Source organism: Dipteris shenzhenensis, chromosome 16, assembly GCF_047967505.1.
Source record: "Dipteris shenzhenensis isolate YYH24624 ecotype China chromosome 16, Dip_SZ_1.0, whole genome shotgun sequence".
Taxonomy (NCBI): domain Eukaryota; kingdom Viridiplantae; phylum Streptophyta; class Polypodiopsida; order Gleicheniales; family Dipteridaceae; genus Dipteris; species Dipteris shenzhenensis.
This window is the reverse complement of record NC_141611.1, coordinates 1,294,114-1,366,202: the sequence shown is the minus strand read 5'-3', so window position 1 is coordinate 1,366,202 and position 72,089 is coordinate 1,294,114. Positions and strand designations below refer to the sequence as shown.

General features: G+C 42.6%; 3 protein-coding genes across 11 annotated transcripts; 1 reads left to right on the top strand and 2 right to left on the bottom strand.

Moving 5' to 3' along the window:
- Positions 1-30,906: 30,906 nt before the first annotated feature.
- LOC147892376 (RTF2 RING-finger protein) lies at positions 30,907-32,487 on the top strand. Its single transcript, XM_087387191.1, has one exon. It carries the CDS (start codon positions 30,973-30,975, stop codon positions 32,128-32,130), a length of 1,158 nt encoding a protein of 385 aa, XP_087243317.1. The 5' UTR covers positions 30,907-30,972; the 3' UTR covers positions 32,131-32,487.
- A 15,306-nt stretch (positions 32,488-47,793) lies between these two features.
- On the bottom strand, positions 47,794-49,919 carry LOC147892375 (uncharacterized). The gene is made up of 2 exons (XM_087387356.1): positions 47,919-49,919; positions 47,794-47,799 (listed from the first exon to the last, which is right to left on the bottom strand). The coding sequence occupies exons 1-2, from the start codon at positions 49,917-49,919 to the stop codon at positions 47,794-47,796; spliced, it is 2,007 nt and encodes a 668-aa protein (XP_087243482.1).
- Positions 49,920-54,364: 4,445 nt separating this feature from the next.
- On the bottom strand, positions 54,365-61,389 carry LOC147892374 (ultraviolet-B receptor UVR8-like). 9 transcript variants are annotated; one of them, XM_087386945.1, is made up of 8 exons: positions 61,280-61,389; positions 59,829-59,913; positions 59,264-59,302; positions 58,743-58,978; positions 58,227-58,576; positions 57,506-57,907; positions 57,030-57,396; positions 54,365-55,153 (listed from the first exon to the last, which is right to left on the bottom strand). In XM_087386945.1, exons 1-8 carry the CDS (start codon positions 61,328-61,330, stop codon positions 54,911-54,913), a joined length of 1,773 nt encoding a protein of 590 aa, XP_087243071.1. In that variant the 5' UTR covers positions 61,331-61,389; the 3' UTR covers positions 54,365-54,910. The 9 variants fall into 9 exon arrangements, with proteins under 9 accessions (XP_087243071.1, XP_087243073.1, XP_087243074.1 ...); XM_087386947.1 differs by lacking the exon at positions 61,280-61,389 and adding an exon at positions 60,072-61,084; XM_087386948.1 differs by lacking the exon at positions 61,280-61,389 and adding an exon at positions 60,569-61,084.
- Positions 61,390-72,089: the final 10,700 nt, after the last annotated feature.

The following is a 72,089-nucleotide window of genomic DNA, read 5'->3' as shown; positions in this document are numbered from 1 at the left end:
CAAGTGTATAGAGCTTGTCAAGGTTCATACAGATGATAACCCTGTAGATATGCTGACAAAGAGTCTACCTAGTCAGTGGTTTGAGTATTGTCATGTATTGATGGGCATTGGATAGTATGCTCACTGGTTATTCTCGCTTAAAGGCACATTTTCCTTTAAGTGGGAGGTTGTGGGGGTTAAAGGTCACTGTGCCTTTACCCCGGTTATGTACAATACTCAAACACATATATAAATGAATGAAAAAGAAGATTAGGGTGGTTCTCCACCAAAACCTGTGTGGCTCTCTGTTTCTCTCTCTCCCTCTTCCGTTCTTGCTTCCGTTGAGAGCACTCTCAGTGCTAATTTCTTTATGAACTTGAATTCGAAGGAAGTGAGATAAAGGTGGCACCAAAAAGGTGAGCAAGAGAAGCCATGGGGATGCCTTTAGATTGGGTCCAGCAAAGAGAGTTAGCTTAGAGAACACATGAGTCAAGAAGAAGGTGGTTGTATCTTAGGAATGTATCAAAGCTAAAAAGAGTTTTTACGTTAACCCTCTTTGTGGGGTGGAAACTACCAAAATTGAGATAGAAGCCTTTGTAGCCTACTTTAGAAGCAAGTTCGCAAAAATAGGTGAGGGATTCCATAAGGCTAAAAGGGCCAAAGTGGGGAATAGCTTCGTAGCAGTTTGCTATGTTAGCAGAATATAAGGAGTGAATCTCAAGGGGTACATTGATGAGGAACTATAAGTTAGAATCAATGCCCCAAAGCATGTTTGTGGATACATTGAGAAAATTTTTATAAGTGGAATGTCATTTTTCTCCCTCTAGGGAGATGACATTTTTTAGCTCCTTGAGCCCTGAGGCTAAGAGATCAGTAAGTGAGGAGAAGATATGGTTATGGGCATTGGTAAGCCAACGAAAGCTATGTTTGTGTGCCTTATAGGTACACATGAGATAGGGTAAAGAATTGAAAGTAAAAGGAAGATTGAGGGAATCAAGGGTAATAGAAAGAGTAGCGAAAGGGGGGTTGGATGAGGGTAGGAATTCAGGGGAGTTTAATCTTTCAAGGGTTAGGGAGTGTTCTAAAAATTTGCAAAGAATGATGGGAGTTTGGGAGGCCTTATCTAGAACAGTGATGAATATATGGCCAAGAAGTCGGTTAACTTTGTCAAGAAGAGTTTTATCTTCAAGAGGAGACTTTTGGATTTTAAGGAAGGGAAAGAAGGCACAAAAATATTTCCAAAAAAGATGAGAGAGGCTTTTTTAAAAAGGAATAGGGTCCAAGTTTAGGGAGAGTTAGACGTCGTGGAAGGTTTGGGAGAGTGCTTGAAGAGCGAGATGTGGATCTAAGGGTGTGATAGGAATGTGATTGAAACCATAATGAATGTGGAAGCAGAGAAAGGGATGATGAAAGAAGCTAGGGTTAGAGGTACAAATATGAAGTTTGTTATCAAAGGATTTGAGAAAGGGTTTAAATCTCTTGAGAGACATGCAAAGACAAGACGAGGTGAAGTTGTCTGCTAAGAAGGTAAGTTTAGGCTTGTAGAGAAGGGATCTAAGGGGAGGCATATATTTCCAACTAAAAGCAAAAGTGTCAAAGGTTTGAACAGTGTCTGAAAGGGAATTGAAATGTAAAAGTAGAGTATTTCTGTAAAGGGATTTGCGAGGGATTTTAGCTAGAATTTGTTAGCGTACAAAACATGAAAATATTTCAGTTTCTTTTGAACAAGAGACAACTTTAAATGCAGTAAACCATTGTTGAGAATAGTAGTAGCGCATATCTCGGGTGAACCAGAAGGGGCAATCTACAAAATCAAAGAGCTGAAGTAGATCAGTGCTTATCCCAATCGATGGAGCAGTGTAGATCATCATCATCAAGTGCTTTAACTTTGGGAACTGAAGCAGTGGAGGATGTTGACAGGGAGTTTTTAACCAGGGAGGCTTGTGAAAGATTAATCTTAGGAGCAAGAGGGGATGTCTTCTGAAGTTTGGGTGTATACTTGGGAGGGGAACTGTGTTTGCGTTTGAGAGAGAGGTTGGTTTTAGAAGAGGACAGAAGGGAGAGAATGCTGAGAGCAAGAGAAGGTCCGGGAAGGTTTTGGAAGGAGGAGGGGAAGGTAAAGTCGATGGAGGGTGCAAGGGACTTGGAAATTTCAATAAGTATGACTCTAAAATGATAAAAGGTGATAAGGAAGAAAATGACTTCTTTTGGTAATAACTGAGAAGTCCAATTGAGAAAGGCAAAGAACTTAGCTTGAAGGGAGCTGAGAGGAAAGAAGTCGAACTGATTTAGCATATACCATAAGCCATGGTCAAGCCACAAAATGGAGGATTTATAGGAGAGATTGGTCTTCTTGATAAGGTAGGTACATCAATGTAAGGACGAAACACATTCCAGCAATTTTTGACATAGTAATTGTCATCCTTGTTTGAGAAACTAGAGTCTTGTCGGTTGGAGCCTTTGGAGCGAAAAAAGATCTCCTTAGTGAGACCACACTTGGAGTGATCAATGGTTTCAAGAAAGAAGGGAATGTTGAGGAAGTAATTGGAATTCAAATGCTAATGACCATGGTAGGTATCATTTTTGCATTGTTTGACCTCTTTGGAAGAGAGGTTACAAAGGAAGGTGAGAGACTCGATGGTGAAAGGGCAAGGAAGCTGAGATTGTCAAGGCACTAGATTTTGTGGTCAAGCAAAGGGGCCTTCATTTCAATGTGTCTGGAGGGGAATAGTGGTACACATGAGGTGAAGTTCTTCAGTCCCTTTCCTTTAAGGGGTTGAGGAGGCTGGGAGTGAGACTAGGAGAGGGTCTCAAAAGAAGCTATGTCCTTAGGGGAGAGGAGGTCAAGGTTGATGAAGGAATGAAAGGTGTTGTTGGGAGGAGCAAGGCCAACAAGGATGTGGAGCGGGAAGGCACCATTGAGGATGAGTATGTCATTGGCGAGGCTGGGGTGATACTCATTAAGAGCAGTAGTATCACCGAGATCAATTACAGAAAGATTATCAGCGACTCTTTGAAGTCTTGCTAGAGCGCCATCAGATTCACAGTGGGAGAATTTCAAAAGCTTAACCCAATCATTGAAGGAGAGGGTTTTGATGAGTAAAGGGGAGTTTTTTGCCAAAGCGTTGAGATCGTGAGTCCTAATAAAAGAAAAGAACTCAAAAACCTAGACGCAGGAGAGTATTGCCTAAGAAGCGGGAGAGGGAGTAGGAACTGGGTTGTTGAGGGTCTTTGACTGGAGCGAGACATCCCAAGAATTTTTCTGAAAAGGAGGGGAGAAAAGAGGAAAACCAAGTTAGATCAGGGAGTCAAAAATCCAAATAACGGCCTTGATGACTTAAAGGTCCTATGTGCAACCATCCAAAGTTGCAGGGGAAAGCGTGTGTGTGTAGTAGACATTTACAACACCCCTTTCCATAGTGAAGAGTAGACAAATTTGGAGTAGAAAAGAGAAATGTTTAATGGATAAACTTTGCAATAAGCATCCACAAAAAATGAAGTAGCATCATTAAGGGATGAATAATTTTTTCAAAAGAGAAAAAGTGAGTAGTAGAGCTTTGATAAGTCATTGGCAGCATCACTTTTATTGAAGAGGGGAGTCTACCTACCTGCCACCATCCAACAATCAAAATAGTGAGAAACAATTTTAACTTTGGTTGGGAAGACAGGTGTCATCAACACCCCTCCCTTGTTATTGGAGTCACAATAAAAATTGATGCTTAAGCCACACACTTATCAAGCTCAAGTAGCAAAGATAATGAACCTTTATAGGAGAAGTTTTGGTTTCATATGGAGCAATGTTCAGCACTATCAGTCTAAAGTTTAAGAAGTAAGAATAATGCACCTTTGTCTTAAAAAAAAGGGGGGGTTAATACAAATTGAAATAAGTGAGAGAGAGAAGGGGTTTAATTAAAAGGAGTTTAATGAAATAGGGGGTGGTTTGAAGGGGGTAAAGAAAGGAGGGAAATTCAAGGGGGAACTTTAGATATTAATTATTGAAAAGAGGGGAATTAGCTGTAGCTGTATATACATAAGGGGGAAATGTTGAGACAAAGGAAGTAAAAATATATAGAAAAAAAGGGGGGGAAAACCTTTTAAGTAAGATACTATTGATGTAAAGGTAGGAGAGGGGGAATATAGGAAAAGGTAAAGAAAAGAGGGAAGAGGGGGGGGGGGGCGGTGTTAATAGATTTAAGGGAAGAATGAAAAAGTAATAGGTGGAGGGGAAAAAGCCAATGGCTGATAGGAAGGGAAGGGGTAGATAATTTGAGGAAATAACCCCCCCAAAAAAAAGGAAGGGGGAAAGGATATTTTAGAGAATAGAAGAATAGGAAGCGGTTAGGTTTTAAAAAAGGGGGGCGTTAGTTTAAAGGGTTTGTTAAATACAAGAGTATGTAATAAAGGAGTTAGAAACGAAAAGGAATTAAAAATCACAAATTAAAAAGGAAGAATTTCGAGAGGAAGAATAAAAAAAGCACTAAAAATCACAACAATAAAAAAAGGGGGGGTGTTTGGTTTAATAATTAAGGCAAAAAGGAGGAGAGATAAAAGGGAGTTGAGAGTCCATGGCAGCACTTGAGGATGTTGATGGGGGAAATGTGCAAAAGTATAGCGAACCGTGGATGAAAGATCGTGCACGGAGATCCGTGCGCGTGCGCAAAGATCGAGCAAGTACACAACATGAGCTATAGGTACAATTGGAGATCTGGCTGCGAGCAGTGTGGCGAAGTAATAGCCACATTAGCGAACAATGGGGGGGACTTTGGGGAGCGAGCAAGTGAGTAAGGTGGTGCAAAGGCTGCATGCAGGCTTGGGAAATTATGGATGTGAAGCAGGGTGCAGAGAGCATGGGTAGTGAGATCTGAGAGCAATGGGTAGGTAGTGAGTGGAAGGAGGGGTTTAATTTATAGGTAGAGCTAGGTTAGTTGGGGCAGGGTAAGTCGGGGAGGTGAGGAGCCCAAGGAAGCTGAAGAGAGAAGGATGGCAGGAAGCACACGTGAGTGCATGGGTGGTGAGTAGTATTAAGGGCTACTTGTGTGGGTAGAAAGGTCGTAGGTAGGCCTAGCATAGGGGACATTAAGGGCTTTAGAGAGCCTTGGGACTAATAGGGGAGAATTAGTTTAATAGCGAAATTAGGGGAGAATTTGGTGAAAAAATTTAATAAGGGGAAAAAAGAGAAATAGAGAAACATAGTACAAAATAGAGTATGGTAAATTAGTGAAAAGTAGAGTAGGGTAATTAGTGAAAAATCGAGAAGCAAAGTAAAATAATAGAAAAAATAGAAAATTTTCTAAAATATAGTTTAAAAAAGGAAAAATTAGAGGGAGAGAGGGGAGAGTAGGGAGAAAATTAGGGGAAATTAGGGGGAATAGGGGAAACTTAGGGAAGGTGCTTTAGGAGAAAATTGGGGGGAATTAGGGAGAGTAGAGTAAAATAGGAAAAATTAGGGGGAGAAAAATTAGGGAAAAGAGGGGGGAAATTTTAAGGTAAAGTTAGGTGAAAAAAAAAGGGGGTTTGTTCCAAAAAAATAAATAAATTATTGGGAGAATAGATACTAGAGAATTAAGAGAAAAAGAAGGCGGGGGGGGGGGGGTGGGGGAGGAAAAAATAAAGTAAATGTAGAGGGGACACACAAAGGTGGAGGCTAAAAACAGTTTTCCTCTTCTTAGTGGTGAAAGCCAAAAAGAACTCTCTCTTAGTACAAAAGGAATAGATGAACCCTCTATGTGGGTCTCAAACCAAACTCAGCTAACCTAGGTGGCATACTAACTGAGCCACTAACTAGAGTACATAAAGATAGCTATCATCCAGCTATTATTCATGGGCGATGTACCAACCGCATTTGCAGCTAACAAGTCGGTGATAAATGCACAACGGTCACCCTGGCATATTATGAGTGGAGCTTAATATCTCAACACTCCCCCTCGAGCTCAATCCCAATTCCTGCACACCAAGTAGGTCTCTGCACTTGTACAGCTTTTCTACACCCAATGCCTTCATGAATATGTCAGCTACCTGATCCTCTGTGCTGACATAAACTAGATCAATAAGACCTGCTAGAACCTTCTCCTACACATAGTGATAATGCACCTCAATGTGCTTTGTTCTAGCATGATAGACTGGGTTATTTGCCAAGTGTATACTGCTCATGTTGTCACAATAAATGACAACTGGCCCATTGATGCATATCATAAAGTAGCTTATGCAACCAAGCTACCTCACATGCAGCCATTGCTGCACCCCTGTACTCAGCCTCTATGCTCGACAAGGCAACTGTAGGCTATTTCTTGCTACTCCAAGTGACTGCAGCACTCCCAAAAGAGTACACATATTCACTGGTAGATCGCCTATTAGAAATACTACTAGCCCAATCAGCATCAGTGTATCCATGCAATTGTATCTAAACCCTAGTCTCATAAAATAGTCCATACTGCAATTTGGACTTCACATACCTCAGTATGCGTCTAGCCGCATCCAAATGCGGTTTCCTTGGAGCATGCATAAACTAACTTACTAACCCAACAGCATAGCTCAAATCTGGCCTGGTAATAGGCATATAAATCAAACTTCCTACTATGCGTCTGTACATAGGAGGGTCTTCTAGAAGCTCACTTGCATCTGCGCTCAGCTTCTCATCTGCTCCAAAGGAACTGAAATAGGCTTTTGGACAGCATGTCCAATCCATACTGCCTTTACAAGAGCCATATCCCACTTATGGATCTAATCACCTCAATGCCCAAGAAGTAATGCAACTCTCCCAAATCCTTCATCTCAAACTTTTGCTTCAATAGCATTTTCACATGAAGGATATCTTCATCACTATCACCTGTGATGATCAAATCATCAACATAAATGACAACAGCATAATACCTTTCTCTGTTTTTCTCACATAAAGTGAGAAATCTGCCATGGAAATCTAAAAGCCAATAGTGACAAGATACTGTCCTATCTTGTCAGACCATGCTCTAGGTGCTTACTTCAAGACATACAAGGCTTTCTTCAACCTGCAAACAAACTCAGGATGAACAACATGCACATAACCTAGTGGCTGCTCCATATGGACCTCTTCTTGCAAATCACCATGCAAGAATTGACAGGTAGGGGTTTTTCACCTCCGGAACGCAATGGGACAAACGGTTTTGGAAACCATGGTCTCAATTACTGGGTCCAACACACGAACTGAAAAATGTTTTTGGAAATAGATCTGTTTATAAACTCCAATAGAGTGCAAATGATGAGCAACATAGAAGTTTTAGGACCTCCTGAGTCCACTAGAACTGACAGATCTGCAAGTGGTTGCTCCAAACTTGAGTTCTAACACCCGGGTAGAAAAACGCAGAAACTGACACAGTGAGCTAGAAATCTAATGAAATGATCCCAGATTCAAGAATGAAGGTGTTTCCAAGCTCCTGAAGTGAAGTGGACACCAAAAGCAAGCAATAGTTACCTCTACAAGTCAATACGGAGTCTCTGTCATCGAATGGAATAGGGAAAAGCTCAAAAAATGACTTTTTCTTTGAAAATACTTAACAGGCTCTCAAAACCACTTCACAAAACCAAAGTGACTTTTCCAAAGATTCCTCCAAGGTCTCTACACACTTGGATGCAAGTAAAGTCACCCACAAAGCTTCCCACAGAGCTTCTCCTTCCTCCCACAGAGCTGCTGAGCTTCAAGCATTCACGCACGCTTAGCTAGATCACCCAGGCTCTGATACCAGTTGAGAGTGCTCTCAACGGAAGCAAGAATAGAAGAGGGAGAGAGAGAAATAGAGAGCCACACAAGTTTTGGTGGGTGCAGAACCACCCTAATCTTCTTTTTCATTCATTTATATATGTGTTTGAGTATTGTACATAACCGGGGTAAAGGCACAGTGACCTTTAACCTCCACAATCCATTTCTTCATCCATGGCTTTCTCCCATTTTTCTTTTCCCATGGCTTGCTGAAAAGAAGTGGGTTCTAGTTCCTATATCACTTTGACCATATAGGCATAGTGAATGGCTATAAGTCCATCATTTTTCAGCCTATTCACAGGATACTTAACTCTGGTAGACCTGTGCGAAATAGGCTCACTACCAGGTGCTCTCAAAACATCCCTTGTCTTCCTTACTCCAGGTGAAACAATATAAGGAATACCCAACTCATCATCAAGGCTCTACTCTGGAGCCACTGGATTCACCATGCACATAAGAGTGACCTGCATTCACATCAAACATGGACTGATCTACTTTCTCTTTTCCTTTTTCTGATACTTGCATACCACTATCTGCATTGCTTTGAGGAGATTCTCCTGATCTTAATCTGCCTGTCCATGGTGAGGAATATGAACCACTACTAGAGGACACTATAGGTCCACTAATATTTTGTGATTGGTGCTGTGAATTCTATGCAACATTACCATTTTGTGCATCTACATCATCAATCACATTTATTGGTTTATACCAGCTGCTCATCTCATAAAAAACATCTCTACTCACTGTAAACTTACAAGTAGAAGGGTTATAGCATCTATACCACCCTTTCTGCTGCAGAGAATAACCAATAAAGATGCACTTCTCAGCTTTTGGATCCAACTTGGATCTCAACTCATCTGGCACATGAACATAGGCAATGCAACCAAAAACTTTCAAATGAGAAATATCTGGTTTCCTACTAGTATACCTCTCCTCTGGCATCATGCCATGTATTGTTGCAGTAAGAGTCCTGTTCATTATGTAGACTACTGTAACAACTGCTTCAGCCCAATAATAATCTGGCAGGTCTTTTTCGTTGAGCATGGCACGAGATACCTCTCCAATATGCCTGTTTTTCCTTTCTGCAAGTCCATTTTGCTGTGGGGTATGACTGCATGAATATTGTTGCTTTATGCCATGCTCCTGCAAGAACCTTGTAAACTCATTTGAGAGGTACTCTCCCCCTCCATTTGACCTTAGGCATTTTATTTGCAAGCTTGTTTCTTTTTCAACCATAGCTTTAAAAGCTTTGAAATGCCCAAACACTTCACTTTTCTTTTTCATAAAATACACCCAAAATTTTCTATTATAGTCATCAATAAAAGTGACAAAATAATGATAGCCTCTAATAGATGCAGCTTTAGTAGTCCACACATCAGAGTGGATTAATTCCAATGGCCTCCTACTCTCTTGAACATGTCTAGGAAATGGTTTCCTTGCCTGTTTTCCAAATTGACAGGCTTCACATACCTTATGCATTTCTGCAACCTTGAACTTAGGCAATCCTGCAACAATATTTTGGGCCTGCATTAATTTAAGGTGTTGTACATTAACATGACCACAGATATCAATATCTACAACTACATCGGTCTGATGTGCAAACATTGCTGCACTCAATTCAGGCATGTCCGCATCCAAGGTAAATATCCTGCCCTTCTTCTTCCCTTTTGCTATCAAGCGACCTTTATTTTTCATATCCTCAACAAAGCATCCATGAGGATTAAATCTAACCTGCAAGCCCTGCTCAACCATTTGACTAACAGAAACTAGGTTCTTGGTGATATTTGGGACATGAAATACATCAGACGGGTATTTCTTTTTCCCATCCTGCATAGACAAAGGAATTTTACCAATCTGCACAATAGGATGTGTAGTATCATCACCAGTCTCCACAAATCTTGGTCTTTCCATTTTCCTTGCATCCTACATCCATTATGCATGACCTGTCATGTGCTTTGACACACTTGAGTCAACATACTACACATCATTTATGTCTTTTGCACTTGTCACAAAATTGGTCATGTGCTGCACCATAAACAAATGCTCATTTCTATCATCACCCTGTCTACTAGAGGATGCATAATTGCCTTGTTGCAATTTTCCATTCATGATGTCATTCTGCTTTTTGTAGCAGTCTTTAGCCATATGACCCATTTTACCACAGTAGTAGCATTCAACATTGCTGTTTGCATTTTGGCCTCTCTGCCATCCACCATGACCTCTTTGGCTCCCCCTGCCTCTAAGGTTACCACGTCCTCCTCCATAGGATTGGTTTTCTTGAATTTATTGCATATTTTGTTTTCTGCCACGGCGGCCTCCCAGCCTACTCTACCTCTCTCCAGCATTTGAGTAGAAGACAACTTCTTTTGAAGTTCCTCTTGAAGAAGATGCACCACCATTTCTCTGCTCTTCAGAAATTAGAAGAGCAATCAACTCCCAAAATCAAGAAAATTCTCACGGATGGCAATGGATGTTTGGAACTATGCATAATCCTTTCTTAGACCATTCAAGGTCACAGAAACTAAATCATCATCTTCCACTAGCGACCCAATGGAAGCAAGTGCATCTGCAATCTTCTTTACCTTCATGTGGTAGTCCTTGATGCTCATATTTTCTCTTTGCACATTATGCAACTCCTGCTTGAGCTGCATTTTCCTGGCTTGCGTATTTGTGCTATACATTTTTGTCAAAGTATCCCATGCCTCCTTCGGCATGCTTGCATCATGAATATGCACAATCATAGAATCTGAAATACTGATAGATAGCCAGTACATAACTTTCCTGGCTCTCTCATGCCAGCCTTTAAATGCCTACAATTGCTATTGATTAGGAACATTAGGAATAACTGGTTCTTATTCAGCTCTAGTAATGAACTCCCAATAGCCTTTTCCCTTAAGGAAATTTGTCATTCTAAACTTCCATGCTAGGAAGTTGTTCTTGTCAAGCTTTTCAGTGACTATCTATGAAAGAGCATCAAACGCCATTACAGAACACTGCAAAAATATTCTATCACTTCAAAAAACACAACTTCTACCTCACAAGGGCAAATCTACAAAACTGACGAAAGTGGTATTTGACCACACAGTCACTTTGTAGTGACAATTTTGCATCAATAGGCAATAAGAATGATTCTGTCACTCCTAACATCTCTACACATAGGCATACGATGCAATTTCTATGGCAACTTTTCACCGACCTGCAGAACAGTGGTCGCACAGCAAAAACAGGGCATCTTTCTGAGTACCTGCGAAAAACTTCCACCACCAAAATGGGCCCCGAAATGGCCTCGAATTAAAAAAATAATGTCACTGCAATGCGAAGGGTGTCTTAATCTGAGACAGTGCACTCTTGTAGAAAGTGCAGTCTTGCACTTTCTAGCTGTGCTACCTGCAGAGATTTGCTCCCAAACTTCAAAAAGGAAAGCAACACTGATCCTCTTACCAAGACACCACGAACTTGGTTTGCTTTCTTGAGCTCGTTACTATGAACTGAGCTCTGATACCATGTGAAGAGAGTGGGAGAGAAGTAAGGAGTCTCACTTGTAGCTTTCTCATATACACAAAGGGGGAATACACACAAAGGTGGAGGCTAAAAACATATTTCCTCTTCTTAGTTGTGAAAGCCAAAAAGAACTCTCTCTTAGTACAAAAGGAATAGATGAAACCTATATGTGGGTCTCAAACCAAACTCAGCTAACCTAGGTGGCATACTAACTAAGCCACTAACTAGAGTACATAAAGATAGCTGTCATCCAGCTATTATTCATGGGCAGTGTACCAACCGCATCTGCAGTTAACAAGTCAGTGACATAAATGCACAACGGTCACCCTGGCATATTATGAGTGGAGCTCGATATCATTTATGTCACCAACTTGTTAGCTATAGATGCGGTTGGTACACCGCCCATGAATAATAGCTGGATGACAGCTATCTTTATGTACTCTAGTTACTGGCTAGCTGATGGTTTTAGACCCACATATAGGGTTCATCTATTCCTTTTGTACTAAGAGAGAGTTCTTTTTGGCTTTCACAACTAAGAAGAGGAAAACTATTTTCAGCCTCCACCTTTGTGTGTATTTCCCCTTTGTGTATGTGAGAAAGCTACAAGTGGGACTCCTTACTTCTCTCCCACTCTCTTCACATGGTATCAAAGGTCGGTAGTAAGGAGCTTAAGAAAGCAAACCAAGTTCGCAGTGTCTTGGTAAGAGGATCAGTGTTGCTTTCCTTTTTGGAGTTTAGGAGCAAATCTTTGCAGGTACCGTAGCCGAAAAGTGCAAGAGTGCACTGCCTACAAGAGTGCATTGTCTCAGATTGGGATGCCTTCACAGTGCAGTGACATTATTTTTTTGATTCGAGGCCATTTCAGGGCCCGTTTTGGTGGCGGAAGTTTTTCGCATGCACTCAAAAAGGTGCCCTGTTTTTGCTGTGCGACCACTGTTCTGCAGGTCGGTGAAAAGTTGCTGCAAAAATTGCATCGTATGCCTATGCGCAGAGACATTGGGAGTGACTGAATCATTCTTATTGCCTGTTGATGCAAAATCATCACTACGAAGTGACTGTGTGGTCAAATACCACTTTCATCAGTTTTGCAGATTTGCCCTTGTGAGGCAGAAGTTGTGTTTTTTGCAGTGACAGAATATTTTTACAGTGTTCTATAATGGCGTTTGATGCTCTTTCACAGATAGTCACTGAAAAGCATGACAAGAACAACTTCCCAGCATGGAAGTTTAGAATGACAAATTCTTAAGGGAAAAGGCTATTGGGAGTTCATTACTAGATTTGAATAAGAACCAGCTATTCCTAATGTTCCCAATCAATAGCAGTTGCAGGCATTTAAAGGCTGGCATGAGAGAGCTAGGAAAGTTATGTACTGGCTGTCTATCAGTATTTCAGATTCTATGATTGTGCATATTCAGGATGCAAGCATGCCAAAGGAGGCATGGGATACTTTGACAAAAATGTATAGCACAAATACACAAGCCAAGAAAATGTAGCTCAAGCAGGAGTTGCATAATGTGCAAAGAGAAAATATGAGCATCAATGACTACCACATGAAGGTGAAGAAGATTGCAGATGCACTTGCTTCCATTGGGTCACCAGTGGAAGATAATGATTTAGTTTTTGTGACCTTAAATGGCTAGGAAAGGATTATGCATAGTTCTAAACATCCATTGCCATCCGTGAGAATTTTCTTAACTTTGGGGAGTTGATTGCTCTTCTAATTTCTGAAGAGCAGAGAAATGGTGGTGCATCTTCGGAGGAACTTCAAAAGAAGCTATCTTCTACTCAAATGCTGGAAGAGGTAGAGGCAGAGGTAGAGCAGGCCAATCTGGAGGCCATGGCAGAAATTAGAATATGCAGCAAATTCAAGAAAACAAGTCCTATGGAGGAGGACATGGTAACCTTGGAGGCAGGGGGAGCCAAAGAGGTCGTGGTGGATGGCAAAGAGGCCAAAATGCAAACAGCTATGTTGAATGCTGCTACTATGGTAAAATGGGTCATATGGCTAAAGACTACTACAAAAAGCAGAATGACATCATGAATGGAAAATTGCAGCAGGGCAATTATGCATCCTCTAATAGACATGGTGATGATAGAAATGAGCATTTGTTTATGGTGCAGCACATGACCAATTCTGTGACAAGTGCAGAAGAAAGCAATGATGTGTGGTATGTTGACTCAAGTGCATCAAAGCACATGACAGGTCATGCAGAATGGATGCAGGATGCAAGGAAAATGGAAAGACTAGGATTTGTGGAGACTGGTGATGATACTGCACATCCTATTGTGCAGATTGGTAAAATTCCTTTGTCTATGCACGATGGGAAAAAGAAATACCTGTTTGATGTATTTCATGTCTCGAATATCACCAAGAACCTAGTTTCTATTGGTTTAATGGTTGAGCAGGGCTTGCAGGTCACCTAGAGAAAGCAATTGTAGAGAGTTGTGTTCAGTGATGGCATGTGATATGTGTTCGAGCACATTTCTGTAAGCATGGCATATCAAATTCCTAAGGCGCATTAGTAAGTAGTCTAGCCATTTCAACTGCCACAATTGGATCTACATGAAAATGCCTATTGTTCAATGGCTTAAAAGTAAAGGTTTTCTTTAACATGTACTCTTGAAAGTGTTGTGTATGTGATGCCCTAACTAGTAGGCCCAAAACATGGTGCTTCTAACATTAAGCCTTAAGTGCGGTGTATTGTTCTTGCTAATGCTAGCTGAACCGGGTGCTATGTCTAAGAGATTGTGTAGTTAGCATTACTCTCTATTTGTATTTCCTTAGTAATTGGAAGTATTGCAGTCAATATGAATTTTGTATAGATGCCTTTTTCTACTAAAGTGTGCAAGTCCCTATGCTGTGGTTGGAAAATTGCTAAAAGTGCACATCTGCTCCATTCATAAGACCATCCATTCTATCATAATTTCCTACACACAACTCAATGACCATGTAATGTTTTAACTTTCTATCTCTATGGAGTACAACAGTCTTACTAGGGTCATTTAACAATGTTAGCTATGATAGGGCAATTGTGATGTCTCTTGTCTACAGCATGGAAAATGTAAGTCTCACCAAAAAGCATTTGCTCACATGAGAAATTCAAAAAATAACTAAAAATGTACTTATTGTTTGGAAAAAATTCCACAAACAAATTATCCAAATCAAAATGAGCATTACTATTACATCGGTCTATCTTTTGCAATATGATTTCTCACTCATTCATGTATGGAAATCGAAAATGCAAGGAGACAGCAGGAACTAATTTCAGAATGTAAGTGACAAAATGGTTCAATTACATGACTGAAATATGGGCAAATACATTCCACAAGTGAAGTACTTTGTACTTTACTTTCCATGATTTTCCTACACAAAATATATACCTAAAGCAAGAATCATTGCATATTCATCCTGATCGACTATTTCAGGAACCCATTACATAACATAACAATTGTTTGCTAATTATATATTCACCACTCTCCATAGTTGACACTGAAGCCACATCAAGTAGCTAGGCACCCTATGTCTTAATCATAGAGTTAGGCACTAACAAAGGCTAGCCAGCCAGCAAAAAGTCTAGTCTTTCTAATATGTAGTTTGAATAACACTTTTAGTAGATATTCGAATAGATAAGACTAAGCATCCATGCTTTCTTGTCTCTTGAGTATGGTGAAGTAAAATTTCATCATTGCCGTCTCATGTGCAAGGCCAGTAACTGTTATACCAAGATCATGCAAGATTAGCTATGTCCAGCACTTAGTGAGGGGATGACATGGTCACAAGGATGACACAAGTCAAGGGATGACATAGTCACAAGGATGACACAAGTCAAGGGATGACATGGTCACAAGGATGACACAAGTCAGGGGATGACATGGTCACAAGGATGACACAAGTCATGGCGATGGCATGGTTGCAAGATGACACAAGTACATGGTCACTAGGATGGCATGTCACACCATGTGACATAGTCATCAGGAGGACATATCACCCAAGCACATGGTCATGTGTCAAGGGTCTTCATGTCGCGCCGTCACGCTCTGCCAACTTTTGCAGACTTGACTCATTGGTGGCATAGATGTTCATTTGGTGGTGCCTTGTTAGATACAGGGTGGCTGCAGTGGTGCACATGGAGTAGTTATAATGCAACGACTCAGTGCAAGGTGGCCGTTATAGGAGACATGAAGAGGCTCAATGGCAGAATGGCTAAGGATGAGGGGAGAGCCAATAGGAGAGAGGGAGGGGATTTCCCATCCCAAAGGCCGAGGGTGAAGAGGGGAAATGAGGGGTATCGGGGATTGAGAGTGAGAAGGAGAGAGGCTAGAGCTACGAGCTCGCCTGTTGCATTGTTATGGTGTATTGCTACTATTACATTGTTGTGGATGAGTGATCTCTGATCTCTGTTTAGAGAGGCTAGTGGATGAGGATCTCTTCCTTCTATGATACGCACTTATTCGCATTGTGTTCTTGTCTATCGCTCTCTCCGTTATCTGTTATTAGCATTGTTCCTCCTTATCTCCTTTCTGGGCTTGTTCTTTCTGTTCTAGTACTCAGCAATACTCAACACTCCGTAGCATCTTTGACTAGTGTTGTGTCATAGGTTCATGCATCATGCAGTGTAGTGCAACTGAGGTAGAGTTGTGTCATAGGTCACCCACTTCACCCTCCTCACATCAGTGGCCTTAGGACTCTGGTAACACCTTTGGAAGTGAGCAGACCTCCCCCTCAGACAATTTATGGCGATCACGGTGGGACACTACTGGTGTTGAGTAGCAAGTGTGAAGTGGCATTTGAGGATCCTAGAGGGGAGAGTTCTTATGCCGAGTAGTTCTGATACCCTTGAAGGATCTAGTGAGAGAACTAGGAGGTACTTGAGGAGAGTGGAGAGAAGACTTCCTGCTGACCAAACTCGACACAAAAAGCATTATGTGAGATGGAAGTTGGTGAAGTCCTCAGGGCGAGCACAAAGTGAACCCATAGGAACAGTGGCAAGAGCAAGCAACTTCATCGAAACTCTCATCGATCTAGACCAACAAGATCCCTGGGGGTCAGATTGGGACTCTAGAGAAGAGGAAGTACAAAGCGAAGAGCAAGTGAAGGAGGAAAGTACGAAGAACAAAAGCTCCTTAAGAGCTCTTCAAGGTCAAGCCAGCACCTCTTCTCCTCTTGCAAGATGTCTTCATCAACAACCACTTCAATGGGAGTAGTGCCCACTTCAGCACGAATCTTGACATCCAGTGGTCAAGCTACTATTTCAGCTATTATGCATAACCCCACTCAATTAAATATAGCTTCTACATCCATGATGCCTGTGGGTTCTCACTTTGCTCCCGGTCATGTCCCTACCCTCTACGTTGCCATTACCACTCTCTATGTCCTTTCCTACCACTTATCCATCATACATGGCTTTGACCCCATCCTTCTCTTTCCCAACTACCCTTGCATCCTCTTTGACCCCCATGTTTCCTATGTCCTCACCATCTACTTTTGCAACGGTAGCACTTGTGACATATGTAGTACCATCTAATTCCTCTATGGCTACATCAGTAGTGAGTTCACCACCAATGTGGTCCTCTGCATGGGGTATCACTTCATCAACCTCTCCACTGTATGTCTCCTTGGTACCCACAATTAGTAGTATTCCATCGGGAGGCCCTTCATCTATTTCACCCATTGCAGCTTCTGGGTGGGGATGTGATTCTTAGTCCTGCAGAAAAAGCTAGACTTATTGAGTTGCTCAATAAGGTCCATGTGAAGACTCAAAAGTTCAAAGGTCACCTTCATTAGGATGCTGAAGCTCATGTGAGGAAATTTCACACGGCATGCAAAGCTAAAGGCATGGAGAATGAGCATGCCTTCCTACACATCTTTATGTCGTCATTGGAGGATGCAGCTGATTTATGGTATAGTCAATTTCCCCTTGATCATTTTTAAACTTGGATATCTCTAAGGAAGGAATTCTTACAGACTTTCAAATTGGAGAAGTTTGAACATATGATTGTGCAGAAGTTTTCCACTGATAGTATGAAGCCTGGGGAAAGCATCTCTGAGATGTAGACAAGGATGAGGGTCTTGGCTGCCAAGATGTTTGTGCCACCTAATGACGCCATCATGAAAGGATGGTTTTTGAAAGCATTGCCTCCCACCATTGCTATTAGGCTGGTTGGACAAACTCTCACTACAAGATTTCTTGAGGGAGGCAGTGAAGATGGAACAGTCACGGTTAAGTTTTGCCTCGTCACCGACTTCAACCACCCAGCCCCTCAGAGAGGAGGGATCATCAACATGGCAGCAACTCAAGAAGGAATTAGAAGAAATCAAAGGTTTAAAAGATAGAACAAGGATGGATGCTATGAGGCCCAGATCAGAAGTGGCCTTTAGTGTATAGAATGCAAGGGTTCTAGCCATGGTCATTGGGAGTGTCCCTCTAAGTGCAAGGTATGCACTTCTACCTCCTGTACATTTTGTGAAATCCGTGGACATGATGCTTCCGAGTGTTGGTACCTCAAAGGGTTAAGGAAGCTTCTATTAGAGTATTCATCAGGGGAACCCCTAGTGGTTGCAATCAACAAAGCTACACCGGTAGCTTTTAGCCCGGCACTTGTACCTTCTGCTCTTGGAAAAGCATCTGAGCCACCTTCCCTTCCTATCATTCCACCCCCATCGCTTCCTAATCCCCCTTTGCTTCAAGCCCCTGCACACAATCTTCTTGGGGCAACATACTTGTATCCTCAGCCCTATTATGCACCCTACCAACCACCTACTCTTGGAGGTGGGTATGGACAGTACTATCAACATGGTCGATGGTGTGGTTTTTGAGGAGGTTGGGGAGGCGTTGGTCGAGGCACCAACCTTAGAAGATCTATCATGTGTTATCGATGCGAACAGTATGACCACTACTAGCCATTTGGAGGACCCTCTTGCACATAGTACAACACAAATGATCACTCTAGTAGAGATTGCTGTCCCAATGCCAGAGGTGAACCAACATCCCAAGTCAACCTGGTTGATGTGGTAGTGGCAGGGGAGGGCGACAAACCCCATTTGATTGGTGCAGTGTTGGGAGCAACAAAGGATGGTGATGTTATGCATGATTGTGTCTCAACACCATCAGCCTCATCACTAACTAGTATCAAGTCCATCCCTAGCAGTGCATCCCCTCCGAAGTCACCCCCTCCTTTCAGGTTAAGGTCACCTCCTCCCTCTAGGGTGGACAGTGGGCTAAGGAATACATCTTCCTCGTTCTCTCCTGTTAGGCGATCAGAAAAATCATCAAAGTCCTCACAACCATCTAGGACTGTCAACAGTTCCAAAAGTGGCCAACCTTCCGATGACCAATCTATGCCTTCAAGGTATCAGGCGGTGGTCAAGAGTGTCATCAATGATCTTCAAACTAGTAGTTCCAAGGAGGAGGAAAGTGGGAGGGAAGCACACCTCAGTTTCCTTCCCAAAAGTTCAGAACAGTGTAGTTTGCAAAGGAAGTGACAACCCTAGGACAAAACAAGGGTATGGAGGAGCAACCAGGACCTTCCAATCTTCTCTAAGAAAGAGGGCCATTGAGACATAGTATGCCACAAGACAAAGGGAAGCAGGTGATAGAAGAAACATTACATGGTCACAGCTTGGACATTTGAGACATGGTATAGCACAACACAAAGGGAAGCAGATGATGGAAGGGACATCACATGAGTCAATGGCTGGACATTCACATTTGCACGCTTCACCTCATGTGAGCTTTGACCCTTGGACAGAAGCTAGGAGAATGAGGTTACACAAGTTAATGACCCAACCCTACTCCTTGATCTAGGACTTGGATCTAGGACTTGATGGAATTCGGGCCCAACATTATCCTACGTCAACTTTGTCCCCACAAATCAAGGACCAGACCATGGTGTTCTTGAATCACATGCCAAGGGATCGACACAAGGGACCCATTCAACGTGGGCCTACACTAGAGACAGGACCGATTCAGGATGGAGGTCAATGCTTGGCTTATGCTGCCCTAACATGTGAACAAAGTCCTAGGCTCACTATGGATATCAATGGCTTAGAGTTGAAGGATGTATTCTTGGATGGGGGTGCAGCTGTGAACATCATGCCCAAAGGTACACTACAACAATTGGGTTTGAAGTTGAGCAGTGATGTCTCTTTCCAAGCCCGCATGGCTCATCAACACAGAGTGAAACCTATGGGGGCAGTCAAGGGTGTTAACATGAAGATTGGCGGTGTGACATTCTTGTCCAACTTCATTGTTTTGGACATGAACGAGGATGCACAAACCTACCCGTTTCTTCTTGGTCAACCATGGTTGCGATCAATGAAGGCCATTCAAGATTGGTCCACAAATGAAGTTCGGTTGCCCTTAGTTTTCCACATCCTTGGAAATAGATATGGTCATGGGAAAAGCATGGCACCGACCCATCGAACTAGGTGAAGAGGATTTTGAAGAGCAAGTTGGAATGGAAGAGGAGTGTTGGCCTCTTAGGGACTCTGGCCAATTACAAATGGCCAAGATGGAGGAGAGGAAGCACAAATGGTGGAGGGTTTTGAAAGCTTGACCTACTTGTTGAATCATGTTGACCAAGATGAGGGTGAAGCAGTCATCTTAGATTGGATGGGCGCCTTGGGCTCCTTATCTATTAACATGGTGGAACTCTGTTCTCCAAATCATGGTGGTGACTAGCCTCCAAGTGAGAGGGACCAGCAAGCAATAAGCCCTACTACATCTTTAACCCCTGGTCTAGGTGAGCTCACCCATCACACGATGCCCTTTGGTCTCTACAACAATCCTCACATGTATCAGTAGCTGGTTCATGCAACTATAGGGGAGGTTGATGTTGAGATCACCAGCATCCCTAGAGCTAATGAGCAGGAAGGTCAAAGGTTGACACACGACATGCACAGCACCAACCCTCAAGAGCTAGGTCCAATGTTTACACACGACATGAGAAGCACCAACCATCAGCGAGGCCACTTCACAATCACTACAGTAAACTTATGATCCTAATAGTACAATGGAGATCAGTGATAGTGAGGCAGATGACTTAGAGAGTACTAGTTGGGTGGATGATTATTCGGATCAGTCTGATCGAGAAGCCGAGCCTACTAACACCATGACTAATGTCAACCAGAGACCAATGGTGTGGCCACTCCCTCCTCCAAGGACACACAACACTTTTAGGCATGATGTTGATGTTGAAAATAGCGAGAGCCCAGAGCAAGGAGAGCATCTACGGGGAGTAGTTCACATATGCACTGGAGTCAAAGCTTTCTCGAGTACCCAGCAGACACACCTTGCACCCAAAGAAGAAGATGTTAGGGACCTTACCTTGCTTAACCTGTACCTTTCTGAAGCCGACCTCAATATGACAGAAGATGTTCTAGGACCCATGTATGAGGTGGAAGGCTTACCATACCATGGGATGCTCAAGCAGGCACAAAAGGTTAAAAAGAAGTCCTCTACTAATGCCTCTTCTACATCTCAACCAGTCTCGAAGACCACATCAGCATCATTCCCTCCATCCTGGTTGAGGGAAGTAAGCAGGGACTTCTCCCTCAAAGACACTCCTACACATGCAGGGCTAGGGGAAGGAGCAACCACCCACCCCACACCCACAGGTGTTCCCTAAGTCGATCAGGCATGTGATTGGTGGGGTACCTCAACATTGGGATTGAGGATGACCCATGACATTTGAAGGTAGCAAGATGAGTCTAGGAGCATGAGTATCTACCCTTTTCAAAAAAAAAAAAGTTTGGATGTTCAATTTGGCTTTTTGTAGGTTTCACTTTGTCCTCTCTCACAACATTTTTTCAGGTATTTCTTCCCTTCATGGAATGTCATGGGGTGTCAGAGGGTTCCCTTTAAAGCTTCACAAGAGGTCTGTAGCAGGTGAAGGCATGTTTTACTTACTTCATGCTTATAAGACTTGGGTCATAGGTCATACCATGACTCAATCACTTGGAACAAGGATGCATGCCTTGGGACAGATGTTTTATCATCATGACTCAATCCCTTGGGACAAGGTTACAAGAATTGGAACAGGCATCACTTGGAACATGGCGCAAGTCAACCACAAACTTGTGCAATGTCTTACATCTACACTCAAAGAGACACAGGGCGTGGTAGTATCAACACTTCCTCACTTTTCTCACTTTCTCTCTCTAGATGCACTCTCTCTAGACACACACACTCTCTCTAAATGCACACACACTCTCTCTCTCTAAATGCGCACTCTCTAGAGAACTTTTTCTCACTTCCTCTCTCTCGATGCACTCTCTCTCTAGACACACTTTTGTCTAGAGAAATTTCCTAATTTTCTCTCTCTAGACACACATTCTCTCTCTAGATACACACACTCTCTCTAGAGCTCTTTTTCTAACTAGATGCACTCTCTCTCTAGATGTGATTTATCTAGAGTAGTTTTCTCACTTTCTTTCTAAATGTACTGTCTCTCTAGACTCACCCTCTCTCTAGACTCACCTTCTCTCCATAAGCCAACCTAGTGCATAGGAACCTTCTCTCTCCTAGTGCACCACCACCTCTCTCATGTGCACAAACACCTTCTCTCTCCTGGTGAAAAAACAACTTCTCTCTCCTGGTGCACAACCACCTTCTTCTCCTGGTGCATAACCACCTTCTCTCTCCTGTGCACAAATACCTTCTCTCTCCTGGTGCACAACCACCTTCTCTCTCTTGGTGCACAACCACTTTCTCTCTCATGTGCACAAACACCTCCTCTCTCTTGGTGCATAACCACCTTCTCTCTCCTGTGCACAAACACCTTCTCTCTCCTGGTGAACAACCCCCTTCTCTCTCCTAGTGCTCAACCACCTTCTCTCTCCTAGTGCACAACCACCTTCTCTCTCCTGTGCACAAACACCTTCTCTCTCCTCGTGCACAACCACCTTCTCTCTCATGTGCATAAACACCTTCTCTCTCTTGGTGCACAACCACTTTCTCTCTCATGTGCATAAACAACTTCTCTCTTCTAGTGCACAACCCCCTTCTCTCTCCTGATGCACAACCACCTTCTCTCTTCTATGCACAAACACCTTCTCTTTCCTAGTGCACAACCACCTTCTCTCTCATGTGCACAAACACCTTCTCTCTCTTGGTGCACAACCACCTTCTCTCTCATGTGCACAAACACCTTCTCTTTGATGGTGCACAACCACCTTCTCTCTCTTGGTGCACAACCATCTTCTCTCTCCTGTGCACAACCACCTTCTCTCTCCTGGTGCATAACCACCTTCTGTCTCTTGTGCACAAACACCTTCTCTCTCCTGGTGCACAACCACCTTCTCTCTCATGTGTGCACAAACACTTTCTCTCTCCTGGTGCACAACCACTTTCTCTCTCATGTGCACAAACACCTTCTCTCTCGTGGTGCACAACCACCTTCTCTCTTGTGCACAACCACCTTCTCTCTCCTGGTGCACAACCACCTTCTCTCTTGTAGTGCACAACCACCTTCTCTCTCCTGTGCATAAACACCTTCTCTCTCCTGGTGCACAACTACCTTCTCTCTCATGTGTGCACAAACATCTTCTCTCTCCTGGTGCACAACCACCTTCTTTTTCATGTGCATAAACATCTTCTCTCTCCTGGTGCACAACCACCTTCTCTCTCGTACCTGCAGAAGGACCTTCTCTCTCCTGCCTATAAAAGGACCTTCTCTCTCCTACCTTGCAGAAGGACCTTCTCTCTCCTACTTGCAGAAGGACATTCTCTCTCCTACTGCAGAAGGACTGTCTCTCTCCTGGTGGTACAAAGGGCCTTCTCTCTCCTACTTGTAGAAAGACCTCTCTCCTATCTGTAGAAGGACCTTCTCTCTCCTACCTGCAAAAGGACCTTCTCTCTCCTGGTTGTCCTCTCTCCTAGTGGTACAAAGGACCTTCTCTCTCTTGCCTTCTCTTTCCTGGTGGTACAAAGGGACTTCTCTCTCCTGCCTGTAGGACCTTCTCTCTCTTGGCTTGTAAAAGGACCTTCTCTCTCGTGGTGTACAAAGACCTTCGCTCCCCTGTTGCTCTCCCTAATGGTGAAGAAGGCCATTCTCTCTCCTGGTGCAAGTAGGACCTCTTCTCTCTCTGTGGTGCACACAACCTTCTCTCTCTCTCGTGTCATTCAAAATAACTTTCTCTCTCTTGGGTGACAAGTACACGCCATATTCTTTAGCTTTGATGGAGGAAGGAACAACGAGGCTTTGTGTCCTCTAGCCTCGGTGGAGGAAGGAACAAGGAGGCTTGGTGTCCTCTAGCTTTGGTGGTGAAGGGAACAAGGAGGCTTGGTGTCCTCTAGCTTCGATGGAGGAAGGAACAAGGAGGCTTGGTGTCCTTTAGCTTCGATGGTGAAGGGAACAAGGAGGCTTGGTGTTGTCTACCTTTGGTGGTGAAGGAAACAAGGAGGCTTGGTGTCCTCTAGCTTTGGTAGTGAAGGGAACAAACAGGCTTGGTGTCGTCTAGCTTCAGTGGTGAAGGGACAAGGAGGCTTGATGTCCTCTAGCTTCGGTGAAGGATGGACAAGGAGGTTCGGTATACTCTAGGCTTGGTGGAGGATGCAAGAGGTCAAGTCATGTCCTCGGTGGTAAGACACGGTTCCTTTGACTCCCTCTAACAATCACCTCTCTTCCAAGTACTTTCTCTCTCCACCCTATCACCTCTCTCCTTCCCCACCCCATCACCTCTCTCTATCATCATGTCTCTCTCTCCACTCCTCCCCCCACTTCTCTCTTCCAAGTACTTTCTCTCTCCACCCCATCACCTCTCTCCTTCTCCACAGCATCACCTCTCTCTATCATCATGCGTCTCTCTCCACTCCTCCCCCACCTCTCTCTTCCAAGAACTCTCTCTCCGCCCCATCACCTCTCTCCTTCCCCACCCCATCACCTCTCTCTATCATCGTGCCTTTCTCTCTCCACTCCTCCCCCTCCTTTAGCCAACTTGGCATCTACTATTTTTAGCAACCTTGTTTTTGGGCTGCCCATCTCCCTAACAGTTGGTTTTCTTTCTCATCGCCACCTTCTTCCCCTCCTCTGCCAAAAGACAATCTCTACAGCTGCAGTTCCCTCTTTCCTCTCCTTTAGCTCCCCCTCACCTACTACTCTCACTGCCTCCATCTCTCCCTACAGCTACCCCCCTTGCGCAGTCTCTTCCTACAGGCCCCTATCCCCTGCGCATCTCTCCCTACAACCCCCCCTACCCCCCTTGCGCAGTCTCTTCCTACAGCCCCCTACCCCCTTGCACATCTCTTCCTACAGCCCCCTACCCCTTGCGTATCTCTCCCTACGGCCCCCTACCCCCTTGCGCATCTCTCCCTACAGCTACCCCCCCCCTTGCACAATCTCGCCCTACACCTCCCTACCCCCCGTGCCATCTCTCCTACAGCTACTCCCTTGTGCAGTCCCTCCCTACAGCTCCCTACCTCCCTTGCGCAATCTCTCCCTACAACTCTTCCCCCTCCTTGTGCACACAGCTCTCCCTCCCTCCTCCACAATCCGCCCCCTTGCAAACAGCTCCCCCCTCCTGCCAATCAGCGTTTCCCTCCTGTGACAACAACTTCCTCCACCCCTTCTGTGCAATAGCTCCCCACTCTCCTATGCAATCAGCTCTCCCTCCTGCACAATCAGCCTCTGTGCAAACAGCTCCCCCTCTTGCACAATCAGCCGCACAATCAGCCGCTGTGCCAATAGCCCCCCCTCCTGCGCAATCACCCCCCTTCCCTCATAATCACTGCCTCTCTCACACTCACTCCCTATAGCTCCTCCTCTGCATTCACTCTAGGCAGCTTCCTTTATCCTCTCCTCCGTCCGGCGTTCCCTTCCTCCTCTCCTCCTCTAGCTCATTCTACCACTTCCTCTAGCAATTCGGACCATGGCGGCTTCGATTATTCACCCCCGCTCTTGTCCCACAACGAGTGGCACCTCGAGATGCACCCATTGATGATAAGAATTCCTCCCAACTCTGGGTGGTATTCAAGACTATTCTCGATCCATCTCTTCATCTCTCATCTATCCTATGTATAGGGGAGATTGAGGCACTCGCCCTCACGAAGTTCGATGAGATTAATTTTCCTTCGGTGGACATTTCCTTGTGTGCATCTTTCATCCGAAGTTATGACATGTCATCTAACACCTTCGAGTTTATGGGTTCTTGCCACATTCTCACCCCACTTATTTGCATCTCCCCACACTTGCGATTCAGCCTGCTTATGGTGAGGCTCCGCTCCTGACATCCTTTCTCGCAGGTTGTAAGTGGCACAGGCAGGGAGAGGATTGCCAACAAAATTCATTATGTGAACACAGTCGCCAACATTCACAATTTTTACAAACTCTTGTTAACTTTGTGTCAACAAGGATTCATGTAGCACAAAATGTGTGTATGGAGTAGCAGCAAAGCTCCACTTGTACTTGCAAATGGCTAGGAATATTCTCTCTTACGAATCCAACATGCATGTTCTACATGCAAGTTCTACATGCAACTCCTACATGTAACATGCAAGTTGTCCTACATGCACTTCCTACATGTAACTCCTACATGCAACATGTGCTTTTTATATGTGCATCCTAGATGCAAGTTCTACATGTAGAGAGAGAGAGTCTTACAATTCCTACATGCAGAGACAGAAGCTCTCCAACTTGTATAAATATCCCATAATGGAATGAAGCCCACACTCTTTGAGGCATTGTGTTGAGTTCTATTTGGTGTTCTATTCAATTGTCTCCAAGTGTCCATGCTCCCTATTACTCCACATCCAAAAGCATGTCCTAACCTTGCCTTCTCCCCCCCTTTCCTCCAACCTTGCAACTTCTCCTCCCTTCTCCTCTCTCTACCCCATGCCCATGCTCTTACACCTTTTCCCTCTCCCACTCCTATGCTTGTCCTAAACCCTTACCCTCTTAGAGTAGTTCCTCAACCCTTGACCTCCATAATCTATGGAGGGAGATGAGTTCTCCACCATGTACTCTACTCTAAACCCTAGATCCTTCTTCTAACCTTGAACCTTTGGACCCTGAAACCTCTTCTAAACCTTGGAACCTCCTTCTAAACCCTAGAAACTTCTTCTAACCCTGAAGCCCCTTCTGAATCGTGGAACCTCTTCTAAACCCTTTATCCCTTCTGAACTCTTTCTAAACCTTAAAACCACCAATGGAAATGAAAGTCTTCATTACCCCAACCATGTTGATGAATGTTCCTTTCACACAAGCATGCGCGATGTTTTCTTTTCACACTTGAGCCTACATCTCTCACTAGAATATGACCAGAGGTCCTAAGCTACACTTATACTACAAATGATGACACTGATATATCTGTAGGTGACAAAAAGCCTCAAAACCCTGTACACCCTACTCATCTTGGGAAAACCGTGAGATAGAGACAACAATTCTACATAGAAAACTTCATCTATATGTAGAGAAATGCATCCAATGCCCTTTTTATTAGCCAAATCTACCTTAAGGAGACTTTGGGTATGTGACATTTTGTATCATGCAAGTACCACTTGTTGAGGACTCTACCCTCAAAAACCCCATTTTTGATAGAAAGGTCAATGTCGTGAATACACAATAGAGAACTACCACACTCAATGGAGTGGAGACAAGTGGCTTCTCCTCATCATTCCACTTAATGGGAGATCTTGGAGGAGTCAAAGGCAAGGCATCTAAGTGAGGTGTACAGTGGAAGCTTCAGCTCCAAAGGCCAAGGTCTTAGGTTTCTCCTCCTCTAAGGCTGCATTATCATACAAAGATCTCTTGGCGGACAACCTATGACTGAGAGCACCTCTAAAAGAATGTGGAGGGGAGGATGCTAACAATCAAGCCACACCATGTAGCAATGAAGGGCTAGTATTGTGGGTTGTCTCGTAGGAGAAGAGTCATTGGAGAAAACAGTGTTATCTTTCTCTTCCACAAGACTTTGATTTGCTATGCAAACATAAGAAAACTCTTTAGAATATATGTATCCATTATTACAAACATCATCCATAATTTATGAGAAGACAAATACCCATTCATTAAGCATCAATGGAAACGTCTATTAGTAGAAACACTATGGAAATGTATTACAGCATCTACTTTTAGATCTTAGAGTCTAAAGAAGATAGCATGTCAATGCACTTTGCCCAGTGGCATGTATATTGAAATTGAAACAGTGAAAATATAAAATGGCAGTGCGAACAATTCTCAAAATTGTCTACAAACTAAAACAAAAAACCAAAAACCAACTTAGGAATTAATTTTTCACACTCTCTACTGCATAATAGATCAAAATGGAATGCTGAATTTGTAAAGTGCCAGTACAGGTAGTTCTTTAAATTGTCCACTGACTATAACAGCAAACTATGAAATATTCCCATAGAATCTGTCAATTCTACCAGTCACATTAACTGTTCACTAACTTGGAAATTTAAAAAACATAAAGTTTTAGTTGTTAACCATAGCATGTTTGTTAAATATGCATGAAACATCAATTAACCTGCCAAATTTGTAGCTATCCACACTGGCTTGATATTTCAAAAGTATAGCAAATATCAACACTTTGATAAACCTCTTAACTTTTTTAATATCAAAACATCAAATAATGATAGTAAGGCTATCATAACTAATTATGAGGCAAGGAAATGTCTATATTGCCACTTAGCCACTCTGCCCCACATAGACTCTTTAAAAGAGAAACTAAATTTAGATACCTTGGTACTTTCATCCATTAAGTTTACAAATGAGTATGAGTTCTATTTGTTTACCAATCCATCTACACCTCCTTATATAATGAGAAATCCTACTTTAACTAACATTTTTTACAAAGCATTTCATATGCTAGTGAGAAATAGAACGAAATCCATATCTACCAGGCATTCAAAATTAGGCCACATTGTTCTTACAGCATCATACCACTGTTTCACCCTTAATCTCCACAAATGTAGCGCAACACCAACTGAGAATCGAGATAGAAAACTTTCAAGACTAAAGAGCCACTAACCAGAGACAAAAAACAAATGAGACATAAAAGTTATGACTCCAAAAACTAAGCCATGTCATGCAGTAGGTGAGAGTCAATGGTAATATACTAGAGGGAACCTTGTTGGAAAGGTCACCTCCCCATCTGTAAGCCCCCATATGAGGAGAGGGTGGGGGAGGGAGACCTAGGGCAGAATGTGCCCAAGAGAAAAGAAAGAGAGGGGTCTGCCACATGGGCAACACCTCACATCAAGGAGAGTATGATACCTAGAGGGACCAACATCGCTACAACAGATGGAGCTGCTTATTAGCAGCAAATGGCAATGTATTCAGAAGCAAGATCTGGCCTGAAAAAGGCTAATTTGAAGTAACATACATGGCATGGTATTCCAGAAGAAAGTCACCTACAAGGAAGGCTCTTAGGAGAGGTATATGGGTGGGGTAATGACTTGTAACAGGACCAAAGCATGGCACAGATCGACCGCATGGGAGGGGCTACAAGATGGCAGCACCCTACCCTTATATAGGGACCTACAAGCTGGTCAGTTAGCCAATAGAGTCAGCCAGCACATAGCCTTAAAAGGGCAGCCAACAGCCCCATATTTAGGGAGCTATGGGGGTGGGTTTTTACTAGACTGAGTCAGCCAAAATAGGGCTGCCCAGTCGCTTATTTAGGGTCCCCTAGAGGCCTATAAAGGGCCCCCTTGGGGGGCATTCATACATCCAGCAGTGCAGCTTCTAGCAGAGCAGAAAGGAGCAGCAAAGCACCATCCTTGGGGCCTACATCCAGAAGGTGAAGGAGTGATAGTGTTGCTGTAGACTTAGCTCAAGAGTGAGGCTGAGACTTGACTGTCTTCTAGGGAAGCAAGGAGCTGAGATCTCTAGACTAAGATTCTACATATGCTCGAGGTGGAGCATGCAGACTCAAGGTTCTAGAGGAGACTAGCAGATAGAGAAGGACCTTTGGTAAGATCAAACGACCACACTTTGGTGGGACTTTGGGTCTATCTCTTTTGTTGTGTCCATAGTTTTGGATGGAAATATATTGTTTTGGTGGATTCTATATCTGAGTATGTCTGCTATCTATTTCCTGACTTGCACATCTATGTGAAGCACATTAAGTAAAGAAGTTTGTGATTCCACTCCCCACACACTCTATGTGAGCTCCTGGGCTATTCTATCAGTCTTCTGTTGTGCATACTCTCTGTTGGTCAATTTCTAACAAACCTATGATTCGAAGTTCATACTCATCTAACAGACAACCTTAGCATAGGTATCTTTGTAAGATTTCATTTGCATGCAAAGAGATGACATCAAGAAGGGACATTTCCATACTATATTCAGAGACATGGAAAGCGAAAAAGAGTAGAGGTCATTGTTAGGAGACAACAGCCGAACGTAGCAAGAATGTCCAAAAAAGAACTCAAATGTGATAGCTTCCCTTAACAGACTCAGCACCTAAACAAGATAAGTATCTCTACGAATTCATATGCATGTAAAAGATGACCTGAGAAGGGACATTTCCATACTATATTCGAAGACCCAAAAGCATAACAGAGACAGAGGTCCTTGTTATGACAGAAGAACCGAATGTAGCAAGAATGTCCACATAAGAACTCTAATGTGATATCTTAAGACCCTTAACAGAATTAGCACCTAAAGAAGAAAAAACTTGCACCTTTAAGGTCTGCCATAACAATGTTCCGGCTCCAATGCAAGAGAGGAGAGAAGAAGAAGCATCAACGAAGTTTGAAGCATGCAGGTGAGAAAGAACTAGGGCCCATTTTATAATAAAGGCCAACATTGATTTGGGGCTGCAGCTAGGATATCTGCTTTCCATTCGAATCTGTATGGAACTTGGGAGTCCAAGATTGGGATGCGATTTTGAGTCATGAATCAACGAAATAAAACATGGAGAGGACCGGTAATTTTGCCTTGTGAACGAATTGATTGGTTCGCATTTAGCCATGTTAGGTGAATTTTGTCCTTCAACTAGGTCCTTGTGAACTAGAAAGTATGTTTGAACATATTTATCTCTTAGTTTGCAATTATAAAAAATGTTCGGTCGATACTTAGGAGCAGAGTTCATAGCCTCATCAAGTTGCCAATAAGTTATACTTTATATAATGCACCTTTTTTCTATCCCTAGCATGAGAATATAATATTTATTACCAGTAAAAAATGATTATTAGCATGCGGCTCAACAACATCAGTTGTCCGTTTTTTGAGTCGAATAGTGTGACATGACAAAGTGAAATAGAAAGTTATACTTTATATAATGCACCTTTGTTCTATCCCTAGCACGAGAATATAATATTTATTACCATTAAAAAATGATTATTAGCATGCGGCCCAACAACGTCTGTTGTCCATTTTTTGAGTCGAATATTGTGACATGACAAAGTGAATACAATATCCTATAAAGTTTTATTTTTCCTTTTCCTTAACTTGTTCTTTACCTTTCCTTGATACCTTTGAAATGAATAAATATAAAAGTAAAATAGAATATCCACCTTTCATTAAAAGTATTTAAGTAAGAGCAATTGTGCATATGTCCATTGATTTTCTCTTTGATATAGCCCTTCAGATCAATCCAACATCAAGGGCCTAAAATTGAACATGTGGCTCAAGGAGAGGTAGGCTGCCTACCGTAATTATATTGACCATAGATATGATTAACGTAGGCGGCCGGATGAAGTTAAATTTCTGTATTGCTGTGGTTAAAGAGAGTCCCAAAACCGAACTAGGGTTCAAAACGAAAGGCAATATATACTTGCGAGACGAGAGAGAGAGAGAGAGAGAGAGAGAGAGAGATGCAGATCTTCATTGATGTTTGTCACTCAGGCACCTTCGTGGCTCGTGTTCAACCTCAGCAGACCTTTGGCCACCTCAAACCCATGCTTTTCCCTTCCCTCGATGCGGGCTCGTTGAACGACTTTTACTTCTCTTATGGGGGGAAAGCAATTCATGACTCATGCGTGATCATGCATCATGGGGTCCAGGATTGCAGCACTTTGCAATTGAGGGTCAGGGCACATGGTGGGGGGGGCGATGGAGGAGCCACAGGAGCAGAGTCGCGAGATTGCTATCTGAATATGTATGCAGTCAAAAAGCCAGACAAGGTGGATCCGAACGAGGCAAGGCTTGCAAAGTGGTCCAGGTGTGCACTCTCATCTGAGGCCCTTAGACCTCCCTGCGTTGTTGATATGCTAGGCAATCTCTACAACAAGGAGGCTCTCGTCTCAGCGTTGTTAACTAAGAGCTTGCCCAAGGAGTTACGCTACATCAAGGGTTTGAAAGACATGGTGACGATTCATCTGACACCCATTCCGGGTGTCAGTCCGGACGATGACATCTCGAGTATCAAGTTTCAGTGCCCTATTAGCGGTCAAGAGCTCAATGGCAAGTATAAATTCAATGCTTTGCGTAGCTGTGGCCATGTTCTGAGTGCTAAGGCGTTGAAGGAATTACAATCTCGCACTTGTTTAGTTTGCCATACCCCCTTCGAGGATACAGATAAAATCATAATCAATGGAGCGGAGGATGAAGTGCTTGTACTTAGGCAGAGGATGGAAGAGAAGGAAGCGAAACTCAGGGAAAAGAAGGGAAAAAAGCTAAGGAACGGGCTTTCCCATGAATTAGGAGGCTTTGTCATAGACGAGACGCAGGATAAATTTAAAGGAGACGGTGAAAGGGAAAAGCTTTTGCCGAAGACAGAGGTTAAAGGTACTTCATCTGTACAGGAGGCAGTCGTTGCTTATGGCATTAAGAGAAAAGGGGATAGGCACGAAAAGATTCTAGCCACAGGGAAAGACCAAAGAGTGGTTCAACCTTCTAAGCGCTTCAAGGCAGTAGAGAATCTGCCTCAGAATGCCACTAAAGAAGTCTATGCTTCAATATTCTCATCCTCAAGCAAGAGCAATTTCAAGGAGACGTACTCATGCAGGTCTCTTCCACTTGGCAGAAATTGAAAGGGCTGATTTCAGTCTGCTTTCTCGATGGCACATGTGTATCCCATGTTAAGTCAGGCAACTGCAAGCCTTGCAACCGTCATGAATGTTAAATTGCTTACCTTCTCTGCATGCATAAGTCTTGGCATTGAAGTTTAAAGAGAAAACAGCAAGGCTCAATCTTACGTGAATTTTAGGGCAGGGTTATAAGTATTACAGGATTTGCTCTTATCGTAATTCATACGTCAATTCAGTATTTGGGCATATTGTAATTCATAGGTAATGAGATGGTTCAGCGTCTCATCTTTGTGGAGAAATGGTGCTTTAGCAAGGACGTTTTTGAACACGATTGTTTATGAAACGCTAAGGTTTGGTTTATCGTATTCACTCTTTCCCCAAGAACTGGGTAGTTTGGTTTGGCTCCCAAGCTGATCAGTCATGAACAGTTTGCAGGAAGGAAAATGCTCTCTATTAATTGTGTGGAAGGGGAAGCTTCTTTTTTTGTGAAAGGTTCTTATGGATAAGCGTAGGAAGTTTTTTAACTAACAAAAGTTTGAGGTACAAAGGGTTCTTTGAACTGTTTTCGAATGAGTTCTTTGTCCCATGTATAAATTTATTTGTTGGTTTTGGTTGTATTCTCATCTCTCTCTCTCTCTCTCTCTCTCTCTCAAATTTATTTGTTGGTTTGGTTGTATTCTCATCTCTCTCTCTCTCTCTCTCTCTCTTTGTGGGCACGTGCGAGAAAGTAGTTTGCCAAAAATGTGTGAAAGTATATTATCTAATTGGAGTGAAACTCCTGCTTTTCTGAGATCAATTATACTGCTAGTCGCTACCTTTCTAGCATTCAAATGCAGCTTGCTTGCTCCCTATGGAGTGTGAATCAGAGTCTGCATGCAAAAATTTTAGAGGCGAGTTGGAGATGTTCTCTTTGGTTCATGTAGTCTGAATTAGAGCCTAATAACCGAACTGTCATATCTTACTGGGGTTTGCTATGCCTGGCTGCATGCTCCTGCTGCAGCCCTTTTTTGGCTGGCACAAATATCAAGACGGGCTGACCTTTAGTGCTACAAGGCGACCTTACAAAAATCAAGATGTGGTCAGAGTGCTCTGTCACGGGCATCCTCAGACTGTGGCATGCTGGACTGCTACGTGGGCTGCTCAGTCAGCATGCAGCAGTCATGTGGAGTGCCACGCAGGCAGCCACGTCAGCCGGCTGCCACGTGGACTGCCAAAAAACAGCAGCCAGATCAGCAAATCATACAGCAGGCGTGTCAGCAGGGTGCCACATCAGCAGAGCACATGTCAGCGATGATGTCAGCAGGTCGTCTGCCACGTCAGCAGCAGCAGGTCGGTGAACAAGAGCAGTAGGCAGAAATATGCCTGGTCGGTCAGTTTGAGGCCCAAGGGGGGCCCAATAAAAGCAGCCCCCTTGGCCTTCATTTCTCATCCCCCCCTCAGGCCTTCCAAGCCTTCAGTGCAGCAGTAGACAAGCTTCCGTGCAGCAGACCAGCAGGGTGCCTCAGCTCTGTCACGGAGACGTGAAGAGTCTATTGTAATTCAACCCAGGGTTAACCATGGTTAAGAGTAATAGTTTGGCCATGAGGGACTGGCTAGAGGAAGTGCAAACTTCCTAGAAGTTCCTAGGGGTAAATTCTAGGTGTACCATTGGGTCCTAGGGCCAAGGCAAAGGCACTTTAGAGGGGTCATAAAGTTGGGCCCAAGGACAACCAACGTTGTCCTTGGCAGAAGGGTTAGGACTTTAACGAACGGGCAGGGCAAATGGCATTAAAGAAGTGCCATTTTTCATGCATGTCCTTTCCCCCAACCTACCATCCCTCCCAAGCTCTCCCGGGAGCTTGTCAGTTTGCAGGAGAGCCCTGCTAGAGAATTCCACGCCATTTTTCTGCCTGCACACACACTTGTTACTGGTTTTCTGGCTCCACTTTTCCGGAGGCAGTCTGTACAGTGTACGGACTGCAGGAGCTGATTGGCGCGAGATTCAAGGCAGTGTACGGACAGTCGGTTCAACTGTACAGCCCTTTGGCACAAGAGTTGAGGCAGTTTCCAAGGTCTGTACGGTTCATTGGAGCACAGTTTGGGCTTGGCATGCCTCCCGAGGTGGGTTTCGGCACAGATCTGGAGGCAGAGCTCTTCCTTTGGCACCTTGGGGCAGATCTGCTGACCATTACCCTCTACAGCTTTTACTCGTCCTCCCTTCCGCCTTCTATCTGCTCCTTTTCTATTTTCCTGGAAGCTGGAAGACTTCTACACCTTGCTGGGGGCCTGACAGGGGATAGGCGCAAGGAACAGAGCTCGCCCCTCTGCCACGGACAGCGGGTATTTGGATTTGGACTTCCATTTGTTTGCATTTCTTGCTTTGAAGCATTTTGCAGTGCATGTGTAGTGTTTTGCAGTCCTTTCTGGTCTCTCTCAGGTTATAGCAAGCACCCAGAGGCAAGGGTGTTCCTGGGGAAAGACTTAAGGACAGTGTGGATGTATGTGATAGCCCTGAGGCTGCTTTGAGAATAGTTTGTTAGTGGTTTGGATGCCTGGATACCTTTCAGTTTGGTCAGGTCAGAAGTGGATGCCTAAGATTGCCTTGCCCATTGGGTTCTAGTGGTGCACTGTGGAATAGATGCTCGGGAGACAGTCAGAGGATTTGCAAAGAAGAACAGTCAGCATCACTTTGTGTATTGAGTGCATCATCTTGCAGTTTGCAGTTAGTGAGCAGGAGAGAGAGCAAGGAGAGTCTATCTCCCGCTACAGCTCCAACTGAGGGCTGGATGTGATTTGCACTGTTTTTTATTTTTTTCGTGTGCATAAGCTCACACTATAGCTGGCATGCTTCATAGGTGTGTGTGCACTGGCTAAGTAACGATGCTATTATCCTAGACTATTTGATCTGGGCAACAACATTTTTAATTATCTGAGTATGTTTCTATGGTGCTTAATTTTTTATTGAAATAGTTTACAGTGTAGGGTGCCATTTTTGCCAGAATTGCAAGGAAAGCGCATTGTAGCTATCTGAATCCTGCACTAACCAGGCATTCTTCGTAGTATATAACAAGTGAAGTGGCTGCAGTGCACTTCCATCTTACCCTAAAACTCTTCACTCTCTAGGGTGGTGTTAAGTTAACAACATATAATCTTTCCTTCTCTCTATTTGTTGGAGATCCATCTGTGGTATGCTAGGCAAGGAAAGTTGGAAAAGGCGCATTGGAGCTATCTGAATCCTGCACTAACCAGGCATTCTTCAGAGTATATAACAAGTGAAGTGGCTGCAGTGCACTTCCATCTTACCCAAAAACTCTTCACTCTCTAGGGTGGTGTTGAGTTAACAACATATAATCTTTCCTTCTCTCTATTTGTTGGAGATCCATCTGTGGTATGCTAGGCTTTTCCCTTGTGCAGGTGTATGGTCGCTGTAAGCACCCAATGCGGTCCCTTTGGTGTCTCAAGCATTCTGAGTAAGACTCATCAGAACATCCTCGAATCGCACCAATCATAAAAACCAGTGGATCCCCTTGATGCATGGGATATGCTTCTTTTTGTCTGCCTTCGTGCATTATTATGATGGGATATCCAAGCCGTAGTAGCTGCATGATAGGTTAAGTTTGCAGTCTCTTGAGGGGCTAACCACAGGCCACTGATGGCCATTTTTAATGGCTAAAGGCTATCCTAGCCAGGCTAGTTGGCAGCTTATGCTGGGTACTGCTGAGAACGTAAGCTTAGCTTTTCAAGGCTAAAGGCGATATAGCCAGGCTAGCTTATGCTTGGGTACCTGCTGAGTTCATAAGCGTAGTAGCTTTGCTTACTAAGTTATTTTTATATTTATTTTCTCATTTTATTATAGTCTTAACCAACCAGAGGGCTGCTGGTTGGCCAGAGATCGTGAGATCCAGGGCCAGCTGACTGACTTGCAGTTCATATAGCAGGCCTGTGAAGAGGGCAGTTCATACAGCAGGCCCATGTAGAGGGCAGGGCTGCAGCAGCAGCCAGTGTAGGACCTCTCCCCATTGCTGATGATCAGAGGATGACACCTTATCCTCATTCAGAGTGTAGCATTCTAAAATAGTGAATACCCCTTTCTGGAAGTGGTGGGAGGGCGGTGGGTGTATTTTGTGTGTGTGAACTCTTCATCATGGAAGCTTTCCTAGGACTCCCCTGCTTCATGAAGTCATTGCCTTTGATCTCTTACTCTGCTTTCCACTCACTAGTTATTTTGAAAATCATGGGCGGGCTGTGAATTATTATCCCTTCACCCTTAGTGGAACTGCCATCTGAGAGATTGATGTAAACCCCATCTAATGTATCAATAGAGACAACCTCTGTCTCTACTCACACCATCGAACCAATATAATCAGGGTCAACTAGATATACAGGGAGCCCCCTCAGCCAATCTAGGGCCACTCCGGGCTCAAAACCTCCCATTGCCACCACCCATTTAGTTCCTCAACCGCGACACCTCAGATCAACCCCATGAAATAGGTGATTATTGAGGGACCCCCAAGTAAGTGGGAGGAGCCAAACTATGCCCCCTTGGAAAGTGACTCCGTGGGCCTTGCAATCTGATGGGTAGAAAGGTCTATTGGAAGCTCTTTCCATGACTAAGCTGGATTGGTGGCGTCAATCCTCTTGTAGTTCCTTGCAGGTGCACAAGACACTAGATTCTTTGCAAAAGTGCCCATCTACCCTATATGCTCCAAATGAACAGTCGACCCATTTGACCCAAACTAATGTAGGGATTGGCACTTGGTGTTGTATGTGCTTTAGTCCTTCTCTCTTTCAGTGAAATTTCTGTCATTCAGTTTCAAGATATGCGCTTTCATATTTTGTTGAGTAGATATGCGCTTTCATATTTTGTTGAGTCATGGCTCCCATTGTTAGTCACCTTTGCAAGGATTGCTTGATTTCTTTGACCTTTGATTATACTTCGCAAGGCTTATGAAATGATGAGGCCACAAGTCTTTTTTTCCAAGAGCTCTTGGTTATGGGAAATCATGGGATAGAAAAGGGCGAGAGATTCTTTCGATTCGTACAAGGTGTAGGCTCTCAGGAATCCCTCTTCTTTCTTGCTCTCTGTCTCACACACATTCCATATTTAGCACGTTAGTACACACACATGCATCCCACATTCAATCTTGTACACACTTTTTTTATAGTGAAAACAATCTTGTACACACACACACACACACACACCCATGTGTGACTGCTAGATGCACAGGCACCTTAGAGCAAGCCCTTGATCACAAATATCCCAACACAACAATTAATGATAGGTAGTTAATTGAATAGTAAAACCATAAAATTGAGAGAGAGAGAGAGAGAGAGAGAGTTGGTTGGAACCAAGCCTCGATGGGGTTAGGTCTAAAGGGAGTTGGTGAAACAATTGCCGTGGTGTGGTTTGGTCGAGATCAGATGCAAAATTAGAGGAGATCATGAGGTGATCTTGGAGTAGATCTTGCAGGTTGATGGGGGTGGCACCTTGGCTTCGCCTTCTTTTTCAACGATGGCCTGATGTCTAGAGCCCTCTTGCTCTCTCGAGGTATAGTTCTTTTCTGTCTTTTAGTTCATGAATATTAATCATCTTCTTGGTGTCTATTCTTTTGTGTATTGTTGCAAGTAGGAGCCTAAAGGGAGGAACCAACCCTCTTCAAGAAAGGAGGAAGAAGGGCCAAGCTTGCAACTAGGGAACTTAAAGGAAAGAGGAAACGACATGAAAGGAGGGGCCGGGCCCCTGAAGGGAGAAACTAGCCCCCTTTAGGAAAGGAACAAGGAGAGCCGAGCTTGTAATCAAGGAGCTCAAAAAGGCGACCTGCTCAAATCAATGTGGAACAAGCCCTCTGAAGGAAAGGAGTCTTTGAGATGTAATATATTGAATTATTAATGTTCTCCAAAGTTTACTTGGGCAATGTATCTATTTTAGGATAACACTTTGCAGCAATGCGATTCGTTTTAGTATAGCACTGGTTGGTTGCATCTTGGAGGTTGGTTACATACTAGGATATTAACTGCCACCAGCGCGGTGGTTTGCTTCTATTATTACAAGATGAATGGCATACAATTCGTTCATTTAGGATTTGTGGTCACTAGCCCATGGTGGTTGAAATCTAACAATAGATATGTGGTCACCAACATGGTGGTTGGTTGCACATTAGGATATTAACTGCCACTAGCATGGTGGTTTGCTTCTATTATTATTATTACAAGATGAATGGCATACAATTCATTCATTTAGGATTTGTGGATTAGTTATAGGATTTCATATTTCTCAATGTAAGTGCACTAGTTAAGATATATATATGTATGTATATGTATATATATGCAATAATAAAATATTTCCAAAGTGATTAACATGATGTTTTCTTAGCTATGTGACTAGGTAGTGTCTTTGATACGCCAAGGACCATAATGTGATACAAAAGATTTTGATTAAACTGAGTTGAACATTTGAAATAAAGTCGTCGGATAATGCTAATGAGAGAGGAGGAGATATCACTATGATGATGGTAGTACTTAGTATGGCGGCAGGGGAACGCTCTAAATTTTGATAGTGTCAAGACAGGCCAAGGACTATAATGTCAAATGGAATATCTACATATATCTATATGTCTGTGTATATCCAATATTATAAACGAAGTGATTGAAGTGATGTTGTACAAAGCTCCAAAGTGATCAAAGTGATCCAATATTATAAATACTTGCAAAGTGATCAAAGCGATGTTGTAGAAAGATCGTTGAAAGTTGACTGCTCTTCTAAATACAAACCAGTGAAGGAACAGAGATTGATAACCCGGGATTGTCGTACATGAGATTGATCGATTGGAGGAGGAACTTAGTGATCCACAACATCGACCCGAGATTGTCATTCGGAAAATGGATCGATGAAACTATGGGAAGGCCTTCAATATTTTAAGGACCCACAGTTTGCAAAGTACGTTGCTGAAGGCTCCCACTATGTTCTATGTCATGCCTCTGTCTTGAAAGCCTTACTTGAATATAAAGTTCTTTAGAGATGGCACACTTGATCTCTTGGAGCTTCGACTACTATTTTCACCTGTCTTTTTTTTGTTTTGACTTCAACCTTAGAACCACTTTTTCATTTTTGAGTGAAACAATTCAAAATGTGTAAGAGTAAATCTTGGATATATTACTCGAGTCTTTTTTAGGAGTTGACCACCCATCTAATATAGAATAAGTGGTCCTAGCGCGGTGGTTAGTTGCACACTAGGATATTAATAACTGCCACCAGAGTAGTGGTTTGCTTCTATTATTACAATATGAATGTCATGCAATTCATTCGTTTAGGATTTAGGATTCATTTACAATTCATTTGTTTAGGAGTTCACATAGATTCTTGTGACATCACCCCATGTATTTGTGATTCTTTCTGTAACTTCCATGTATGGAAGTCATTGCTCACACATTATCTTTGCATATCTTTGTTAGAGTTCCAACACGGTGATAGAGAAGACTACCCACCTCAGCCAAAAGATGAGAGGTGGACATCTCAGGTCATATGAAAGAAGAATGAGAAGGCCGACGTGCTCAATGAACTCTCTCACTATTTAAGTGCAGTGTAGACACAATTGAGAGCCCATTCTGAAATCTATCCCCAAAACTCTGTAAATCGACCCACCTACTGCAAATATATGGCATACCCAAAAGACTTTAGAATGCACATGTTCTATTTGAGAACACTATTGGATGACCTCCACGTAGAACCAAACCCAAATAAAAGGGGGAATAATAGCTACAAGGAGGACATGCTTTGCAATTGGATATATGACTTGAAGTTGACCAAGACGGTGAATATTAATTTCCCTGGCTATCATTTTTTTTGCTCCTTTAAGGTGCTTGTCAAGATCATGATGTAGGTTTCTTTTGGTAGGACATGATGGTAATGCAAAGTTGTATAGAGCACCAAGACTAGGATGAAGAGGACCCCAAGCAAAAGGAGGAGTTACTATGGGCGTACAAGTCGGCAAAGGCAAGCAAGCACTTGGTGGTCCAAGTGTGTAATGAGGTCTACGATAGTGCATCAGAATGGCCTAAAGAGCTGTCAGGTACTTGCTATAGAGAGGTAGATAAGATAGTCAGGAGTTTGGAATTTCCCTGAGCTACAAAATGTCATTGTATTTTTGTTTTAGTAAACATCTTGTAGGCAATTCTTGGACTTATGGACTTCTTAGACTGCCACAATCCATGACCTATGGTTCATGTAATACTCGATTTCATGTTGATCTACTTTCATGTTAATACTTAAATGTCTCTGGAAAGACAATTGATTTTTTAGTGTCAATAATATGTGAGCGTAATATTTTGTAAGCATATACAAATTATCTCATATTTGCCCGAGTAAACTATTAATCGATCTTATTTTAGTTGATCAAAGTACACTCATGATTTAATACACGATTGCTTAATACACGATGTGGGATAAAGCGATGAAATAGGACTACTCTAATGTCTTAAGTAGCCCCATGGGTTGAAATCTAATAGTTAAAGATAACCAGCCTAAAGGGGATTGTTTTAGTATAGCACTTTGCAACAATTTTAGGATAGCATGGCGGTAGTGCAGGATAATTGGTCGCTAGGGCAGTGGTTAGTTGCACACTAGGATATTAACTGCCACCAACATGGTGGTTTGCTTCTATTATTATAAGATGAATCATCATGAATGGCATACAATTCATTCGCTTAGGATTTGTGGATTAGTTATGGGATTTAATAAAACAAGCACGGTGGTTGTTTGGGATATACAAAAAACAAGCATGGGATTTATTTACAAAAATAAGTGCGGTGGTTAGTTTGGGATTTACTAACAGAAGCATAGTCTCAAATACATTTTCCATTTTCTAGGATATATGGAATATTGTTTCCTTACAATGACACTACATTTTCTTAGTACTATCTTAGTTGTCCTCATCCACTACTCCAAGACACCCCAAGATGTGCTCATGCATGTCTAAATCCAATTTGAAGAAACTCCTGCCCTTCTTTCGTTGTCGCACAAGTTGCATCTAGAACTTAATAGCTCTTACTAGATGAGAGTACACAAAAGTTTGAGGACTCTAATGTAACAGTTCGTAATTGTGGCCTCTTTTGGATGTCTTTTTGTACCAAAAAGCTCCAACTACTACATCCCATGTAGATTGTTCCCCAATCATCCTTAAATGCTTCCTCAACCTTGTGCTTAGATTTTATGCACTGCAACACAAATTATGGGTCATCTTCCTCATTCTCCCCAAAGGCAACAATAACTGCAAAGTTATCCCCCTCTTCTAGACAATGAGTGAGATCATCAAAACTCTCCCCAAAGTGTGGTGAGTCATTGTTTGTCTCTCCATTATTTGTCACTCCATCTGAACATGAGGAAAAACTTGAACTCGCTCCCATGTCTTCACAGTTTTGAATCACATTTGTCATGATCCCCTATGATGCATCCATTGCGGAAACAAGAATGTTTTCTTGTTATGATCAGGTGGTGGTTTAAAAAGCCCCATATGCTGTGCAAACCACGAACTCCTTTAATTCTCTCACAATTGTGCCGTCTTCTCTTTGCACTTTATCCACTTTCACTTCATGGAACACTCTGCGTACTACGCTATTCTTAAGGCTTTGTTTATTGTATGTTGAATGCACGCCTGTGGAGAGGTTGGTTGTAAGCCATGTTACAACATCATGGGCATCATTGAGATTTTCTTAAGGGCATGTCAATTGGTGTTTAAACAATTCCTTTAATTCTCTCACAATTGTGACGTCTTCTCTTTGCACTTTATCCACTTTCACTTCATGGAACACTCTACGTACTACGCTATTCTTAAGGCTTTGTTTATTGTATGTCAAATGTGCGCGTGTGGAGAGGTTGGTTTTAAGCCATCTTACAACATCATGGGCATCATTGAGATTTTCTTAAGGGTATGTTAATTGGTGTTTAAAGAGAGCTTGCTTAATAATAGCACCACATCCATCATGTTCACCCTTGCCATGGGTAGACCTAAGAAATTCCACATCATGTCTAGACCGGTCAAGGATTTGAACCTTGAGACAAAGTATGATTTAAATTGAGAGGCAACACCATCTGACCACAATCAATGCTGTTTTATATTTTTTGCATAGGGACATTTTCAGCCATTCCCAATGCAATAGAAAAGCATGCTGCACAAATAAGATGTCATGCTACCTATCATTTGAAATGTAGAAATGGTATGTGCGTTGCACTGACCTAGACTCCTCTGAGTCAACAAAAGCAGATTGGCATTAGTCATAGAAGAATCAAGCAAATGACTATATGTGATATGCACAAGAATTTTTATCTACTTGTTGTACTAGTGAGCACTTTATATCTCATCTTGTTCTTAAAATGAATAATTTTTTGTGAAAGCTATGATAGAGACAATAACGGTCATGGGGAAAATTGGCAAGGCATGTCCTAAACTACTTATCTTGCCAGTTAGCTATGAAATTATGAAGCACATATTTTGGGATGGATTGAACCACGTGACCTATAAGCTCCTTTGACTGAGTGTTCTTATACAATTGTAGCAATCTCTTTTTACTTCATCTGTCAAATGTGCTATAGATAATGTCAAGCATACTAGAAAGTGATCAGATAGCAAGAGGGAATGATCAACCCATAATGCACACCTGAAACTAGCATACTGCTGAGCATGTAACAAATACCATCTGTCAAGTCGAGCCCAGTAATGAGTAAAAGCATTGTGATGGTATGTATAACCCATATCTCTATCCCTTGTTGAGAGCCATAAATCTTCTGCATGCAAGAAAGAAAGCATATCCTCCCAATGTTGAAGCTTAGTGGGGATCATATGAGAACGATGAGTGGTGTTGTCTTGCATGGCAGGCAAGTTATTAAAGTTTCCACACAAAAAAGCATTAAATAGCCATGGATATTGCTTGAGGGAGTCCCACATTCGAGCTCTTGTCGTAGAAGTTTGAGAGGCATAAACCGATGCTATTTCATAAAGATCGACATGACAGATGCATCTGATTACCACCCAAACCATCCTCTCCTTAACCCATGCTTGACCCTCCTCTCATGTGCAACCCAAATGAGCCCCAATCTCATTCAAGAGGAGGTAGGCCCTTTTGGGGTAGTTTTTCTTCTTCCTTTGTTCTATTGTAGGTATGTATCTCTTTCTTTAATCCATTTCTTTGGTCCACCTATTTTAGCCTCCACTTTTTACAAATTTTGGTTACAGCACCTCGTGCAGCCTCTTTTTCCCCTCTTGCTTTGCCCTCTACTCCCTGTTTCTCTGTCTCCTCCTACTACTCATGTACCTCCCTCCACTTTTTCTATAGCACCCTTCATCACCTATTGTAGTTGCTTTGCTACCCCCTCTACATCATTTGTGACTACCCTCTCTCTTTGTCTCTCCATCTCCTCTACCTCTGGGAAAAGGGTGTTGGTTGGGCATCAACAGCTTCCATAGAAGAGCCTAGATGTACTCTAGATTGGCCACCAGCTATCAAAGAGTGTTAAGTTTATTTCATTGGCAATAGTGGGGGACGGGTGGTCAATGTGGCTCATTGTTCAAGGTGTTGAATTACTCTCTCTCATTTGAGCTCCCCTGAGCCTGCTGGCCTCAAAGGTGCTTAGAGTGGCCTAGGCCTCTTGAAATTGGAGGGTGATGGCCTCTTGTAGCTAGCACTTAAGGTGTTGAACCCTATACTGAGAGTTGGAGCTCACTCTTTAGTTGATCAATCTTGGCATCTTTGGTGGTGAACTTACACCATAGTATTCCTTGACCTTTCGTAGAGGTAATTGTGATACTATTGTTTGTTGAACCATAGTGCCTAGGGGGAGCCCATTTCTTGACCATGTAGTGCAAGATCGTGATGACTTCATCCCCCAGTTTCGGCCAACCTGAAGAAAGCTCTTGGTGGGAGACATTGTCATTGAAATAGAACAATTCATCTCAACACCTCCCTACATTGAGAGCTTTTTCCCTTGTCCAAGCTCTATCTCTTTCGCATATTCAGCTTTGCCTTATTTGGATTGCTTGGGATCCTGTTCATCACCCTATTCAGAGGTGTGCCCTTTGTTCTCAGGCTGTTTAAAAACTACTTACCTTTCTTATCTAGCTCTGCTTCAATCATAGGCTAGTTGGAGGCAACCTTCTTGTTCTTTTTGGCTTAGCTCAATTGCTAGGCTACTCACCCGTAACTACTTGTACTTCTTTGTTCAACTTGAATATACCCTCATCAACATTGCATTGTTTGCCACCAATATGTTATTCCTCCTTGTCAAGTAGAGGATCTATAGGTGTAGGGGATGGCTCTTCCTTAATTTCTATAGATTTGCTTATTCAATAGGATTGGAAGATGGAATTTGATATATAGTATTGGAGTGAGATATATCTTTCGTCTCATAGTACCTTGGCTTCTGCCCACTTGTTTGATAGCGTAGTTTGTGGCCACAATAATATACTTGTTTTGTTTGAATTGAGCTTGAAGGGATCCCATCTCTAAAATGTGTCCCATGGTTGACTTGGTTGAAGTGGCATATTATGTGGTAGCAAACTACCTATTCTCTGACAAACACTACATTCTACACACCAAGCATGCGCATCCTAGAATAGAGCACTCATCACAAATTTACTTGCAATACTTTTTGAGCTGTATGACCACCATTAAAGTGTCCTCCAACAAGCTTTATATGTGCCCCATTGTGCAACAGGAAACACTCACGAAACCTGCAAATCCTTGAAAAACATAGCAACACTCTTCGAAAATACACACAAACTCTCAAAACTCACAAATGGAAGAGATAGAACAAGCGTGTTGGGTACAATCTCCCCCCATAAGAGTGGTGCTCTCCTTCACCTCCTATGTATTTATGTATATTCCCCCAAAAAGCTTCCGAGCAAAAATCATACAAAAGCCTCTATGCTTTCCTCCATACACCCTTTTACAAAAAGCCCATCCCATCCACCTTCTAGAATAGCTGGCTTTTTCTAACTTTAGTTTATACACTTAGCCAAGCCACTAATATTCCAAAATTCAATTATGTACATAAGCTTTTGTAATATCAAAAATTAGGCATAAGCTCCTTATTCATCCCCGAATCACTGGAGTTGCGCCTACACGCCCAAAATATGGCTGATCATGCTTGCCAGATGCCATCGCCCAATCAATTACTCTTCCCCTGGATTCACACAATCAATAGTAATGAAATATTTCAAGCATAAGATAACCTTGGAATGAATCACCACAATCAATCAACCTTTCAGTATTATAGCAACGCGAAATCAATAAATCACAGATGAATGGTGCACACATGCAACACATACCATCTCATGGTGCACCTGATGCTACACATGAATAAAATCGTACGGATGGTGCACACATGCTACACATACCATCATCGCGTAAGTGGTGCACACAATGCTATACACTCATACAGCCGCGCAACCGTATATCCAACCATGTAGGAGCACACATGCATCACTACGAAACAACGAGCACACTGCATCAGCTGCGCGACAAAAATGTTGGATCTCACTAAACTAAATACCGAAGGATTAAATTAATGGGATAATTCCAATTCTTGTAACACGTTGAGCACTATTGCTCATTCATGTGGCTGCACCCAATGTCACAAGCCCATGTAGCCTAGGCTCGTGATCTAGACCAGACCAATCAGTGGTATCAACATATTGAATGCCAATCCAATAACCTTGGCCACTCTTATAAAGAAGAGCATCGCACTTCCTAGAAAGCATCCTGGCCAAATATAGCTAAATGACTGCCTGCTCGTGTTCTAAGTCCTCTAGCCCCATGTTAGTTTGATTCCCTTAATCCCAAGGCACCCTAAGTCCATAGCAAATAATTGTGCATTCGAAAGCCAAGCATTCAAAATACGCCGCCATGCATTTGTGCAATAATGAAAGAATGTTAGATTCATTACATCTTGAATGATGCTGTTAGAATGCATTGCAGAGGTGAAGATCGTCCGTCAACCATAAAATGAAGGGCCATCGCCCATGAATCAGTCCGCTAGAGCAAGTGAAGACCGTCTATTAGCCATAGAATGAAGGGTTGTCACCCATGAATTAGTCCGCTGGAGCAAGTGAAGACCGTCCATTAGCCCTCGATTGATGGCTGCCCATGAATCAGTCGGCTGGAGCTCCATTCATCATCATCTTATATTACACTTGTAAGCGAAATGAAGACGCCTTTAGTGCAGCAAATGAAATGGCATCGCCGCGCAATGGAGCAAAGAGGTCGTCATGCCGCAGAGAGGATGGAAGAAGAGTAGGAGGTCGCCATGAGAAGAACACATTGAAGACATGCTAGAGGGAGCTCCCATGAGAGGAAGTAACTTGACCCTAAGAATGCATTAGATTCCCTTCCAACCCTAACCCCATTAAAACCCTAACCCAACTAGCTACGTTTAGCACTAAACACAACTTACCACCACAATTAACACCTAATTCCTACCTAATAAAGTCAACTTGACTTTTGCAACTAGATTTTGAACATCTACACAAAAACCACCCCTTTCCATGGGCCCCTTGCAGGGCCAACAAGGGAGCACATGATGTCCTCAACAGCGCTGCCTTTTCTAACTTTTATGGAGTAGATCGTGGGGGGGGGGGGAGTGTGCGAGAGAGAGAGAGAGAGAGAAGAAGAAGAAGAAGAATGTATTACCGTCCTCTGGGGGCCGAGAAACCGACCCATGGGACCCATGAAAATCACAATACAAGTGTCTCCCTTCTTTTATGGAAGGGGTAGGAAAACAACTATTCTGAAATACATTGAGTAATACAACATTCCCGATATTGAAGAATCTTGGCAATAAAATTGCCCAGAGTGGCTATATGGGTATGTGAAAGCAAGCTTGCGAGGGTGTCGTGTTCCTTTGTAATGTTGTTAAAGTCCCTCCTTATGCATGCATATCGTGGGCATGTAAGGAGGACATGTGCCTCTGTCTCTACTTGTTCTTGGTCACATAACTTGCAAAATCTTTGTTCCCTTGAGACATCTCCCCAAGCACCTTTCTCTACCTCCAAAGTGTGTGATCGGGTGCGGATGAGTGCAATACTTCTTCTTGCATTTGCAGGTATGGGTATAGTTATGTACTTTTGTGCATTATCTTCCTCCTTGGAGTAGGTGTCCCAATAGATGGGATTGATATGTGTACAATAGTACTCATACTTAGCCCTTTTCTCAGCTGATTGCCATTTTTGTTGCAATATTCCCAACAAAGCTTTATGAAATGCCTTCTCATCCATTTCCCCGGATGACATCTCAAGGTAGGATGTTACTCTCCATCTTTGGAACCATCTTTGAATGTCTTGCCACCAACCAGATGATAACAACTTGCTTTTGTTTGTCTTTTGAGGCCTTTTACTTGCTTCCCATGCTTTCATTGGTAATCTCTGCCACCCCATGTTCTTGACCTTCTTCACATATTTGAAAACCCTTCGTAGTGCTCTCAGTTCAATGGGCCTTGTACCAGTCTCAATAAGCATGATTGAGTACGGTGTAGTAATTTTGACTCCTAGATGCCGTCTTAGAAATGATTTCTGTATTTTTTCAATATCATTCCATTTTGATGCTGAGATGCTTCCTCCCCATACTTCTACTGCATATAGCACTGTTTGCACCACATATGCATCAAATAGAATCCGTTTGATGCTCCATCTCTTAGTGTCACTATTTCTGCAGTCATTTTCAAAATGATAATACTTTCCCCACCCAGCATCTATCCTTCTATGGACACAATCATTCCATCTATGATTTGCTGGCACATCTATTCCCAAGTATTTGAATGTGTTTACCCTCTCAATTTCCTGCTCATTGAACATAATACTTGGGGTGTTTGCAGGCTGCTTTGTTTTTACTATCATCATTTTAGTTTTGGTGACATTTACCATGAGTCCACTCTCTGCACAGAGCTTGTGTAGAATGGGCATCATCCTCTGCATACTTTCTGCTGTGTATGAGAAAAAGACAACATCATCTGCATATAACAACAGTAGTACGGTGTATGCACATATTTCAGGGCCCTCTAGCTGCTGCTCTTGCATCATTTCTTTGACCAACTCCTCCAATCTGTCAATACATAGTCCAAATAATGTTGGTGACAAAGGGCAACCCTGTTTAACCCCCATATTACTGTGGAATGTATTTGACAATCCGTTTCTGCCTTTGAGTTGGCAAGTTACCCTCTCATACAATCTGAAAACTGCTGTTTTTAAGTGGTTTGGCACTCTTAATTGGTCCATTCTTTCCCCCAACTTGTTTCTAGGCACTGTGTCAAATGCCTTCTTGAAATCTATGAAGCAACAATAGAGAGGCTTTCCTTGCAACCGGCTCTCTTCCATTAGAACCCGTAGTGTGACCAAGTGATCCACAGTGCTATGGTTTCTTCGAAAACCAGCTTGTCCGATGGCCCTCTTACCATTTAGTTCTGCCCATATACTAAGTTCTGTCTCAATGATTGTGCCAAAGAGCTTGGCCATGGTGGATCCCACCATGATGGTTCTATAATTGGAAAGCTGGTTACGATCTCCACCTTTATATATTGGTTTTATCCAATTTTCTTGCCACTCTGGGGGGAAGCCATTGGCAATTGCATCATTAAGCAAAGAGACTAGGCATATTCGTGTGTAGTCCCCTGTCCATTTTAGTAGCTCAGCCTTTATATGCAATGTATCATCTGCTTTTCCATTGGCCATTTTCTTCAAGCCCTCATTCACATCGTCCAAAGAGAAAATATGTGGGTTATTGTAGTGAGCTATGTCTGTGAATATAGGTAAGGCATGTGGATGGGTGTAAAGTTGCTTGGCATATTGGAGCATTTCCTCATCTGTGAAGTCTCCCATGATTTCTTTTGATCTCCCTTTAGTTTGTCTCCATGTTCCTCTCGGGTTCTTAGCAAAATCAATGGCATCTTGCCACTCTTTGTCTAACTGATATTTCCTCTTTTTTCTCCGAGTAAGTGCATGGAAGTGCTTTTCAGCCTCTTTACGTTGCAAGTCATTTGGCATCTGTTTAATTTTCAGCCTGACTTTTATGCATTCACCATCAAACCATTTGTTTTGTGGTAAACCCTTTGTGCTTACTCTCTTGATCTTTTTCTGTCCCATGACTGTATGTGCAGCTGAGAGTAAAGCCTGTTTCATTTCACTCCAGTTCAGCCTGCAAACATTCTTAATAAGAGCATCAGTGGTGTCAGCATACTCCTCCCTCTTGTCTATGTCCATCCGAAAAGACCAATTCTTTGCTGCCTGGGCTGTAGTTTCTGCCGAATGAGGTATGTGCATTTTGAGATAAAGGGGGGTATGATCTGATTCTGGATATTTTGGGCCAATTATATAATCATGTACCAAATGTACTGCATCTAGTGAAATTAAGGCGTAGTCTATCACACTTGACCCTCCACTAGCTGGGAAACATGTTGGAACTTTTGTATGTGGAAAGAGGCCTGATCCATTCAGCACTATCATATTAAGCCCATTCACTAGGCTTGTCAATGCCTCTCCATGTGCATTTACTTCCTTGTCCTCCGAGTATCTCTGCCACTTGGGGTCTATCTCAATTTCTTTATCTTTGTCATATTCATGTCCTGTAAGTGACTGAAACTGGGTGTCCCCAATGCGTGCATTCATGTCTCCTAGAATCAATACTCTCCCCTTGGAATTAAATTCCACCAAATCTGAGCATAAGTCTCCGTATGGATCTGATGCATCTCTATCATATCGTTGATAGTATGTTGACCCCGAGTGCGGTATGTAGCATCCAACTATGAAAATTGGTAGGGGCTCTGCTTTCACCATGATCCAGATGAATCGTTTGTAAGGGTCATCTTTGCATATGCTAATACTATCTTGTAAGTGTTCTTTGTATAAGCATGCAACTCCTCCTTGCCCTCTTGTACCAGTGTGTGTTTGGCATATCGAATGTATTATGTATCCATTGATTGGAGGTAGTCTATGCGTATCCCTCTCCCATGTCTCTGCAAGAAAGACTACATCTGCATCCTCAAGCACATCATTAAGCCCTGCTCCCTTCTGCCAGGGGAAACCTCTGCAGTTCCAAAACATTACTTTGAGTTCTTTCTGGGTCCCATGAGCCGCGTGTCCCTAGAGGGTGGTGTCCTCTTTTGCCTCTTGTCTCTTCTTGCGTGCTTGATTATGAGTGTCCAAAATTGATTGTGTCCAAAATTGATTAGAGAGAGAGAGAGAGAGAGAGAGAGAGAGAGAGAGAGGGGGGGGGTTGTCCAAACTTGATTATGAGTGTCCAAAATTGATTGTGTCCAAATTTGATTGAGAGGATGCAAAAATGTTAGTAGGGGGAAGGCCACTCTAAAAATGTCACCCTCTAGGAGTAATGGAAAAGGAGGGGAGAGAGAGAGAGAGAGAGAGAGAGAATTGGCGGGACTTAAGTGTTGTACACGTGTCAGACGGCACGTGTTCCCATTACGGACCCAATTTCCCAACGTTGTGAAAATACCGTTGACCGTTAGTATTCGACTCCCGTCCATCGCCCACGCCTCCCTTTGCCCTGCATTTGGGGCTTCATAACGAAGGACGGCAATCACCCACAAACGCTTTTGCTGCGCACAAGTTCTAAGAAACTTGCTCCAGGGGATTTCAAATAACGTCTTCTTATGTCCTCCGAGGGCTCTGCCCATCCAAAACCATCCATGCTTTTCTTCTGCTTGAGTAAGTTACAGAACAGAGCTTTGACAATTATTGCAAGGCGGAGCTTCGTAAGATGGAGAGAAGGTTTCTCTGTTTAGTGCTCGAGATAAGGTGGAAACAGAGTGGGGGAGAGGCAAAGTACTGCTAAATAAACATCAGACGTTGAATGCAATTTTTTGCCATCAATCTTAAAAGCGAAGGCGTTAACTTACGGACAAAATGAACATACCCTAGGGTTGAAACAAAAATGTTCCGACACTCAAATACTGCTTAGGCACTAAAAACGTAAAAAGCAATCTACAAATCACATGAATAAAACTCCAGATCTCGCATAAAGGAGGAGCGCTTTGGACAACCAACTTTCCTACTGTACCTAATCGCTGAGAGTGACTCAAAACTATCGATAACTGGAAAAATCCTTACGGTTGGACTCGCAACTCATCCATACGGAATCATTTGCGAATTGCCAATGGAACAAACCTATAGGGTATTGGAAAACAAGAACTTGTGCGTAAGCCTTCAAAAGAAGCAATTGTTCACACCTGAAGGACCCAACTCGTTTCTTAATAACTGGTATAATCGATTAAGCTTAGAAATGGAGGCCCACATGGCAAATTGAAATTCCAAGGCTAACACGTTCCTACGTGAGCACACAGTGACAACTAAGTTGTACCATCTTTCCACGTAAAGTAATCATTATCATGAATCTCTAAGAGAAACCAATATAGTAAGACATTTTTCCTACCGAGTTTTCAAAAGATCAACGCTACCAAAATTCAAGAAGCCTTATCATTTCCAGCAAGCAAGGAGTTCACAATTGTGTGGGCCTTAGTGGCCTTTAGCAAATAAGCTACCCTTAAGGATCTAGACTAACAAGTATTTGGCAATGCTATGACTTTTTGGCACTAGAAATGCAACTCTCTCCTTCAGTCTCCACCATGTCTTTATGGCATTAGAAGACCACCCTAACATGTCTATGTTAACATGATATAGAAGACTCTTATTAGATTACAAAGGGCTAATTTGTTGAGGCTATTTTTTTACTGCTAAAGGATATTTACAAGGTTACAAAACCATGTTTTTGGCATAAGAACTTAAATGCCACATTATCAAGTAAGACTAAGTTTTGGAGGTACTAATATTAAGGACTGCATTTCAACACACAATAGCAACTAATTGATAAAAGACGTTTAACTATCTTGTAAAAATGATTTCTTCAATGTATAGATGATATTAAAAAATGATATAATCTATTACACTTAACACACATTTAAACAACAAAGAAGCGTTCAATATTTGGAAAACGTTTAAAGAAGATGGAATTAAGAAAAGTTTTTGATTTGCAATATGTATTCACGATGATGCTTAAAATTGTTTGAGCCATACCAATAATCATTTGGCATACTTGTGCTTGGCGTCGGATCTTTGTCTTGTACCACCATCTCTGCCCATCGATAGGGACAATTTGTCTCCCTGTTTTACCAAACACCTATTTAAATAATACACTAAAGCTACAAGTAAATTGTCTCTTCACCAATTGTAAATTCAAACAACAATGTGAGACAAGGGGTTGTAGGATTATATCTATTACTCCTTTTAATGGTAGTTGGCATTGGAATGCACGTTATAGAGAAAACTAGGATACAACTTATTGCTTGGACTTATAGTTTAAGTTACATTGTGTTCATTTTTAAAAAGGCTTGATGCAAATATGGTCTTTTGTAGATTCTCCTAATCAAAAAAATGCTCCCATGGATCAAACGCTCTGCTACTTTGACATGAAACAGTACTACAGCTTGAACACCTCGGTTCATTCACAACCAATTTGGTACACTTACCTCCCATATGTTAGGTCAACGACAAAACCATAAGCAATTCATGTGTTGTGTGTGACGCAAATAGCTGTTTGAGGGTGGGCAAAGATACAATTTCACTATATCCCCACTCAATGATGTTAAGAGACACTATACACCCTCAATCTGAAAGTACAAAATGGGATATTCTCTTCTGTTATGTGTGCACCATATTTTTTTCATACTACTGATTGCCTGGCTTTATAGAGTTAAGTTACATTATGTTCATCTTTAAAACGATTTGATGCAAAGATGGTCTTTTGTTCTGTTGAGATTCTCTAAATCAGAAAAATGCTCCAACAACCAATTTTAAATACACTTACCTCCCATATGTTAGGTCAATAACAAAACCATAAGCAATTCATGTGTTACGTGAGATACAAATAGCACTAATAACTTCCATTTACATTTGCACAAACATATTGAGGGTGAGTAAAGATACAATTTCAGTACATGCCCCCTCTTGAGGTTGAAGAGAGATATTATACACCGTTCATAGACATCAATTCCAACACCACCACAACCAAAAAACCATTTTCGCCCCATCGAAATCTTCGCCCTCCATATTGATGCGAAGAATGTTCAAGTACTTGAGGTGCATGCCCTATGAAAAGTTCCTCTTAAATTATCAATTGTGTCAGCAACATTATCCTCCTGACGCAATCAAGAGAATATGAAAACCTTACCGTGAGTCTCACTCTTCATAAGATGCAATGTTTGTGAATCATGGTAATCCTTTCTTTATTCTTCTTTGCATCTTTGCCGTTACTCGGGTTATTTGCGGACTAGAAAACATGTTCTTAAAGTGGATGACAGTTGCATGCTGCCTCCGTATTATTGGTTTTACATGTGCACCAGAAAGTATTACTTAAATCAAAGTTTATGGGAGCCAACAAAGAAAAACTAAGGACACATAGCAAAACCAAGACTGAACTATAAGTGTGTTGCTTGCCGCTTAAATAACCAAGAGAAAGTTGTACCAGGACTTTATAAGGGAAACTGCACAAGGTCAGTAGAGAAAAGAAAATCCGTGTGCACAGAAATGCTAAGTGAACATGGTCTAATTTCTCACAAGCCTTCAAAGAAGGCACCACGGTCACTTCTAAGTGTTATTTCAACGTCTAAGGGACCTCTGCCACCCACCATGTAGAAGCCAGAAGTATATGCAGGAGGGCATCGTATTCATGACATTATGCCTCCCAAGTATCAAATAATATAGCAAAGGTTGCTGACTCATCTTAACATTTAGATAACATTTGTAAAAAAAAGGAAATTATTAGCCAAAGGCTGCACATACTGTTGTTCAAGCACGTGAAAAATGAAGATGTTCCCATAAAATGCCTCCACTGCAGGTAGTTCAGGGCCTGTGTTTGCCAAAGCACAAATGAAGAGGATAGAGTTACAACCGACCTTTATGCAAAGGAACTCCGTGTGAACTACACAACATACAAGCAGATACAGGTAGCTTAATTATGAAAGGGAACGCGAACGTCAATAGACGTACTACGCTCAAGAAAATAATGCCAACAGGAATTCTTGTAAGAAAGGTTGCAAATGAAAACATGATTAAGATTTAGCAGAAGATGTAACTGCTATCTCAAAAAGTTACCATAACAGAAAAGTTATGAAAAACATGAAGCAGAAGAAGTCTTGTTTATCATTGGAAATCAAACCAAACATGAGAAGGAGACCCATCAGTACTTCATATGAAAATCAAAGCTCTCAAGATAAGGAGGTGGAGATTCGCAGACAAAGAAAAAGATAAGGGGGACGGTTGACGGAAGCTGCCAGACAAACAGGTTGGAAGTCTCCTGCAAAACAAACTCATCACCCGAGATTCAGATGTGGCCTAACCTCTCCACACAATTACATACATCTCTTTTTTAAGAGGTCAAACATGGATTGGAGATGGTACGTCCCTATATTTTTGGGCTCCACTGTCACAGCAGAGTGGATCCCACCATTTTGAACATGAAACGTGAAGTTTGACCTTAACAATCTGAAGAAAATCTTTACATGCTTCTATGTCGAAAGCCATCAGCAACAAATGTAGTGACGTGGTGGAATCTGGCCAGAAACCTGTACAATTTTGAGGTTCTCATTCAATAGTCCAATCATGGAACCTTACAAAACTGCTGGCCAGTAGTATCAGACTGAATGACTAGGCCTGAGTTAAGATGTGAAATCCTTCTAAATGTACACATTGAGATGACTGCTGGAAATATACAATAATGAGGCACCCACCTTCTGGCAAACAATGAAACATATAATTCACTTGAGATCAATATCAACCAGTTCTGGATTCCCCCTTTCATTCTCATTATCAAGCAACTCCATTCCTAGCTGACCTTTGTCTCCAGCTCCAAATGCATAAAGCCTTCCAGAATCTGTGAGAGCAAGTGTATGGGCATTACATGTCTCTGTGTTTGTTAGACTGATCTGCACAACCCGTTCTTGTCTCTCCTTTAAGGACAAGACCAATTCAGGAGATAGCAGGTTTTCATGGCGATGAGCCTGCAAAGAAAGAAGGCATCATTTACCATTCCAATTATTGATAAAGGAGAAGCATATGCAGGGTTGGGGGGAGCATGTTGAGAGAGAGAGAAAGAGAGAGAGAGATCATCAAACAACCAAAATGGTCCATGAGACCCTCAGCTAATGCAGCAACAGATGTGCCAGCAGACAGCCTAGTGCTCTCCAATGTGTGTGTGTGTGTGTGTGTGTGTGTGTGTGTGTGAGGTGTGTGCGTGCATGCGTGTGTTGTGCGTGCGTGCATCTGTGCGTGCGTATGTGTGCGCACGCGCATGCGTGCGACAGAGAAAGTGCTTTTGCCTCCACCATGGCTTTCTCAATCAGCTTGGGCGAATGAATCGCACTGAAAAGTGATGGTGGAAGAGATTGAGACAGATTTGGAATTGAAAATCCCACTCCGACAACAGGTCTTCTTGTGGCGAGCCTTCTTGGGAGTTCTTCCATCTGGGCAACTTTTGGCATGCAAGAATATTGCTCTGGCTGTTTGTCACAGATCTTTGGCTACACGGGAGTCTGTGCCTCATCTTCTTTGGCATCGCTCCCATACTCCTGATTTTTTAAGCTTCCTGGGGCAGCGTTTGCGAACTCAACTTCCAACTACTACCTTTGGAAAGTTCTTCTGGATCTTCGAGATACACCCACCTAGACAAGATTTTGATTTATTTTTTGTTTGGGTTTGCTACTGGGCACTCTGGCTCTATGGAAGGAAAGAAATCATAGTGTCTTTGGTGATCCTACTTTTTCACTTTTCTCTTTCGTCAGGCACTCACTGCAGCAATCTTTCTATGGTTGCTTGCAAACTAAGTACGTAGATCATGATGTCTATTTGTCTTATATTGAGATCTTCTCGTGACATATCCCATTTTGGGATAGTGATTCTGTAATATAAAGCAACAAAAATTTTCACCCAAAAAAAAAGAGAGTGCGCGAGTGTGTGTGTGTGTGTGTGTGTGTAATAGAGAGAGAGAGAGAGACAGAGATTGCATATTTACACTCTCGTGAGAATATTAACTAAAAATAACCAAAGGCTACTGCCACGACAGTTTTTCCAACAAGAAGAGTTGTTCAATTGACCCATCCTTTCTGACACAGAAAACGCCACAATGGGCTCTATCAAGAGACGTATTACATGGACCTGTCAAGCCGATTTCCTGGGCATCCAAGCACTCCCAACAAAAACACACATGCACAGCCTCTCCATGGGAATGTGCTCCCTCAAATCCTAATATTAGATCTATACACCAGTGGTGTCTTTTCCCCTTTGTTAGGGCAAATCTATCCATATTGCAGCCATAGTGATGCCCAATGGTGGATCATAGACTGAAGATGTCTTCTATATGTGAGGTTGCATAGAAGGTCTCGGGCTACCACACAAGCTAAAGCACATGCTTCTCCTGCTGTGCAGATCCACATGTTTCTCTCAATGCCTTAAAACTAGTGCCAAGATGCCATACAAGCTGAAGCACCTACTGCGACTGCTGTCTACACCACTCGTGTGGTCTTGATACTGTTTGAAGCAATCGTCCAGCCTTGTGTGGTGAGAAAATTGCTTCTTGACTTACATGAGCAAATGACTTGGTTGGGCTGAAATATAACCACACAGAAGGATGGGCCTAAAAGAGAGAACCAAAAAGACTGCAAAATAGGTGCAATTTAAAGCAGGTCTTTAATAAGCATGGGACTGTGGAGATGAAGGGAAAAAGGCAGGACAGAGAGAGCAGACTGACAAGAATGCGAACATGGGTATGGGGGTGCGTGCATGTATGGTGCACATGTGTGTGTGTGGGCACTTGCATGGGGGAGCCCATGTGTGTGCGAGGAGAGAGAGAGAGAGAGAGAGAGAGAGAGAATAGCTCACTTTCAAATGGCCCAGACACGCCCCACCACATCCAAAGGAATATACATCTCCATTGTCTGCCACAACTAAAGTCGTGTAATTACCAGTAGCCACATGAACTGCTCTCACGCCCATTAATGCATCTACCACTTTGGGCAGTCTTTCACACTCTTCATTCCCATGACCCAAGCATCCATACCGTCCCCATCCCCAAGTGCACAGACGGCCATCCTGGCCAATCACTGCAGCATGCCATTCTCCAGCTGCTACAGCGATTGGTTTGAGCTGCAACTGCTGGAAATGCTCAATCATGCGGGGATAGAACTCATCCTCCCTTGTTCCATGCCCAAGCTTTCCTCCAAGTCCACAACCTACAGAATATACAGACCTGCACACATTCCAAAGCAGCCATAAGAAGCTTCATGAGACTAACCAACAACTATCCAGCACAAAATTAGAGGAAAATGTGCTGACATAGAGGTTTTAAAGACACTTACATGCCATCGGGTTGACAGGCAAGTGCAAGCAAATAGCAGTAGCCAGCTGCAATTTGTACCACAGGGATGTGCTCCAATGCACCTTTCAGCAAATGTGGTTTCTGATCCTGAGGATCCGTTCCATGGCCAAGCTTAGCATCTGCTCCCCAAGAGAATGTGTAAACTCTGCCTTCTCTGGATAGCACAGCAGTAAAATAATATCCAATTGCTGTTTGCACAACAAAAATGCCATCAAGGGAGTCTACAAGTCGTGGAGTGCTTATATTTTTTGACACAGAGCCTCCATGCTCTGATTCACTAAAAGAATCCTTTCCAAATGCATATACTTGACCCAAATCCGTAACCAACATAGTGCGACCCACTCCTGCAGTAGCTTGAATAACTCGGATCCCATGCAGTGATCTGTAAGTTAGGGAATCAGTCTACTAATGAGAACCAGAGTGTGAGGAGCCAAAGCAAAATGCACTAGGCGATGGGTTGAATTCCCACGCATTGAGAGGTAAGAAACAATCAAGGAACCATGCAGCAGTTCACAACCAAAACAGTTATTCGAATTTGCTACTTCGAAAATAAGCACTAAAGTAATCCTGTAAAGCACTGCCACAAGAAACAGAGTAATAAATACTTGAAAACTTTGTGACAAGGCAGTGGTCACATGTTGACCCTGACTAGGAAATGTCAGACAAAGATGAAAAACAAAAATTCGTATATGTATTATGACCTCAGCAACCGCGGGCGCCATTCTTCCTCTAATGAACCATGACCGAGCTGCCCTGTCCTGTTTGACCCAAAGGTGAAAACTGCACCAGACTTTGTGACAACAATGCTGTGACCAGGACCAGCAACGACCTGACACTTTTCACGTCTGAAGCAGAATTCACTGGCTTTCAAAAACCTCAAAACCAATTTCCAAGATCCTCCACAACGCTGTTTCAAAGCTTCCCTTTCTACCTCATTCATTGGTTTGAACACTGCCCGAGTTTGACACATATCCAAGGCCGCGAGCTCGGCAAGAGACAAGCTCAAATCAGGCAAAAAGTTTGCAGGCGTCTTGAAGAATGAGCATGTGGCCTGCATGCAATTAAGAGACATAATGTTCAAGTGCTATAAAGAACAGAGGATGCATATTATTGGCTTTAAGAACTAAAGAACCTTGCCAGTAGAAAGAACATTCTATTCTAAATTAGACTGCACGCTCATCTGTGTTTGCACATGGTTAAACACTGCTGGCAGCTACCTCCAAACGAGCCAAATCTTCTGGGTCAAGGAAGCATGAACTTAGAACATGTAAAACAATAGAAGGATTTGCTGATAATGGGAATTCTCCATCGCAGGACTCTCCATAACAAATACGCTTCTGTCGTTGAAGGCTTTGCATTTGTGATACAGCAGGATGAGATTGATCAGTAGCATTGAAGTAGGGAAGTGCTGGTGCTGGCCACAGAGCTCCACTTGCCGCAGCATCCATAGTGTCTATAATTGGGTGCCACACGTGCAGTGTGGATTAAAATGAGATTTTACAAACTGCATGTGCTAAATGGCATCAGCGACTGAATCAAAGCAAGTAATCCAACAAACTCAATCTAGCATTATCCATTGAAGAATGCATTCAGCTAAGCTACAACTAGCACTTCATTTCCTTTAGAAGCCAAAAAACCAAGACTTTAATTTATTTGCCAGCTCATTCAAGTTTGCATTGGCAAATCTCTTTGGACCAAATTCGTTAGAAGCCACCCTCACCACCCTCAAAACACGCACCCATAAAACGATAGACTGATATGGATACGAATTCGGTTCCTGCAAAAACAGAAATCATGTGTCACCCATACAGCGATACCATGTATCTTATCATGCAGCAAACTGATTGCGAATATTCTAGGTTGGACGTCCACTTCTTCATGATCTATTGAGACAAGTTCAAGCATCCCTTTATAATGCGAGAATTCACGTGGAAGGTGTCCGTAATTACGAACTTGCAATCCTTGATGTACTCTATCAGTGAACATATTACAGCGTTCAGACATTCTAACTGATGTTTTGATTTAAAGATCATGGCCCTTCCAGTACCAGAGGCATGCAAGGCAAGCTACTATTGAAAGAGAACTACTACCGAACCTATGACGTGATTGCTCATTGCAAAAAAGTACAGACGAGTGAAAGCAAGCAGACCTCTCAAGCAAGTGAAAACTGTCTGGGAATCGATTAAAACTTCCACGCTTATGGCTTTCCGGAAGGTCAAAGACGCACAATGTTTCTAGCATCGTGGTAAAAAAGAACAAATAGAACAGTACGGAATTCATCTGTATGAATGTCAAGTGAGTACCCCAGTTGGTGTCCTTACAAATCCAAGAATCGTGATCTAGTCTCGGCGCGGTTTCCCCTGCAGCGTTATCCGAACAATCTGCCGGCTATCAAAACAGCAGAAGGCAGGAACATCAAAATGGACGCAAATTAACGGCCTTTCTCAGAAATAAAACAACCCCATTTTACATTTTTACAACCAAGCAAACTATGAAAAGATCGGTCCCCTTTTTTATTCCTAGTTTCGGAAAGCCGACGCATTTACATGTAAATATTTCAATCCCGACGGGGAAGATTACTGTATCCATTGTTAAACACGGAACATCCTGTAACTCACAGATCACAATGCCACCCACAAGCAATAGCAAGTACTTTACGACGAATGGAAAAGCTCCTCAAACACGGCAATTGCAGAGAAGATCGAACGGCAATCATGTAATTTGAAGGTCAACCACGGAACCGACAAAAACCACACGAAGAAGCGTCTCATTTAACACGGCAAAGGAAACCAAGTGGCAGCACATCTTAATAAACCCTCCATATCTTGCGCGAATTCGAGAACAAGGATTGTAGGAACAACAAAGGCAAACGCCTTTTTTCCTCAAAGTCTTTTACATAAATATAGATCAAAGGGCCGACAGTGTTGTTGTACATAATTACTAGATCGAGGGCCGACAGAACTCATCAATCTTCAGATTCAAAGATTGTCGAGTCTAAACACTAAGCAGATAGATGACAATTACAAAGGGTGGCCATAAGCACCCGAATCGCTCCAGGAGCCGACTGCTCTTCTTCTCTGTAGTCGGACCCAGAGAAAGGACAGAGACTACGCGAGTGCCCAGGCAGGCAGAATACAATCGAAAATCTAAAATACAAAAAGCCGACGCGAAGTGGACGGAGGGAGGGAGTATCGGGGAGAAGCCATGGGGAGGAAGAGCGAGTGAATCTGAAGAAGGTGTGGGGAGTGCAAGGACATGGAAGCAATCAGAGAAATGGAAGATGAATTGGGTCTTGGGGGCTAATTGGGTCGGCAATGGTGATGGAGGAAAGGCTGGCTATGAAGCAAAGAAAGCTAGTGGTATTACTCGAGCCTGATGAGGGCTTGCTGGACAAGTTGCTTCTCAACCCAAAGGTAAGAAGAGGCAATCAACAATGTGTGTGTCTACCCCGATTTAGATACTGGATACTCGTCTAATAAGGCCAACTTGGGTCTTATGTTTGGAATCAACTGAGCCAATAGATATCTGCCTTTGGGGTTGAGCTAACTATTAGATGTTTAAGGAGGTTGATTGTAAAGTAACAGAGTGGATTTTTCCCCTCTGATATTTGTATGTTAGGCTACAAAGCAGGAAGAGGCTGGGGTTATGGAATGGTTTGTGTGTGAGTGTGAGCACACATGTGGGCGTGGGCAGCAGCCTGCAAAAGCGTTCGCAGCTTTCTTGTGTGCTGGTGTGGTGTGCATTTCTTACTCACCACTCCTCGCGAGCATCGGGAATCCAACTGCCCTCCCGTGTGAAATTCCATGGACTAGCCTACTTCCCGGCCAGATTCCGGTGCGCCTCTGCCAATTAACTCCAACCGTAGGCCGCATTTACACTACAATTCTGCGCACATGTGGTCTCTCTTGGATTTTCTTGAGGAGAAGTGTGACGCCCTGACACTGTGCTCCAGAACCTTTCGCCCCCTTTTCTGCATAATGAGCTGAGAGCTCGCCTTATTTTACCCAAATATTTAATATTTATTTCCTTTTAGCCATTGAAGATGCCTGCACCTTGGCCAACTAGAAGACATTTGCGGGACCCCAGCCACCCATTCATTCATGGTCTTACTTTTAAACATACCAGAAAATGGGCAAGATGGGGTTGGCTGGTTGGGAGCTAGGTGAGGAGCTTCCGTGAATACAATGAGGGAGTAAAACCACATGGGGAAAGACAGGAGAGAGAGAGAGAGAGAGAGAGAGAGAGAGAGAGAGAGATTATTATGCAAATTTACGGGATTTTTGCCACATCATTAGTGAAGCTTGCTCTTGTCAAATTGACCCCTCTCTCTCTCTCTCTCTCTCTCTCTCTCTCTCTCTCTCTCTCACTCTCTCTCTCACACACACACACACACAATATATAGTCGTAGCTCATGCAATGGCAAAAGTGCTCACAAAGTGTTGGGTATGTGCTTTGGTAAAGAGTTTCTTTTTATTATTATTATTCTTCTCTCCCCAACATTTTGCACGCATGCTTCATGCCCTCACCCTTATTTCTTCTATAATTCACTTCCATCTTTATTAGTTATTGCCCAGTACAAACACCTTTGACAACTAACACTCCCTTTCTCATTTTGCTTGAATTTTTAGGACATTGCACTCTCACTTTATGTGCCCTTCACAGACTTATCAATGTGAATTGCTAAAAAGAGAAAGTGAAGATACCTACATCATGATTTTGTATGATTTAATACAGGATCAACTTCATTTATTAAGTTGCAAATGTTAATCAAGAGTTGCACAGTGTTTCTTTTGCTATGTACATAATGCTACTTCTGATCCAATTAAGCCGTATTTGGCATCCAATGACGGTTAATACGATTCCGAGGTCAGCAGATTTACAGAGTGTCGAGGACTTAGAGAAGCACGTGATCATGGAACCATGGACCACGTTCTCATGCTCAGGTGTATCATCGAGGAGGTGAGGGCACGGAAGCAGATGGGATTTCCGCAAGGCATTTGACACGGTTTCGAAAGCCCGCCTCATACGGTGCCTACAGGATTTGGGTTATGACCAGGAGATCATTTGGGCTATCATGGCACTTTATGAGAGAGTTTCAAGCAGAGTTCGGGCAGGGTCTTGGTGGACAGACAAGATCCTGAGCACTATTGGGGTCAAACAAGGGTGTCCATTATCACCTACCTTGTTTCCCTCTACATTGACGAGCTTGAGACAGTGATGCAGACACCAGGGGGGGAGGGGGTTGGTTGCTCTCTTGTGGGCATGTTGATCTGGATATTGCTTTACGTAGATGACGTGGCTCTTTTGTCTTCCTCTGAGTGACAGTAGGATAACAGAGACTCAGATTAGGAGTTCTCTTGTCAGAGGCCATTGCAGATACTTTTGTCGACTGTGGACACATACTTTGAGGTTATTTTGATAGTGATTCAATGGACATTTTGATAGTTTTACACCTACATGTATGGTGGTGTTTATGTAAGTTCATTGAACATCTGAGGAGGATGTATTGTCAGTGATTTGCCATTGTTTGGAGCACATTTCGGGGCTGTTTTGCCAGTGCTTTTGGGCTATTTTATTGCTGATCTGTGAGCATTCTCGGGGCTGATTTGGTTGGGCATTGTAATTGCCATTTTGCTGGTGTTGCAGTTGACATACGGGGTGATCTGCTCGATGTATTTTGTCAGCATTTTGGGGCTGATTTGTTACCATATTCGGAGCTGATTTTATGGCATTGTGTTTGCCATTGGTCAGGACATTACAATTGCTGTTGTTGCTGTTTTTATGACAAAACAATCATTTTCAGGACTGAATATCTATTTCCTGGTGTGGAATTGCACTTTGTGCCAAACTGGGAAGTTGTAGTTCACAGAACATACTACAACTTTGCTTTTGGAATCAAGTTGATCTGGTATAAGCTGCAGTAGTTACAGCCTCTGCAAGACCACAAAAAGTTGCAGTCTACTGTCTATTTGTGGCATGTGCAAGAAGCTGTTTTTCAGGTGAGAATATCTGAGAATCCACAAGGATTTGGCCCTTGAGGTCAACCGATAAGTTGTAGATTTTTTTTAAGCTACAACTTTGCTGTTTACAGCTTTGTCATCTACTCTTTCAGTGAAAAGATATCGCTATTCAAAAAAAGGGATAGCGTGTTATCTTGCCCAAAGTGGCTGTGAGGTATTGTAGGAATTTCTCGAATTTCTCTTGCACAACAGTGAATTGGGAACTCACTTCAGTCTAAGGGCATTATTGGCATTTTGGCAAGTCACTTTGGCACATTTGGCAAGTGGTGAATGCTTGATTTTGTTGCCAAAGGATTGCACACTTGAGGTGATACATTGGTGATGCAGTAAATGCCATTTCGATGCATTATGGATTTGCATTAGTGGATGCCGCATTGATGTTTATGGATAGTTGAGCTCGGCTCCTATTGCCATTGGTTGAGTAGGCATTGCTCATTTGGTTCAGTGCATTTCTTACTTGGATTGCCAGGCATTGGTAGGTTACTGGGTTGCATATATTCTTGTTTATGCCTCTTTATGGCTGAGTGCTTTTGAGCATTGGATCAGCTAGTTTATTTGGAGACTTGATTGGTTTGGACAACACTATTTTTTGGTCATTTGGGTTGCCTATTGCACTATACTGTTCTTTGGTTGTGAGCTATTGTGCCACAGATATGGCATCTATAGCTGGTAGTGCCCTCTTTGATATTGAGAGGCTAGATGGATCAAACTTTCAGTATTGGAAAGAGCAGATTTATGATGTGTTAGTGCAGAAAAAGCAGCATAAGCCCATTCAATGCAAAGGTGTCAAGGTAATAGCATTAAACAGAGTGATTGGGATGACATGGATGAGCAAGCATGCTCTATCATTCAGTCACCACTCTCGAAGTCGGTCTACTTGCCGGTACAAGATGGTGTACAGGGTGTAGACTGCCATGCATTTGAGTTCTATACTCATATATGCTGGATGTATGACCATGATAGTGTTATGTTATAGCATGATGGGTTGAAATGCCCTGATATGCTGAAATACAGCCTTGATATGCACTCCAGAGGTAGATCTATTGGTAGAAACAGGTCATGTTCAAGGGGGAATTCCAAGAGCAAGTCTAGCTCTCGGACTTGTGTTAGATGTTTCTATTATGGAAAGTATGGCCACATGAAAAAGTATTGTTGGAAATGGCTGAGAAAATACAAGAAGAAGAGCAAGGTTAAGAATGACAGGAAGAAGGAGAAGAAGCATGTTGAGCTTCAAGGTGTGGATGCCAGGGTTTCCACTGACAGTAGCAGTGATGAAGGCATTCTTTTGTTTATGTCTGACACCGTCTTCTTGGCCACTGATGTACCCATTCTCAGTGATTGGATGTTAGATCCATGTGCTTCATGTCATATGACCCCTCATAGGTCATGGTTCAATGCATATCAGGAATGCATTGTGGAGAGTGGTTTGATGGGCATTGATCATTCTATGGATGTCTATGTTTATGGGGATATCCACCTTGTTATGCCTAGTGGCTCTATTCTTGTTCTACAGAGGGTTAGACATATACCACGACTTGCTACAAGCAAGATCAGTACTGGACAGTTGGTTGAGGCAGGTTATCATGTCTCTTTGGGTGATCATGCATGGAAGATTGCTAAAGGCAATCTGGTTATGGCTAGGGGATCACGGGTTGGATTCTCTTATGCATTGCATGTATCAGGTGTCCAAGATAAGATGCTTATGATTAGTAAGCAGCCATCAATTAGTTTATGGCATGCCAGACTTGGACATATGTCTACTGCTGGTATGGAAGCCCTTACAACATTGAGATACATTCCTGTTATGGATGTCTCTCAAATTTTATGTCATGATTATGATGATGATCAGTAGTCAGGATCCTCTTTTGTGAGGAAGACAATCAGTGAGAGATATGTTGAGCCATTGCAGCATAGTGCAGTTTGTGGGCCTATGCCTACCGTTTCATTGGGTGGCGCCTCTTACTTTGTGACATTTATTGATGCTACTACAAAGTACATATGGGTATATCCGATTCGGCAGAAGCATGATGTCTATGATACATTTCAGCGCTTCTTGGGTAATGCTGAAAATCAGTTAGGAAAGAAGCTATTGAGCTTGATGATTGATGGTGATGTAGAGTTTACCTCTTCTAGATTTCAGCATCTATGTGATACATTTGGTATCAGGAGGGTGTTGACCACTCCTCATCTTTCTGCTCACGATGCCTTGGCAAAAGGCATAAATCGAATTCTATTGGACAAGATTGGTAGCATGCTACGGTATGCAGGTCTTACCGAATGCTATTGGGCTGAGGCATGTAAGACAGCTGCATACTTGCTTAACACGTCACCCAGGAGATCTCTGAATAGTAGAGTGCCATTTGACTTCTTGACAGGCATAGCACCATGTTATGAGCATTTACGTGTGTTTGGCCGCGAGGCTTATGCTCATGGTTCCCGATCGAGAAGGTGTATCTTCCTTGGATACAGTGAGTCCAGTAGGGACTACAAGTTATGGGATTTTTCAACTAGAGAGTTGATACATAGCCATAATGTCTATTTCAGAGAGGATGCTATGTTTAAACAGCCTAGGATTGTGGAGAGTAGGGCAGTGGTATTCCAGGAGGGTGTAAGTGCACTAATACCTCCGAATTCTTTGCAGGGGCAGCCATATCCCTTGGAATGGGAGGTTTTTCCCACAGTGAGCAAGTTATAAAGTTGGGGTAGCCATGATTACTTTCTAATTTTGGTCAGAGACGGTCAGATATCTCGAGTATGCCATAGGTTTATACTCCTATGGAGATTGTTGATGCATCTTCTATGGACAGTTACAGTTTACTCCCAGGATGCGGAGTGCCTCTTGTAGATGAGGATGAGGCTATGCATGGTGAGGAGGATACCTTGGCTAATGATGCCCAGTATAATCCATTGGCTGGTTATGCCAGGACATATGTGGTTTCTGCAGTTATTGACTCGGGTCATATTGCGCATGGGCAGGAATCATTGATATGTTTGCTTCGTAAGTGCCTCCGTGGCCAGAAGCAATCCCCTCGAGCTTGGCTTCATAGGTTTGTTACCGTTATGAGAGCTCAGGATGTGATGCGTAGTGAGACAGGTTATGGTCTCAGTATTTAGGAGGTTGCTATCCTTCTGAGGGGTTACTTGCCATATGGTTCCTTATGGACAGGGATTCTTTGCAGTGGGAGCTGCATGGTCTTGATGATGTTTGTCAGATACTTGGTTGTTTCAGTATGGAGAGGGGGAAGATACTGAGTACTCCATTGCCTATATTGGTACTTGAAACACTGCAGGTTCGACGATCACAGATCAGTTGAGCAGCAAGTTATGGTTGATATGATAGCCATAGTACTTCATGCATCCATGACTGTATTGAGACTTGGTTCTCACATGTTTGCCATTGGGGCTACACTTCCGGTTCTTGCTTCCATTGCAGTGGGAGTTGGTAGCATGATTATGGCAGAATTTGGCAGTAGGGAAGCGGTTGTGGACATCAGGTCCTTATGCTTCCAAGAGCAGCATGCAGGTGATGTAGGTTGGGTAGACCAGTAGAGTTCTATTGTAGGGCATGTGCTTATGGTCACAGGTGGTACAGAGACATTTTCTTTGCACAGTGACAATTCGGGTGCTATGGACTTAGCACAAGAGCACGTGGTGGTGAGAGTTCACTCTCCCAATGAGATCTGGCATGAGATCTTAGTTGATAGGCATCTACAACTTGTCATTTTCTATCCTACAAACCTGATGTCTGCTAGCAGCTTATCTTCTATGCACTTTGCACATTGTAAAGTGCCGATGGGCATAGGATAACAGTCTGGTCATCTTGTTTTTCAGCCTATGGCTGATTGTATTATATGTGTACTATACTCCCTTAAAGACACACTGCCTTTAAGTGGGAGGTTGTTGGGGTAAAGGGCAGTGTGCCCACCCACTTATACAGTGCCCATGTATACTCATATATATATGATAGAGGAATACTCTGGAGTAGCTTTTGCTCGACCACTTTTGGTGTCTCCTTATCTCTTTGTGTGTGCTCTCCTCTCCCACAGTAGGGGGGGTAGCGAGCATAGTTTGGGGGTTGGGAGGCAAAAGGGTAAATAGGGAGTAGTTGGGGATTAGTTAGGGGGTGTTGAAGTATAAAGGGGGAGAGGGGAATTGGGAAAATTAGGAGAGGGAAAAATAGAAAAATTAGGGAGAAAATAGGAAAAAAGAGGGGAAATTAGGAAAAAATCAGGGAGAAATTAGGGAGAAAATAGGAGAAGAACTAATAGGAAATTTAGGATAGGAAAATTAGGGAGAAAATACGAAAAAAGGGGGAAATTTGGGAGCACAAAAGGGAGAATTAGGAAAAACTAGGGAGAGGAGAAAATAAGGAGAGTTGGGGAGGGGAAAAAATAGGGAATTAGGAAAAAATAAGGAGAGGAGAAAATACAAAAAATAGGAAAATTAGGAAAATAATAAAAATTACAAAAAAATAGGGAGAAATAGTAAATAATTAAGGAAAGTTAGGAAATTAGGAAAGAATTAAAGAAAGTTAGGGGGAAATGTAGGAAAATTTAGAAGAACATTAGGAAAAAATTAGGCAAAAAATATGGAGAAATTACGGAAAAAATAGGGGGTGGGGGAAATGAGGGGGGGGGCTAAAGTAGAGAGAGGTAACGGTGGATAAGGTCAATAAAAAAAGGCTTTTCAAAAGGGTAAAAGCTTTAAAAAGTTAAATGTGTGAATGCAAATGGGGCGAAGGAAAATATGTGTATGTGTGTGTGTGCGCACGCATGCGCATCATAATAAAGGAAGAATTGGTGTCATCAGGCATCATGAGAAGCATAAGGGAAGTTTTGAAATAGTTTATGTGCAAGATGTAGTTGGACAAGAGTTTTCCACTTGATTGGGTAATGTGTTCATAATTGGTTTGTTCCTCTAAGAAACAAGATGGATGCAAAAGATGTTAAGGGAAGCCTAGATTTTTATGTTGGGTGGTAAGCTACAACATAATGTTAGAACTTGAATGTAAAGCACTGTGGTACATACTTTGGATAGTCTCCAATGATGGGTTAAATTTCTAGCTTTGCTACAGCCTTTGATATCATCTTTGAATTCTATGTAAGTTTCTAGATCCTATCATGTTGGGAGATTACCCACCAATCATGCATAAGTTGGTGGGAGATCCTTTGCCTTAATTTTCAGAGGAGGAGATAAAAAAGGTTCAACATTCAATAGATTTCTTGGGTTGTAAACTATCAAGTGCAAGGTCGAAGAACCAGTGACACATCCATCCATGTGAACAAAAGATCACCATTTATCCCAATCATTTGGAAAGCTCCAATGCATCAAACTGAGAACGTGAATGTAAGGAATCTTAATGAAAGCTCAGATAACTCTTATCAAGTTTCCTCCCCCTTTTCCATAGTGCATATACATAGATACGTGTACACACAAATAGACACACATGCATATACTAGCATCACATGCACACAAAATTACACACACATGCTCAAGCACGTGTGTAATCGTGTAAGTGCACATGTGCAAGCGTATATGTGTGTGCCTATGTGTGCACACATGGGGTGTGTCTATACATATGTACATGTGTATATTGGTTCTCTAGGCATGTGTGAGTGTGAATGCATTTTTTGATGTGTGAGCAAACACACAAAGTTACACATGCATGTGTCTACCACTGAGAGAGAGAGAGAGAGAGAGAGAGGGAGAGAGAGAGAGGGGGGGGGCGAGGAATTGGGGGTGGGGGGGGGAGAGAGAGAGAGAGAGAGAGAGAGAGAGAGAGAGAGAGGGAGGGAGGGAGGGAGGGAGGGAGGGGGGGAGAGTCTGTTTCTCAGTCAAAAATCCATTCAAAGGCTCAAACCTTTGATTTTTGGATTATAGGTCAATTGCAAGGGTTGACTCCCTATTTCCCATTCATCGGTTGCTATTTTGGAGTCCCAGCAGAAGAGATATAATTGCAGATTGTCTTGTTGAGTCTGATTATGCAGTGATACCCATGTTTTGAGGCATCCTAGGTTCTATTTTCACTAGTGCTCATTGCCATGGGGCCATGATTTTTTGGATATACCTTATACATATCACTCTGGTTGCAGTCTGCTGAGCCATGTGTGCTCATTTGTGGTTTGCATTGGGTTGCAATGGATGCTTTATAGGCCATTTGGATGCATTGCAATTCTTGTTGGATGCACTGATAGGCCCAGATTGCCTTGTGGGATGCTTTAGTGATGGACGTTTAGCACACAGATGCTATTTTATGCTGAGGGGCAACTTTGACATATTGTAGTGGATGGACAGGTTGTGCTATGATTTCTTGGATGAGATTTTGTTGATGCATATGCTCATGGACAACATTTATGCTTGAGACATTTTGGCACGTATTGGCATTGGGATTGCCATTGCAGTTGGCATTTTCTTTTGGGCTAGATTTGCTCATGTGGATGCATAGTATATGCACATGAGTCTATTGCATTTTTTGATGCTTTGAGCCTTTGAGGTTTGGTGATATTACCTTCCATTTTGGCATACACATTTGGGTGCACCTGGTATTTGGTGTGATTTCTCTCTTGCAGGTACTAGCATTTGGGACTTTGTTTCATTTGCATCATGGCATCCTCTTCCATGTCTGAAAAGAAGTTTTTCAGCATTAAAAAGTTTGATGTGCTTATTCAAAAGAAGCAGATTAAACCCTTGGCAAGGATTGGAGCTAAGCCTTCACATATGTCTGAGGATGATTGGAATGAGTTGGATGCATTAGCAAAGTCTACTGTTAGACTTCATCTTGTAGAGTAAGTTTATTTCACAATACTATGGAAGATTTGTGGAAAGTTTATTTCACAATACTATGGAAGATTTGGGGAGGAAATTATGTGCCACTTATGAGAAGGAAACTGCCTCTAATAAAGTTTATCTCATGAAGAGGTTGTTTGAGTTGTAGATGAAGGAAGGGGTCTATATTGCTTCTCACTTGAATGATTTAAATATTATTTTCAGCCAACTTCAAGCTCAGAAGATGAATTTTGATGCGGAGACTAAGGCAATATTTCTCTTGTGTTCATTGCCATCCTCATGGGATACCTTCCATACAGTTGTTAATATCTCTGCACCTAGTGGAGTACATGTGCAAAGGGGCAGATCATAGTTCAGGGGGAAGTCCCAAGAAAGAGGAAAGTATTGTAGCAAATCTAGGGCACGGAACATTGAGTGTTACCATTGTGGCAAGAAGGGCCACATGAAAAAGGATTGCTACAAGCTGAAAAGAGAGAAAAAGAATAAGAAAAATAATGCAAATTGGGGTGCAAATAAGAAGGAAGAGAGTCCAAGGGAGGACAAAGGAAAAATGAAGATTGACGAGATTAATGTAGTCACTGATAATAGTAACAATGACATTCTCTTCATGACTAGTCTACCTGCAGACTTATCACTTCAGATGATGCATATTCCGAGGATTGGATTTTGGATTCTGGTGCTTTATTCCATGTTACTCAATGGTTCTCCACTTATGATAGTGGAAAGACAGGTTGTGTGCATCTTGAAAATAACTATGCATGTGACATCATGGGAGCAGGTGCAGCAGGTGACATAAAGTTTTCTTTTGCAAATGGTTCTACATTTGTTTTGAAAAATGTGACACATGTGCCTAAGCTGACCAAGAGTCTCATTTCAGTGGGTCAGCTAGATGATGCTAGTTTTTAGACCACCTTTGGCTTTCAGAGTTGGAAAATTCAGAAGGGCTCTATGGTTTTGGCCAGGGGTGCCAAGTGTGGGACTTTGTATCCCTTACATGTATCATGGGTGTCTCATCATGTTGTTGTAATAACCGAGCAGCCAAGTACTTCTATGTGGCATTGCAGGTTGGGGCACATGAGCCAGAATGGAATGAAACTCTTATGCCATCTGGTGAAAGTGGAGAGATGGGCTATCATCTTTGGGAGCAAAGAAGATCATACGAAGCCATGATGTGGTCTTTAATGAGAAGAAAATGCATAAGACACCCATGAGGGATGTGGAAATGAGGAGAATCACTTTCTAGGATGTGAATCCACCTGAATATGTTGATAGATAGCCTTGCTATCCATGCACCAAATGTGTAGGAAATGGTGCCACCAGGTACTCCCACAGGTACATAATCAAGGGCAGATGATGGACCATCTATTGGTGGAAATGATGAGCCAAATGTGGCTAATATGCAGGTGGGACAACAAGCTGAAATGCCCTTGAGAAGATCATCTAGAGTGTGTAGACCGCCTGAGAGATTTGTTCTAGGGGCAGACTATGTGATGATTGCTGATTGCGGGGAGCCTTCTTGCTACAGAGAGGCTATGATGCATGAGGATCAGAGCAAGTGGGAGTTTGCTATGCAATCAGAGATGAATTCACTCATGTAAAAGAAGACTTGGGACTTGGTTTCTTTGCCACACGGAAAGAAAGCATTGCCATGTAAATGGGTCTACAAGATGAAGGTCACAGGTGATGATGTGCCTAAGTACAAGGCCCGTTTGGTTGCTAAAGGGTTCAAGAAAGAGAAGGGTGTGGACTTTGATGAGA

Excerpts from the sequence above, each read along its gene's own strand:
- LOC147892374 (XM_087386945.1), bottom strand. The coding sequence starts at position 61,330 with ATGGAATTTCACACGGGAGGGCAGTTGGATTCCCGATGCTCGCGAGGA. Across the intron at positions 57,908-58,226 it reads TGGCGCCCGCGGTTGCTGAG|ATCACTGCATGGGATCCGAG; the intron begins GTCATAATACAT and ends CCTAACTTACAG. Across the intron at positions 57,397-57,505 it reads GCCTGTCAACCCGATGGCAT|GTCTGTATATTCTGTAGGTT; the intron begins GTAAGTGTCTTT and ends GAATGTGTGCAG.
- LOC147892375 (XM_087387356.1), bottom strand. The coding sequence starts at position 49,919 with ATGGTGAAAGCAGAGCCCCTACCAATTTTCATAGTTGGATGCTACATA.
- LOC147892376 (XM_087387191.1), top strand. The coding sequence starts at position 30,973 with ATGCAGATCTTCATTGATGTTTGTCACTCAGGCACCTTCGTGGCTCGT.